The 72,089-nt window shown below is 45.0% G+C and overlaps 1 protein-coding gene across 3 annotated transcripts; it reads left to right on the forward strand.

The window, feature by feature from the left end:
• The first annotated feature begins 1,330 nt into the window (after positions 1-1,330).
• Positions 1,331-60,331, forward strand: nat8l (N-acetyltransferase 8-like). Of its 3 annotated transcripts, none has more exons than XM_055632255.1 (3): positions 1,331-1,753; positions 5,487-5,651; positions 58,796-60,331. In XM_055632255.1, exons 1-3 carry the CDS (start codon positions 1,405-1,407, stop codon positions 59,161-59,163), a joined length of 882 nt encoding a protein of 293 aa, XP_055488230.1. In that variant the 5' UTR covers positions 1,331-1,404; the 3' UTR covers positions 59,164-60,331. The 3 variants fall into 3 exon arrangements, with proteins under 3 accessions (XP_055488230.1, XP_055488231.1, XP_055488232.1); XM_055632256.1 differs by lacking the exon at positions 58,796-60,331 and adding an exon at positions 52,883-53,919; XM_055632257.1 differs by lacking the exon at positions 5,487-5,651.
• Positions 60,332-72,089: the final 11,758 nt, after the last annotated feature.

A 72,089-nucleotide genomic window follows, 5' to 3' on the forward strand; every position in this document is an offset into this window, starting at 1 on the left:
TACTCTACATCCCTCCTGCTCCAACGACACACTCGACGATTCACCCAAATCACTAAAACATTGAAGCAGAGTAGCCTTTCCGAGAGGGGTGGCGCGGTTAACCAGCTCCGGCGATGTGTTGGTTCGGGCTCCGGTTGCCGGAGGTTGAACGGAAAGCCGCGATCACAAAACATCTTCCCACTTTACACCATTTTACCGAACCATGAGAGAGAGAGAGAGGGAGAGGGGGGAGAGGGGGGGGGGGGGGGGGGGGGGGGGGGGGGGGGGGGGGTGACCGGGATGGTGACTTTCCTTGCCCACGGTAGCTGGAGAAGAGATAATCTGGTTCCGTTTATCAAAGGGTGACCAATCCACCTTCAAACATTTGCAAGGGCTCGTTTGTAAATCCCGATAGAACTGTCCACCCCCTCCCCACCTAATGTAGGACCCCCTCCCCCCCCACACACACACACACACACACACAGACACCCTTCAACCCAACGCATTTAAGACAGAGACACGCGAGCTCGGCTGCGGGATTAAGATGAGTAAGAGAAATATTGACCATGAGAGCAGGTGCGCGGATTGCAGGACGGCGATTTATTCGTGTTATTTAGGGGGGGGGGGGTATGAATTCCCGTGTGGTCTCCCCGCACCCCGGTGTATGGGGAGGAGGCAGGTGAGGGTTCGAGTGAAGCGTGTTCACGACGGGTGGCGGTGTGTCGGTGTGACCGGCGTGACACCTAGATACTGCAGTCAGTGAAACCAGAGCCACCCACAGACAGAACGCACATCATCAATATTCATTGAGGCTTCTGCTGTTAGAAATCTCTACCCGCGGGGTTGGGGCACAAGGCGGGGATGAGCGGAGATTTAAAATCACCCCCCACCTCCCCCTCAATTTATTTCCACCCTTAAATAGCAATCGAGTCCCGGGATCGATCCCCACAGGAGCGATGGGGACAATCTTAGCCTTGATGTGTGATTGATGACCGAGGTTTGTGTCGACATCAGCGCTCTTTGATGGGAGAGCGAGGGGGGGAGATGTAATAGTATTTGTGATAGGGGACGGTGAGGGGGGGCTGGGGGTGGTACGAGCCCTTCTCTTCAGAAACCCCGTCCATCACATGAGGATCACATGGGGAACATCTGCCAACCAACGAGACGGCGACGCCTCGTCAACTGAATAAGAGGCGACTCTTCGCTGGCTATAAATGTGTGGGAGCGCTGCACGAAATCCCGGTGTTACAGAACGGCTACAGGGGGGAGTAGATATCGAGGGGGTCTCTCTCTCTCTCTCTCTCTCTCTCTCCCACCCATCTATTTATCACCCATCTATTTCTCACCCACCCCCACCCCTCACCGTCCCCGTTATACGTTTATTTTACCATTGTGTTCTTGCTTTGGAAAGTCGTCCCCAATTTTATGCCTATTTTGCCACCAGCTATGGTTTGCCAGACGAAGATCGTGGCCGACGAGGAGATGCCGGGCCCAAAAAGCGACCCGATCGTCTCTTCCAGCCAGATGTGGCCGCCGCCGCCGGCAGCTCAGCCGCCCGCCGGCACCTCCTCGCCCGCGGCACCGCTGGAAGCCGCGGCCGCCGGGGACCAGCGTCGGAAGAGGGACGCGGTCTTCATTCGGGAATTCGAGCACAGCGACCGGGAGAGCGTACGACGGATCTTCTACGAGGGCATCATGGAGAGAATTCCTAACACGGCCTTCAGAGGGTTAAAACAACAACCCAGGATCATTCTCCTCTACTTGAGCTTGACCGGTAAGCGAAATCTAATCGGAATTGACACCTGCAATGTGAAATGACCAGTTTAACGCCGCTGGGTTTGAGACACGTTATGTTTTATTTTACCGATTTGTCAAAGGTTACAGATTGCTTTGTGAATCCTTGAGGGACGAGATGCACAAACGTTACATCTCATTATTTTATGTTAAAATATCTGGAATTGTGCCATTTTGAATTTTTTAATTACTATGTTTTCATTTTAGAGGAGAAAAAGACACTATATGTGACGATCATTTTAATCTTTTTTAAAAGTTCTCGGTCAGAAATCATTTGAGAATGAGAGAAAAAAAAATACAGATGACCCCGAACCGCATTGCGAATGTAAGTGGAGCTGGGTTTGGATGGGATTTACACTGGCAGAGAGGTACTCCGGTGGTCCCGACCCCTCTCCGACTGGAGCTACACCGACCCAGGCGAACTCAGCTTGGACGCACCCAATGAGATGTTATCATGGACTGGATCTATGCTGACCCAATGAGATGTTATCATGGACTGGATCTATGCTGACCCAATGAGATGTCATCTTGACTGGATCTATGCTGACCCAATGAGATGTTATCATGGACTGGATCTATGCTGACCCAATGAGATCTTGACTGTTATCATGGACTGGATCTATGCTGACCCAATGAGATGTCATCTTGACTGGATCTATGCTGACCCAATGAGATGTTACTTTAGACTAGATCTATACTCACCCAATGAGATTTGTTTCCAGAGACTGGGTCGATACTGACCCAATGAGATGATACTGTACCTTGGATGGATCAATACCAACCCAATGAGATGTTACCTCAAAACGACACAGAGAGAAATTCTGGAGGTCAGGTCAACTCAGCAGGTCAGGCAGCACCTCTGGTGAACACAGATAGGTGATGTTTTGGGTTGAGACCCTTCTTCAGACCCAAAAGATGTCAGCTTAGATTGTATCTGCACTGACCTGATGGGATGTTACCCTAGACTGGATCTATGCTGGTCCAGTGAGATGTTACCTTGGATTGGAGCTGTACTGACCCAATAGAGCGGCAGCTTGGACAGATGCCATACTGAGTCAATAGATGATTGGCTTGGATGGAATCTATCGGGCTGCAATGGGCCTCAGTTATGAGATGTGTAGGAAGGAACTGCAGATGCCGGTTTACACCAAAGATAGATACAAAATGCTGTAGTAGCTCAGTGGTTAAGGCAGCATCTCTGGAGAAAAAGAATAGATGACATTTTGGGTCAAGACCCTTCTTCAGACTCTTGTCCATATGGGCTGTGAGATGCTTGACTGGAAACATACTGACCAAAGCAAAGCAAGAGGGACTTACCAGAGGGGAGTTCTACTGAATTCTCATGGCCCCTGCTGGACTGGATCTTTACTGACCCAGTTGGGCTCGGGTAGAGATTGTTGGAGGGGGTGTGCATCGACCAAGTGGGAGTGGGATGGGTGGGAGGAGGGGGGGATGCAGAACTGGGGTTCCTGAAGCATCATCCTTCACAGAGGGTCAATACCTGCTGTGGGAAGAGGCACATTCAAAATGCAAAAGTTTACTTTAACCCAGGTACCCTTTAACATGGCATCCCAATCCTACACTGGTCTCCTAATTGATGAATTCTTAACATGGTAGCCTCCACAGGATCCCTTAATGTTCTCATACATGGTTATTCTACACAAATACCTTTCTAAACTTCCCTTCCACCAATACCCTAAATATGGTTATCTTTCTATCATCTTCAGTATGGGTTGTCGATCTAGGTACTCTTAAAATGGCAACTGCTCAGTTTAACCCTACCCAGGTACCTTACACATATGTAGTTTCCTTGCCCAGCTCCCCATGTCTTGAAAGCCCTGTGTTTTGCTCTCTAAATAGCATACCCTAACTTTGTGACCCTTGCCTTAACCCAGCAATCTCCGCAATCACCCCCAATTCCCTTAATCTTAATCCAGACCTTCATCTTAACCCAACTCCCTTCACCTTCTCCCAAACCTCCCTTGTCTTAACCCTCATCCCCTTTGCCCGGATATCATCGTCATGTGTTCATGTGTGATTGATCTGCTCTGCGAAGAACATTCCATTTATTTTGCGTTTCAACATTGCTGTTATTTTTTTTATCCACCTCTCGTAAATGTTTGTCACTCATTGTATAAACCTGCATCTCATGCGGATAGAAGCAAAGGCAGAAATATCGCAGGCGCTGGAGATCTGAGCTAAAATAGAAGATAGAAACACTGGCAACACTCAGCAGCGCAGGCAGCATCTCTTGGAGAAGGAAACAAGAGTCAACGATTCAGGGTGATGACCATCGGAACAATTATCACTCTGGATTGTTAAACACTGGTTTTCCCTCTTGGGTTATAGAAACAAAGAACCGCAGATGCTGGTTTATAGCGAGGGTAGACGCAAAGAGTCCAGCACTTTATGTCTATCTCCCTCTGGGTCTGTTGGCTGAGTGCTTTCAGCATTCCCGGTTTGATTTCCAATTGGAAAAATCCCATGGGAATAATACAGTGTTGACTAAATTCCATAGATAGGGATGAGGAATATCCTATATGGATATATGGTGTACTATATCCCATGGGAATATGCAGTCCATTACACTGCATAGAGAGAGTGAGTAGGAATATCCTATAGGGGTATGTAGTGGCCTCTACATCCCTCAGAGCCAGAGAGTAAAAATTTCCAAGGAATATGGAGTGGTCACTGCATCCCATGCTGAGAGAGTAGGATGCCATGGGAATATTACAGGTGCCAACACCCTATAGAGACGGAGAGTAGGAGCATTCGATGGGAACATATAGTGTCTGGGACATCCCAAAGAGATAGAGCAGGAATGTCCCCAAATTATGTAGTGTCCACTACACCCTATGATCAGAGAGTGTGAAGATCCCATGGGAATACATGTGGTATCCACTACATCCCAAGTTTAGAGTGTGGGAATATGCTACAGGAATATATAAAGTCCACCACATCAGGAACTTGAAGAACGGCTTTGTGTAATAGAGTGATCCCATGGGAATATGTAGAGCTAAGGCATCCCATGCTTAGAGAGTGGGAAGATCCCATGTGAATATATAGTATCTACTGCACCTCATGCTCAGAGAGTAGGGTCAACCCATCTGAAGATTGTTGCCACTTCCATTTCAGAGAATTCCATCAACATGCATATGTGCATACACGTGTGTGTGTTTGTGTGTGTGTGCATACACGTGTGTGCGTGCGCATGAGCGTGTGTGTGTGTGTGTGCATTCGCGTGTGTGTGTGTGTGTGTGTGTGTGTGTGTGTGTGTGTGTGTGCATTCGCGTGTGTGTGTGTGTGTGTGCCTGTAGGATGTGCCTGATGTGAGGGTGCCTCCCAGTGAAGAGTGTTGGTGGAGTGGTGCACTTGTGAATCACACGGCCTGGCAGACCCTGTGTTAACGATGTGAATGAAACTGCTGTTTAAACCATGTGGTCGGTTTTGGTGATAGAACAGGTTAATAAAACGCGGTACTTACTGTGTTGGGGACTCTTGCGGACACCTCCTGCAGTTGAGGCAAACGAACCATGTAAGTATATAAATACATAGGCATTATTACCTTTACAACAAAAACAATGCACGATAAATGTATTTCTCTATTTTTATATATAAATGTCTGTAATATAAACCTCTGGGGTTGTTCCGAAATAAACACTCCATTCTCTTTTCTGACAGGTATCGTTTATTTCTCTCCCTTGTCTCCATAGTAATGTGCTTTTATCTGACGGAATCCTTGCTGCTGATCTGCTGTGTGCCCATTTTACTGTTGGGCTCCAGATACCACTACAGTAGGAAAGTTATCGTCAGCTATCTTGAGTGCGCACTGCAAACCGACATGTCAGATATTGAGCAATATTACATGAAACCGGCAGGTAAGTTCCCGAGTTTTGGGTGTTGAGGCAGAATTATTTTGGCAGGATTCTTTTTTCCCGACCTTCAAATTATAGGTTGCTTTGTGTTCTGTGATAAACCGTGGTGTATGGGGAGGGGAGGGGGGGGGGGGGGGGGGGGGGGTGGATGGTGTGGAGTTTGGAATGAACTGCTGTTTTGCATTGTAGACTCACAATGTACAAGTTGTTTGTGCAGAGGGTGGTGGAATTCCTTGCCCTCAACAGGAGGGTGAGGAGGGGGACACTTGAACTGTGGACTCAATAGAGTTTGATCGGTTGAATGGGAGGTCAATGGTGGTCATGAATTGGATGGCAAGACCAGCTCACGGAGCTGGATAAGGAATATTTTCATTCAGTAACTTGCAACCCCCCTGGCCACAGTCTCTCCTCATTGAATATCCTGATGGCAGGGGCGAGAAATTAATCCCGTCAGACACCCTCAGTAAGTCAGTGCGATCAATGATAGAGAAAATGGGAGAAAAAAGGGGAGCACAGTGGAGCACCTGGTAGAGTTGCTGCCTCACCCTCGCCAGAGACCCAATAGTGGAAATATCCTCTCCACAACTACTCTATCCAGGCCTTGCACTGTTCAGTGAGGTTCAATAAGGCCCCCTTTATTATCAAGGTATCAAATAAGAAAACCAAACCTGTAAACTGCACTTAGACTGCAGGTGTGGGTGACAATTCCCTGAATAATTTCCACAGGTTGACCCTACTTTTGTGTTCCAGCCCCTGCTTTTTAGGCCAACATTCCCATTGCATTCCTAGTCATTTGCACCCACCTGCCTGCTCTCCTTCCAATTCATAAGCCGTAGGAGCAGAATTAAGCCATTCGACTCATCGAGCCTACTCTGCCATACAATCATGGCTGATCTAACTTACCCTCTCAACACCATTCCTTCTCCCAGTGTTTCTTAGAATGTTCAACTCTTCGAATGAAATTCCATGTTGCTCCTGCCAGGTGGGAACCTGACATTCCCCCCACATTATTCCCCATTTGCCCTGACCCTTTAAACCCGTGAACAATCCTTCGCAGAATCTCCTCATTTTGTGATCGGGCGGGGAAGGTGAAGGAGAGAAATCCAAGTTTTACCTTTCAAACCCTGTCAATATTTAATAAGCCAACAGTCTGCCCTACTTTCAGGACAAAGCTCTCTGTCCCTTTCACTGTGATAACATCAGGAATATTTTATGAAGAACCAGCTGCTATTAATATATTCCCCAAATCCAACGTTCCACTCAAGTGGACAAGAGTAATCGTTCACCTTGTTAACCTTTAGGTCGGAAGAAAATCAGACATGTTACATTATATTTTATTTGCTATTGTGGTATTGTTTGTCAGATTAATTCAATCGTATCTTTGGGGCTACGGGTTTAATGATTGTTTCAACAGCTGGTTGGAGTGTGAGCAATAGTGAATGCTGTGAGGGAGAGTTCTAGTTGCCAGGTTTGGCTGGGGTAGTCTACATCATCAGTCATGCTTCTCTCCCTCCCCCCCCACCTCATCTCTCTTCCCCATCACTTTATCCACTTCGTCCATGGTAACTTCACTACTGAGAGGTTAACAGCTCATTTAAGTTAAACGTAACAAACAACCGTGGCAAAAACTGTGCAATACTTCAATTGTCACATGTATCTAGATACAGTGAAAAGCTTTGGTTTGCATACTGTCCAGTAATATAGTGTAAACCTGGTAGGTTTCTTCTGTGGCAGTACACAAAGAGTTTCCAGCATCATCTTGTACCTTTCAAGTAGGACGTTTTTTTAAATATCGAGTCTTATCTTGACTTTAAAGGCCCATTGTCCTGGACTTTGCATTTGGAATATTGGAATATCTTCAAGAGTCAATAATATTTTATTGTCGTATGTCCTGCAACAGAACAATGAAAATCTTACTTGTAGCAACACAACACGATATGTAAACATGGTACTCGGCACACATCATAGTAAACAACAAAAAGAAGTTCAATAAATAAAAGCAAATAGTGCAAAGATGAAAAAAACAATGCCCCCAAGTCCCCAGTGCAATCAAGGCAGTTCGTAGTTCAGAGTTTGGTTGGAGGTTGTGGTGTTCAACAGCTTGATGGCTGTAGGGAAAAAGCTGTTCCTGAAACTGGACGTTACAGTTTTCAGGCTCCTGTACCGTCTTCCCGATGGCATGAGGTGAATTGACAGTATGGCCAGGCTGGTGAGTGTCTTTGATGATGCTGGCTGCCTTTTTGAGGCAGAGCCTCTTGTAGATCCCTTCAATGGTAGGTTGGTCAGCATCCTTGATGTTGACCACCTTCTTCATTCCTGGGCATTCGAGTTGCCAAACCTGGCCATGATACAACCAGTCAATATGTTCTCTACCATACATTAACCATAATTGTAAATTATTCCTGGTGTATAGGAGGATAGTGTTATGAGGTGATTGCTGGTCAGTGCTGTCCCATTGGGGCAAAGGGCCTGTTTCCACGTTGTATCTCTAAAGTCTAAAAATCTACACTTTGTTGTTTTTTTCTGGAATTTGATAATTTGCAGCAAACAACTCTGGATTTTAATCATCTATCTGCACTGTTTGCCGGCTGTGATATTCACACTTGTTTCGTGCCACACTTTCTCACTCATGCATTGTTACCAACACCTGTACTGGAAGGTAGTACATCCTGACTTGCTGTGATGACAGCAGCCAATCTGTACTGTGTTATTTATGGATTCAACTATTTTAAATTACGGAGCAGGTGTAAGCTCTGTTCATGAAAGTTCTTCAGACCATGTAGGCATCTTGAGTACAGAACAACTGTGAAACCCCTTTGGTGGTCCTGTTCACTATGAGCTGTATTGTGTTACATTAACAGTGACAGTGATTGCGATTAAGAATCAAGAGTGTTTAATAGTCATATGCACCAACAGTGGAGCAATGAAATTCTTAACTTGCTGCAGCTTAACAGACCTGCCAACGTAATTACACATAGATAACATGTAAAGATCAAAAGTACAAAAAAATTAAGCATTATCATACTGGATAATCATAATAGTGCAAAAAAAAAAATAGCCCAGGGTTTAATCAAAGACACAGTCCTTAGATGATCTCAGTTGCTGAGGTCAGTGTGGCACAGTGTTCAAGAGGTTACTGGGCCGAGGCTGTTCTTGAACCTGGAGGTCGTGTTTTTCAGGCTTCTATATCATCATCAGTGAAATGCTGTATGGTGGCCAGTCTAGTCTAGGTTAGGTTTTTCATGATGCTGACTGCCTTTTTGTGGCAGCTCCTCCTGCAGATCACTTAGATGGTGGGGAGTTCAGTAACCGTGATGGACCGGGAACTGTCGACAACTCTCTGTTAACTATTCTCTTCCTGGGTGTTCGAGTTGCCAAACCAGGCCATGGTGCAACCAGACAGTGATTATTGATGCCAGTGATTCGAGAAGTGTTTAGGTGGTGCACAATGTGAACAGAAAGTGCTGAGGACACACAAGAGATCAGGCAGCATCAGTGGAGAGAAACTGAGAGAGAGAGAGAGAGGGAGTGGTGGGGAGGGATGAATGGAGAGGGAGGAATGAAGGAGGGATGGAGAGGGAGGGGTGGAGAGGGAGGGGTGGAGAGGGGATGGAGCGGGAGGGATGGAGAGAGGGGTGGAGAGGGAGGGGTGGAGAGGGATGGAGAGTGAGGGATGGAGAGGAAGGATGGAGAGGGAGGATGGAGGATGGAGAGGGAGGGTGGAGAGGAAGGGGTGGAGAGGAAGGGGTGGAGAGAGGGGTGGAGAGGGAGGGATGGAGAGAGGGAGGGGTGGAGAGAGATGGAGAGGAAGGGGGTGGAGAGGGATGGAGAGGGAGGGATGGGGTGGAGAGGGAGGGCTGGAGAGGGAGGGATGGAGAGAGGGGTGGAGAGAGAGGGAGGGATGGAGAGGGAGGGGTGGAGAGGGAGGGGTGGGGAGATGGAGGGTGGAGAGGGAGAGGGACAGCATATTGCAGTTGGATGATGTGTCATGAAAGAAGATTCATGGAGGTAGAATCTTGTGAAGGAAGAGTAGAGGAAGTGTTGTGGGTGATGAGCATCGGGGCGAGGAGTATTATGCATGAGGATTATTATGTGTGAAGAACGTTAAGCTGGTTCACAATTGAGATTCATGCACTGTTGGTTCAGCTGGATGATTGGAATTCTCTTCTACACTGGATGTTGTATCACACCCTGTGAAACAGGCAGGTAGATAAACATGCATGGTTAACCATGTTATTGTACGGGTGAAAGTTGTTGGCTGAATATATCTTTTTGGGTGTAATGTCTTTCTGGTGTATGTTGGCACAGATAGGGCAGACAGTCTGAACCTTTTTTACCCGGGGTGGAAATGTTACAACTACAGGGCACAGTTTTTTTTTTTTTTTTTTTTTTTTTTTTTTAAATTTTTTTTTTTATTTTTTTTTTTTAATTTTATTTTATTAGAAGTAAGCACAGTCATATGGCACCAAAGTGCCTAATATATATTTTCATAATACATTTTATGTACAACTTCTTTTTTTTTTTTTACATTGAAAAAAGATGAGAATAAGAAAAAGAGGTTAGATAGTAAAGGATAGAAAAATGTGAAATATATAGTGTGTGAAGAAAGAAAACGAGTAAATGAAGAAAGTTGAGAGAGAAAATAGTGAAAAGAAAAGGAGATCATTATTTATAGTCTTGACCAACCCTCGTCCAGTCCTGAAACAGTTATTTTTTACAATTGTGTTGCACCATATGATTCCAAAAAAACGACGAATGGAGACCAACTCGTTATGAATTGGTCTGATTTATCCATTAGGAGGAATCACATTTCCTCAAGATGAGCGGTGTCCAACATACTTGCAATCCACATTTTAAGCGTTGGTATTGATGTACCCTTCCAAAATTTAAGTATTAATTTTTTTGCTATTATTAAACCATAATTAAGGAATAGATTTTGAGATGTGTTCAATTTATTCCCATCTTCCATTACACCAAATATAATCATTTCAGTATTAGGTTCCATTTTTGTCTTGAATAATTTTGTAAGTATTTCAAAAATATCATTCCAAAATCTATAAAGTTTTATGCAGGAAACTAAGGAGTGTGTTATAGTTGCCTTTTGGGCTAGACATTTATCACAAGTGGCGGATATATTTGGATAAAATTTGTTCAATCTTGTTTTTGAATAATATAATCTATGTACAATTTAAAATTGTATTAGATTATGTCTTACATTAATTGAACATTTGTGAATATATATCAGGTATTTTTCCCATTTAACCTTCGTAATTTTTATCATTAATTCCCGTTCCCACTCTTCTCTAAGTACCTCTGTCGATGGTAGGTCTATATTTAGAATACTATTATATAAATAGGATATTAATTTTTGTGAGTCAGCTTCAATATTCATTGCTTCTTCCAATAAGTCAGGAGTTACTTTTTGATATCCTTGTATATATTTTTTCACAAAGTCGCAAATCTGAAGATATTTAAAATATTGGTTGTTTTTCAATTTAAATTTTAATTGTAGTTGTTGGAATGATAGTAGGTTTCCTGTTTCGTACATATCCCTGATCCTTCTAATTCCGAGACTTTCCCATTGGTTATATGTCTTATCAATAAGAGATGGTTTAAATAAAGGGTTATTCGCAATTGGCATTAACAGTGATAGATTTCTTAATTTTAAAGATAATTTTATTTGTTTCCAAATTCTTATTGTACCATATATAATTGGGTTCTTCTTATATATTGTGTTATTCAGTTTTTTGGGGGAAAAGAGGATCGTTCCTATATTACAAGGATGACAATCCTCCTTCTCCATTTTTATCCATTCTGTCTGTTGTGTAGAACTATCCAACCAATAAATCATATTCTTAATATGCACTGCCCAGTAATAATACATAAAATTCGGAAGTGAAAGTCCCCCGACCTCTTTTGGTTTACATAAGTGTTTTTTTGTGATTCTATGTGATTTATAGTCCCAAATATAATTTGTAATGTTAGAGTCTAATTTTTTTTAAAAATATTTTGGTATATATACCGGTATAGACTGAAATAGGTATAGTAATTGTGGTAAGAAGATCATTTTTATTGCATTTATTCTACCTAATAATGATAAGGGAAGTGTTTTCCAAAATTTAATCTGTGTATTAAGTTTATTTAATAAAGGTATGAAATTAGCATTGAATAATGCTTTATATTTAATATTTTATAAGGGCACAGTTTTAAGGTGAGCAGGGAAAAGTTTAAAGGAGATGTGTGGGGCAAGTTTTTTGACATGGATTGGTTTGTGCCTAGAATGCACTGCCAGCAGTGGTTGTGGAGGCAGGTATGATAGTGGCATTTAAGAGACTTTTGGATAGGCACGTGGAGGTACGAAGAAAATGGATCACGTGCGGGCAGATGAGATTAATTTAACTTGGCATCATGTTTTGCACGGACATTGTGGGCTGAAGGGCCAGTTCCTGTGCTGTTCTATGCAATGTCATCTGAATGTAATGTGCCTGAGCCTCGGTCAGGAGCTGGGGGAAAGTATTGGTGTGAGGCATGGCAAGCGCTGAGGGTGTCAGGGATTATGGGGGGAATGGGGTTAGGAGGGAGGGATAGATCAGGCATGATTGAATGGCAGAATAAACTTGATGGGCCGAATGACCTAATGTTAGATGATGATAGAGGCAGAGATGTAATGCTGGTCTTGTATGAGCGCTTGGTTAGAGTATCTCTATAGTTACACTGTCCTGGACTCCAGAGAATATATCTTATAGAGGCGTTGGTGTGCGTCAATAATTCACAAGAATGATATCGAAATTGACAAATATTCTAATAGGTAATGGGTGGCATGTTGGCACAGCGGTAGATTTGCTGCTTTCCAGCGCCAGTGACCCGGGTTTGATCCTGACTACAGGTGCTATCTGTACGGAGTATCCCCCCTGTACATTCCCCCCGTGACTGTGTGGGTTTACTCCGGGTGCTCTGGGTTCCTTCCACACTCCAAAGATGTACAGTTTTGTAAGTTAATTGACTTTGATAAAGATTGTAAAGTGTCCCCAGTGTGTGGAATGGTGTAAGTGTACGGGGGATTGCTGGTCGGTGTGGACTCGGTAGGCTGAAGGGCCCGTTTCGGCACTGTATCTCTAAACTAAAAAGGTTTAGGTTTATTATTGTGGCATGTACTGTTACAGTGAAAAGCTTTGTTTTACGTGCTATCCAAACAGATCAGATATAACGTACATAGATACAATCAGTTCACACTCAAGTACAATAGGTAGAGCATAGGGGAAGGTACAGCATGTAGAATATAGTTCTCAGCATCTTAATGCATCAGTTCCAGAGACAAAGACCAATGTGCTCACCGGGGAATGGAACCGTACCCTACTTATGGAAGGACCGTTCAGAAGCCTGATAACGGAGGATATTCCTTGGGGAAGGACATCTACTGTCCAGATGCAAGGTTGCTGACCTAAAATGTAGATCTTTCCTTTCATCCACATATCTGCTTGATCTGCTCAGTTCCTCCAGTAGGTTGCTTGTTGCTCCAGATTCCAGCATCTGCAGTTTCTTGTGGCTCCAGTCTACTTCCTTACCTGGTTTGGTCTCAGTGTGTCTCTAAAGTACAGCTATATAATGACTGGTTGATGCTCTCTGAAATGGCCAACGATGCCAGTGAGTGAGAGACAATGGGACATGGGTACTACTTGGCTTTGCCAGGGAACCATTGCACCTCTTCAATGATCAGACCAGGGCTCTCTCACCCAGAAAAGACAAGCTTGATTGCGATAAATAGATTTTAATAATTTGCAAAGGTTTTATGTGATATTTATAGATTATTATAAAGGAAAGTAGTCATGAGATGGCCTGCAATTATTTTTTATCCAAAGGTAAGATAAATGTGGTGGCATTTAAGAGGATTTTAGTTTGTCACGTAAATCAAGATGGAATGGATTTAGTTAATGTGCAGGCAGAGGAGATTAGTGTATCTTGGCATTATGTCTGGCACGGACATTGTGGTCCAAAGGACAGCACTGTTCTATTTTAATGTGCGTAATGTGGAACTTGTCACTATTGAGGGTGGTCAAGGTGGATTAGACGGAGGTCTGACATGTTGAAGAAAGGAACAGAAGGATATTTGACAGTAGTTCAGTTTAGTTTATTGTCACATGTACCGAGGTATAGTGAAAAATGTTTGCTGTGTGCTAACCAGTCAGCGGAAAGGCAATCAATACATGATTATAATTGAGCAATTCACAGTGTACAGATACATGATAAGGGAATAACGTTTAGTTCCTCCCCTATAACAAGATAAAGGCAGTAAAGTCTGATCAAAGATAGTCTGAACGTCACCAATGAGGTAGATAGTAGTTCAGGATTGCTCTCTGGTTGTGGTAGGATGGTTCAGTTGCCTGATAGCAGCTGGGAGGAAACTGTCCCTGAATCTGGAAGTGTGTGTTTTCACACTTCTATACTCTTTGCCTGATGGGAGAAGGGAGACGAGGGAGTGGCCAGGGTGCGACTCATCCTTGATTATGCTGCAGGCCTTGCTGAGGCAGCGTGAGGTATAAACGGTCAATGGAAGGGAGGTTGGTTTATGTGATGGTCTGGGCTGCGTCCACAATTCGCTGCAATTTCTTGCAGTCTTGGATGGAGCTGTTCCCAAACCAGGCTGTGATGCATCCCGATAAAATGCTTTCTATGGTGCAGAGGGTAGAGGGCAATCACACAGCCCAGAACAGCCTGTTCAATGCATCATATCTCTTTTGACAACACTCTGTCCATGGCCTTGGTAATTCAAGGCCAGTCTACATGGCTCTTAAACGGTCTGAGAGTCTCTGCCACCACCACCTCCTCAGGCGATGTGTTCCAGATTCCAACCACCCTCTGCGGGAACAATCTCCTCCTTGGAGCCACTGTGACCTCTTACTCCCTTTACCCTAAACCTGTGCCCTCTGGGTAGCAAGAGGTTTCATTAACACTGGCCCCGAGACCAGGGGCACATGGCTGCTCGTGCTGTAACGACTCAGACAGATGCAGAGACAAAGGAAGTTCAATGATTAATGCCATCCAGATCACAGCAAAAGGACACTGGGGCCAATGACGGCAATTAATTCTGTGAGCCCATTGATCTTTCCCTGTCCTTGACAAATAAGGAATTGCACTCAGGCATCTCGCAACCCGTTCATAATTAAGCCATTAATTCCTGTGAAAGTTGAAGGAATATTACACCAGTTCATTAATAGACTGAAACGGCTATAATCCAATAATGTTCATTAGCACCGGCATTATCTACACATACATTGAACATAGAACAGGACAGCACAGGATCAGGCCCTTCAGCCCACACTGTATGTGGTGACCATGATCTCAATTTGTACTATATCTCGCCACTCCCTGTCTGTTCATATGGTGTCCAAATTCCTCTTAAACATTGCTGTTGTATATGCTTTCACCAATCCCCTGGCAAACCATTGCACACACCCACCACTTTGTGTAAAAAAAATTACCTTCTAAATCACCTTTATATATTCCCACTCTCACCTTAAACCTATGCTCTATTCCAGATTGATTATTTCCACCCTGGGAGAAAAACTCTTGTCAATCTATCTGTGACTCTTATAATTTTACAATGCAATAATATATCTATCAGGTTGCTCCTCAGTTTCTGACATTCCAGAGAAAACAACCCAGGTTTGTCCTCCAATCCAGGCAACATCCTGGTACACATCTGCAGGGTGAAGCCTCTACATCCTAGTGACCAGAACTGCACTCGAACCGCCAAATGTGGCCTCACCAAAGTTTTACAAAACTGGAAGCTGATTTACAGCCAATTTTCTGATTAAAAAAACAAGTGTACTGGGATTAGCATAGACAGGCATCACATTGGCATCGACAAGATGGGCTGAATGATTCTTTGATTCCGTGGAGTGTAACTCATTGGATACATTTCAAAGATTCAGCATGGGCATAAAGAGTGCATGATGCTGTGGTTGCATGATTCTCTACCTGGCCTGTATGATTCTGTGGTTGCATCTCTACTAATCTGACTTCTAATCTATATTTTCTCCCAATTCTTTCCTGCCGTGAGAACAAAGAGGGTCCCGGCTTAGTTGGTCCGCCAAGAACAAAAGGGGGACCATTGTGGACTAAATGGAATACTTACAGGAAGGCTATGTGGTTTTGGAGATGATGCAGAAGAGGTTTATCAGAATGCTGCTAAAATCAGAGGATATGACCTATAAGGAGAGGTTGGACAAATGTGCATTGTTTTCTCTGGTATGTTGGATCTGATAGATGTTTATAAAATTATGAGAGGCATGGAATCTTTCTCATGGGTAGGAAATGCCATACGAGAGGCTACAGTGTTAAGGAGCGAGGGGAAAGGTTTAAAGAAAGTGCAGAACAAGGTTTTTACACACAGCGTGCGTGGTTGGTGCCTGGAAAGTGGCGATGAAGGTGGCGGTGGAGGCAGCTATGATAGTGATGTTTAAGAAGCTTTTCGACAGGCGCATGGATATGCAGGGAATGGCAGGATATGGACCATGTGCACGCAGAGATCGGTTTAACTTGGCGCCATGTTCCGCACAGCTATAGTGGGGTGAAAAGCCTGTTCCTGTGCTGACCTCGTGGACCTTCCCTGGGTGCTCTGGTATCCTCCTATATCTGACATATGCCAGTTGATATCTGAATTGGCTGTAAATTGCCCCTTGTGCCGGTGGCTGGTACATTAATCAGTGTGTGCGGGAGAGCATGGGTTGAGATTTAGTTTATATTTTGTCACATGTAGTTATTGTCACGTGTGAAAAGCTATTGTTGCGTGCTAACCAGTCAGCGGAAAGACAATACATGATTAAAATCGAGCCATCTATGGTGCACAGATACATGGTGAGGAGAATACTGTGAATAACGTTTAGTGCAAGATAAATTCAGCAAAGTCCGATCAAAGACGGTCCGAGGGTCTACATTGAGGTCGATAGTAGTTCAGGACTGCTCTCAGGTTGTATGCAACTGGTTCACTTGCCTGATAACAGCTGTGAAGAAACTGTCCCTGAATCTGGAGGTGTGCATTTTCACACTCCTATACCCTTTGCCCAATGGGAGAGGGGAAAAGAAGGAGTGGCTAGGTGCGACTCGTCCTTGATTTGCCGAGGCAGCGTGATGTGTCAATGGATGGGAGGATGGTTTGTGTGATTGTCTGGGCTGCGTCCACAATTCTCTGCAAATTCTTACGGTCTTGGATGGAGCTTTTCCCAAACCAAGCTGCGATGGTCGTACGGTTGTAGGGAAATAGGTGAGAGAATGCGTTTGAAAGGACCAAATGGCTTATTTTTAATCAACAACTTATACAAAGTCTAGTCACTGATGCAACGGAATTCTCACAAAGATCATTCCAAGAATGTGGAGGCACATGAGACTGCGGATGCTGGAATCTTGAGTAACACACAGTGATGGCGGAACACAGCAGGTCAGGCAGCATCCGTGGAGGGGACAGAGAGATAATGTTTCATGTCCGAAGAAGGGTCTTGACCTTACATTCCCTCCACAGATACTGCTTGACCTGCTGAAATCCTCCAGCATTTTGTGCTTGGCATTGCAATAATGTGAGCATATACACTTTATTTTTACTGATGTTGAATATTGGAGTGAATATTGACCAGGTCTCTCTGGAAAACTTCTTTAATCTTTGTAGTGATAGATAGCTTTACATGTATCAGAGATACATGGAGAATAGGTGCATGAGTAGGCCCTTCAAGCCAGCACCGCCATTCAATATGATCATGGCTGATCATCCAAAATCAGTGCCCCGTTCCTGCTTTTTCCCCTTATCCCTTGATTCCGTTAGCCCTAAGAGCTAAGTCTACCTCTCTGTTGAAAACATCCAGTGAATTGGCCTCCATTGTCTTCTGTGGCAGAGAATTCCACAGATTCACAACTCTCTGACTGAAGAAGTTTTTCCTCATCTCAGTCCTAAATGACCTACCCCTTATTCTTAAACTGTGACCCCTGGTCCGGGACTCCCCTAACATCGGGAACATTTTTCCTGCACCTAGCCTGTCCAATCCCTTAAGAATTGTATGTTTCAATAAGATCCCATCTCATTCTTCTAAATTCCAGTGAATATCCTTGGTAGACCACACTGCTCTGCAGTGCAGCAACATTTTAGAGGCATTTAGACGAGCACATGCTCATCCAATTGCCATTCCAGGTATTAGTCGAGTAAACCTTCTCTGAGCTGCTTCCAATTAATTTCTTTCTTGTTTTAAATAAGGCAAAGACTGAAAAGAATCAAGTGTCAGTGACAGTACAAAAAAACCCCAAGATATTAGTGCACAACACAATTAGGAAATAAAATGCAATCCAAGAGGTGGTCAGTACTAGGTGTGTTGTCCAGGTTGGTTCAAGAACCTGCAGGTTTACAGGGAAGTAGTGATGTGGGACTTCAGGCTTCTGTGTCTACTGCCCAACGGTAGCAGCGAGAAGAGGGCATGGGCGGGATGGTGGGGCTCGTTGATGTGCTTCCCCCAGGGGGTGGAATCCAGTGCAAAGGGGCATAATGTTGCTTTCTCTGTATCAGGACTGGTCATTTCTGATGTCGGTCATTCATCATTGATATTGGCTTAGTTTCCCCCCCTCTGAGCCTGATCTGCTCAATGGTTCGCTGAACCCAACATCTCACGACCTACTATATATTTTTAAATATTCTCTTTCTCTAATTTCCCTTATTTCTTAACTTGTTTTCATCTTTTTCTCGATCTAACTGACTTCATGATCGGATTGCCTCTACTACTTATCCCCACTGACCCCAGCCTCGCCCTATCAGTGATATTCCTTTCATCCTATCCGTCCCTCCCCTGTTAACTTGCCCCCATCATTTCCCAATTTAGTTTAGATACAGAATGGAACCAGGCCCTTCGGCCCATCAAGTTTGCACCGACCATCAGTCACCTGTTCATAGGTGTTCTATGCTATTCTCATTCACTCCCTACACATTAGGGGCAATTTTACAGAGGCCATTTAACCTACAAACCCACACATCTTTGGGATGCGGGAGGAAACCATAGCACTCTGAGGAAACCCAGAGTCATGGGGAGAACGTGCAAACTCCACACTGGTAGCACCGGAGATTAGGAATGCACCATGGTCCCTGGCGCTGTGAGACAATGGCTCTATCAGTTATGCCACTGTGCTGCTCCAAGGAAGGGTGGCACTTGAAATATTATTTATTTCTCTCTCCAGAGACGCTGCCCGACCCGCTGCCCATTCCCAGCAGTTTCTGGTCCTATTTGCGACTTATACAGAAAAGGCTGGCTACCCAGGACTGATTCAGGGAACATCTCGCAGGGGATAGGAAGATTAGCCCCCTCGGTCAATACAGCTGGTGAGGCTGGAGGAGGAGTTCAAAATTTAAAACTGATTTTTGTCAGGAAAATTATGTTGCGTACAAGTGGAGGGTTAAACTAAAAACAAAACATGTTGGAAATACTCAACAGGACAGGCTGCATCTGTGGGAAGAGAAAACAGAGTTCACGTTTCAGGTCGGAACAGGGAAGGATACAAAAGATGGCCATTAAGGATAGGGGAAGTGGGTTTAGTGTAAAAATGGGGTTAACAAGGGGATCATCTATATGCAGGGTTATAGGAGCGGTTCGAGAGTGAGAACATGGACAATAAAGTATGAGAGTTGTGCAATGCAGAGGAAGACGAGCAGCAGGAGAATGGGGATGAGGAGGAATTTCCATAGCCAGAGGGAGGTGAAACTGTGGAATTCATCGCCACAGACAGCTGTGGAGGCCAAGTCATTGGGTAGTTTAAAAACGGAGATTGATACTTTCTTGATTAGTAAGGCTGCCATGGATTACGGGGAGAAGGCAGGGGAATGGGGTTGAGAGGGAATAATAGATCAGCCATGTTCAGATGGCAGAGGTAGACCTGATGGACCAAATGGCCTAATTCTGCCCCTATGTGTTTTGGTCTAGCAGGTTAAGATTAGCATGTCCTCCAATCCCAGAGGGAAATGAAGTAACATTTGAAAACATAACAAGCAAGCTAAGGTAACATTACAGATGGATCACTAAATCAGACTAGGAAATCAAGTTACAAAGAGTTCCCCAAGCGTGTGTTGGGCCTCATTGAAATCATGAAGAGAATTGTTGGGTGAATTCTTCCCAGGGTCAGGGAAGTCAAGAACTAGAGTGCACAGGTTTAAGGTGAGAGGGGAAAGATTTAATAGGAACCTGAGGAGCAAGTTTTTCAGAAGGTGGTGCGTGTATGAAGTGAGCTGCCAGAGGAGGTAGTTGAGGCAGGTACAATAACAACATTTAAAAGATACTTGGACTGGTACATGAATATTAAAGGTTTGGCGAGATATGGGCCAGATACAGACAAATGGAACCAGCTGAGATGAGACATCACGAGTCAGCACGGATATGTGGCCGTAGGGCCTGTTTCCATGCTATGGCTCATTATAACTGCACAAGGGGGCATAGTCAGAGAGTGAGTGGGATGGGGTTTTAAAATGGCTGCAATGTGGAGCTCAGGATCACCTGTGTGGACTGCAACAGATACTCCGCAAAGCGGTCATCTTTCTCCATTGTAGAGGAGATCACACTGTGAAAATAGAATGATCTACACTAGATTGTAAGTGAATCGATGGTTGATCTGTTTGGGTTCCATGATGATTAGATTAGACTTTATTAATCCCCTTATTCAGGGGAAATTCAGATGGCAGCACACTCCATAGTATTCATGAAGAAATGATGATGGGAGGGAAGTGGTGACAGTTCTGACCCAAGGATCTTCGACCTGAAATATTGTCTATTTCCCTTCCCACTGATGCAGCCTAATCCGCTGGGTACTTCCAAATTATTCTGCTTTGATTTCCGTTTTCCAACATCTGCAGTTTTTCTAAATTTTAGTTTAGTTCCTGAACCTATGTATTTATCATTAAGGGGTTCGTCCAATATCAAATCTGGGCAGATCATCCTGTTAGATAGAACATAGAACGGTACAGCAAAGGAACAGGCCCATTGCCCCACAATGCCAAACATGATGCCAATACCTTGGTCATAATCTTATTGAGCACCAGGAGACTTTTATACATCCAAAGTTGGTTTCAACATAGCGTGACATCTAATATATCTATTAGTCAAGATATTGATGCTTCTGGACTATTGTGTGTATTACCCCAACAAACCTTTATATAACTTTTTTCTACATGATGCAATTGTATAATATATTTATTAAAAGTATATTCAGGAACCAGATTCGGGAACAGCTCCTCCCCACATTTTCAGAATATTGAACAGTCCTTCCATCAAGCAAAGATGTCGATCTTCCAACCTATCTCAATGCGGCCCTTGTGCTTTTTTTTTATTTGCACTGTCTCTGTAACTCTAACGCTATAATACTATAACACTATATTCTGCACTCTGGTCTATTTTGTCTATTTCTCTTTGCACCAACTGTTGTGCTTGCGTAATGGCGTGATTGTATTCATGTACGGTATGATTTGACTGAATAGCAAGCAAACAAAAGCTTTTCATTGCATCTTGGTACAGGGGACAATAATAAACCAATGCCAGTTTGCCAGTGAGTTTAACGGGAGTCAGAAACTGAGTGTGGTGAGTTTAAAGAAAATGGGAGGTTATGGGAGTTTAAATGGAATTGTGTCTCTGCAAAGATCCGGGTAAATTTCACCTTCTATGTTTCAAGCCCACACTCTAGCCCCTGGCTCTGACTTCGCTCAGCCCGCCTGAACCTACCTGATCTCCCAGTTACTGGACACTTTAATTTTCCTTCCCATTCCTACACAGACCTTTCTGTCCTCGGTCTCCTCCATTGTCAGAGTGAGACTAAACACCAATTGGAGAAACAGCATCTCAGATTTTGCTTGGGCAGCTTACAGCTCAGTGGTATGAATATAGATTTCTCTCATTTCAGGTAGCACCGGCATTCCCTCTTTTTCTATCCCTCCCCCACCCAAGCCACTTGACCAGCTTCTCATTTTCACCTACAAACAGCTAACAATGGCCGGTTTCCCTTATCGTCGTTACTTTTTTGCATATCTTTCATTCATTGTTCTATATCTCTCCACATCACCATCTATATCTCTCATTTCCCTTCTCCCTAACCAGTCTGAAGAAGGGTCTCGACCCAAAACGTCACCCATTCCTTCTCTCCAGAGATGCTGCCTGTCCCGCTGAGTTACTCCAGCTTTTTGTGTCTATCTCTGACTACAGAGTTGGCCCATGCTCTCAGCACTACACATCCAACCTTGTGAATGGACAAATCTGTAGAGTCAATGCAATTAACACTTCTGTGCCAATGTGGAAGCCAGATGCCTAGGCATCGGGACAACTGAACTGTGGGTGTGGAAGAGGTTTACATGAATGGTGCTTGGATTGGAGGGTATTAGTAATAAGGAGAGGTTGGGCCCCATGTCTGAGCTGGCTGTCAGATATGGCACTGGAGAGGGTCGAGCTGGTTCTGGAGAGGGTCCAGAGGGGGGGTTATGAGAATGATCCCAGGAATTAGTGAGTTATTCTCATCTGTAAGGGTTACTCCTATCACTTGTGAACTTTTGACTTGGATAGTTTATTCTGGAAATACCAAAACCTATTGGGCATTACTGTAAAGGGGAACAAAGGGATAAGTGTAGAAGGTTTTTGCACAGGTTGGTGGGTGCCTGGAACATCCAGCCAGGGGCTTTGAGAAGGGAATGGAGGAATATGGGTCACTTACAGGTAGAGGAGATTAGATTACAAAAGGACATAAAGTACTAGTGTAACTGAGCAGGCAGCATCTCTGTAGAACATGGATAGGTGATGTTTTGGCTCAACCCTAACTTGGCATCATGTTTGGCATGGACATTGTGGGCTGTGGCTGTGTTACGATGATCAACAAAGATCCTTGTATCCTGTACTGCCCGCACTCTCTCAGTGCCTGATGGTATTGGCCCTGGATTAGTCTACCATGGAATCATAGACCGACACGTCAGGGAAATAGCCCCCTCGCTCCACCGAGTTATGCTGACAATTGAGCACCCACTTACACCACGCCCATCTTATTCTCCTCACTCTTCCTAGATTCTGCCTTTCACATGCGCACTAGGGGTAATTTACAGAGACCAATTAATCTACCAACCCGTTCGTTTTTGAAATGTGGCAGGAAAGCGGAGAAACAAAACATGTAGTCACAGGAAGAACGTGCAAACTCTACACAAACAGCGCCGGAGATCGGAATCGAATCCGGGTCTCTGAGGCTGTGAGGCAGCGGCTCTATTTGCTGCGCCACGGTGTATGTCATGCTTGTCTGATCCTGGAGCAATACGTGGGAGATTAGTCTTATAGTTGTGAATCTGGTGCAATTTTGCAACACGCTCAGAGTTTCTTAATTGCCCCAACGTTTGATTCTTGATTGTTACACATTGGGCTTTCAAGGCCCTGGGGCAATTAGAACTCTTGTTCTGTAGAATAATGGAAACAGTAATCATAATCGCGTAAGGTTTACGAGGATGTTGCTAGGACTGGGTCCCCAAGCTGTAGGGAGAGGAGAGGCGAAGACTATATTCAGGGGCCTGAGGGGTGATCCTATAGATGTGTATAAGATCATGAGGTGAATTGATAGGGTATATTGAATACACAATGTCCTTACCCCAGGGAAGGGGAATCAAGAACTAAAGGGCATAGCTTTAAGGTGAGAGGGGACAAAATGGTATAGAGGCAACTTTTTCAGACAGGGTGTGTATGGAACAAGCTACCACAGTTGAGGCAGGCACGATAATAGCATTGAAAACAAGGACATGGATAAGAATGGTTTAGAGTGATATGAGGCACAAGAGGGCAAGTGAGATTAGCCTAGATATATTATCTTGGACGACATGGACAAATTGGGCAGAAGTATCTGATCCTGTGCTGTATGATACTATGAGTCTTAAGTGTGTGAGGTAGATATTGGTATATGTCTAATTTGGGGGCTCCAACCTATTAAGGCAGATAGCAAAGAACCTTTAATGTTGTCCATCTCATGACACAGCCTGGTGTTGGTCCGGCCAGGCCTTTTGATGTCAAATCAAGGACATGGGTTGTTCGATGAACATTTGGACATAACTTTGGAGAATGCAGTCGAGGACTGTTAACTAATTTCACACACTTGAGTCAAAATGGGCTTGGTAGACATATTTCCGCAGTGCATTGATCATCCTTGGGAACGCACTGAAGTGCTTTACAAGCAATGCAGGACATATCAAGTACAGTCACAGTGGCACAATGTGAAGCAGTAGGCAATCTGTGCACAACTCCACAAACAGCAGTGAGAAACCTACACGACAGTTCACCTTGAAGGTGTAGGTGAAAGTATAAATAAATATTGGCAGGAGAGCCAAGTCGCGTTTATTGCCATATGCACAGGTACAATTAAAATCTTGCTTGTAGCAGTAGTACAGGGACACAGACTCAGAAAACACACACACCATTAATTCGACAAGAGAATCAAACAGAAAGGCTGAAATAGCAGGAAAGTAGCAGTTCCTGAACCTGGTGGAGTGGGACTTCAGGCTTCTGCCCCATGGTAGCAGTGAGAAGAGGGCACGGCCCAGATGGTGGGGATCCATGATGATAAACGCCACCTTCTTGAGGCAGCTCCTCATGTAGACTCTTTTTAGTTGGTGTGGAGGACTGCATCTGTGATGGATCGGGGCTGAGTCTAACACTCTCTGCAGCCTCTTGTGATTCCATGCATTGGAATTGGCATACCCTGCCACCAGTCTGGGTACTTCTACAGTGTACCTCAGAGAGTCAGCACAGAAACAGGCCCTTCCACCTGGCTCACCCATGCTAACATAGATATACTCCAAATGTGTAGGAAGGAACTGCAGATGCTGGTTTAAACCGAAGATAGACACAAAGCTGGAGTAACTCAGTGGGTCAGATACCATCTCTGGAGAACGGGAATGTGTGATGTGTGCCCCATTTAAGCTGGCCCCATTTGCCCGCTACCATCCTATATCCCTCTAAACCTCTCCTATCCAGGTACCTACCTATACCTGCCTCAACTACTTCCTCGGACAGCTCGTTCCATATACCCACCATCCTCTGTGTGAAATAGCTGCCTTTGAGGTTCTATTACATCTCTCCCCTCTCACCTTAAACCCATGTTGTTTGTTCATCATTCCCCTACCTTGGGGAAAACACTCTGTGCATTCACCCTTTCTATCATTCTCTTGATGTTATGCAATAGTGTCTGGTCATCCCTCAGCCTCCTGCACCACAAGACGCCTGCCCAGCCTCCCCTTAGAGCTCAGTCCTTGCCCTAGCAACGTCTTTCTCTACACACTTTTCAGTTTACTGTCCAAAACTGAACACAATACTCCAAATGTGTAGGAAGGAACTGCAGATGCTGGTTTAAACCGAAGATAGACACAGAAAGCTGGAGTAACTCAATGGGTCAGATACCATCTCTGGAGAAAAGGAATGTGTGATGTTTCGGGTCGAGACCCTTCTTCAGGTCTGAACAACCCGAAGAAGGATCTCGGCCCAAAATGCCACCTGTACCTTTTCTTCAGAGATGCTGTCTGACCCACTGAGTTACTCCAGCTTTCTGTGTCTATCTTCACAATACTCCAAATGTGGACTCGCCAATTTCTTATACAGTTGTAATATAACATCCCAGCTTTTATACTCAATTTCCAGACTGATGAAGGCCAGCGTGACAATAGCCGCCTTCTCCTTACCATTTACCTGTGATGCACAGGAGATGAGAAATCTATTATTATGTAATCCCTTTAGTGTAAGGCTGAAGTGGTTTGATGATCCAAATGTCTCTTTATCTTTCCTTTGTGTTTAATTCAGATTGATCACAAAAACCAAAAACAATAATCTTCAGAAGGCAGAGTTGTATACAACGGTTAACATGGATATAATGGCTGAAGAGCCTATTTCTGTCTTTGCGATTCAGATTCACCACCACCTGATTAAAAAAATTCCATCTCATATCCTGAAAAGAATGTCCTTTAATTCTGAGACTCTGCTCTCTAGTCCTAGATCTCTCTACATCTCTCCACATCAGCTATATCCAAGCTTTTCACTATTCGGTAAGTTTCAATGAGGGTTCCTTCTAAACTCATCATATGTTAGGATTTACAAAGTGACTACATCTTGAATGTAGACAAAAAAGCTGGAGAAACTCAGCGGGTGAGGCAGCATCTATGGAGCAAAGGAATAGGCGACGTTTCGGGTTGAGACCCTTCTTCAGATTGATATCGGGGAAGGGGGGGCGGGAAAAAGAAAGGAAGAGACGGAGACAGTAGGCTGTGGGAGAGCTGGGGAGGGGAAGGAAGGAGAAAGCAAGGACTACCTGAAATTTTGTTTGGGTAGTTTACACCCCAGCGGTATGAACATTGACCTCCAATTTCAGGTATTCCTTGCTTTCTCCTTCCTTCCCCTCCCCTTCCCAGCTCTCCTGCAGCCTAATGTCTCCGCCTCTTCCTTTCTTTTTCCCATCCCCTCCCGACATCAGTCTGAAGAAGGGCCACGACCCGAAACGTCGCCTATTCCTTCGCTCCATAGATGCTGCCTCACCCGCTGAGTTTCTCCAGCATTTTTGTCTACCTTTGATTTTTCCAGCATCTGCAGTTCTTTCTTAAACATATCTTGAATGTGTTCACTTGCTCAGAGAGCTGGCACTTATTTGATAGGGATATGACATGTCTGAGTGACATTTTGAAGGAATGGCAAGAAATGATTAATGGAGCCATACAGCACAGAAACAGGCCCTTTAGCCTATCATGTTCATGCTGACCAAGATGCCCAGTCCAAGCTCATCCCATTTACTCACACCTGGCCCATATCCTTCTAAATCCTTTCTATCTATGTGCCCGTCCAAATGTATTTTATATGGATTTCTTGGAGAAATTTAATTAAGAGCCTCATCAGTGACAGTTAATAACTGATGGGAGTGTATAGAATGAATGGCAATTTACACTTCAGTGTAAGGATATTGGCTGAATGGCAGGAGAGTGAAAGGAAATTCTGATCAACTGGTGAAGTAAGGTTATAGATCTTTGGTTAGGGTGCATTAGAAGTATGGTGTGCAGTTCTAGTCATCTCATTACAGGAAGGATGCAGAGGCTTTGGAGAGGCTTTGGAGAGGTTTATCAGAATGCTGCCTGAATTGGAGAGTATTAGCTAAGGAGAGGTTGGACAAAGTTGGATTATTTTCTCGAGAGCATTGGAGGCTGAGGGGAGCCTTAAAGGGTTTATAAAATTAGAAGAGACACAGATACGATAGGCAGTAAGAACCTTTCTCCCAGGGTGGAAATGTCAAAGACTAGAAGGTATAGCTTTAAGGTGGTAAGGAGAAAGAGATGTGTTCATACAGCACAGTGAAGGAAGCTGGTGGATGCAAATATGATAATGGATTTTAAAACAGCTGCTTCAAAAAACAGGGACTGGAGAGGCACCAACTATGTGCAGGCAGGTGGGATTAGTTTAAATTGTCGTCCTGGCTGGCAAGGACATTGTGGGCCGAAACTCTGTTCCTGTGCTGTACTGTTCGATGTAATGGTCTATGTTGTGGCCATAACATAATAGAGGAGTTCTTATAACCTGGATGGGTTTCCAATCTTTCTCTGCCCATGACACCTGCCTACTCTTGTGGCTTACAAAATGGTGGTTGATCAAAATGGTGGTTCTCACAACATGGTGACCATAAACTCACAGATGTGAAAAAAAACCTTCTCATGTGTGTTGGAAGGTTATCTTGCAACTTAAAAAATGCTGGTTGGGCTGCACCAGGGGCATTATGTACCACGCTAGAAGAAGGATATGATTATGCTGCAGAGGGTGTGGAGGAGATTCACCAGGAGACACACAGGTGACTGGAGTTACTACAGGTTGAAAACAAACTGCTGGAGGATCTCAGCAGGTGTGGCGGCAAAGGGGTGTTTGCATTTAGGGTTGTGATCCCACATGAGGTCAGAGTGTGTAGAGGGGAGATAGCTGGTATAAAGAGGAGAAGGGAAGGGGCGAGGCAGGTGAGAGGTGGAACCAGGTGAGATGATGGGGGGAAGGGCTGAGATGAAGGGGGAGGGGGGGGGCAGAGATGTGAGACGGTGGCTGGTGGAAAAAGTGGCAAAGACAGACAAAGAGAAGGAGGCAAAGAAAGGGACTGATGGGGCTTGGCGGGGTAAGGGAGGGTAGAGAAGGCTGAAGGTGTTAGGTGGAGACACAAGAGACTGCAGATGCTGATACCTCATGTTAGGAAGGTGATCAGTGGAGCTGGAATAAGGGAGGGACGATGGGCATACAGTACCATATCCCTTCATATGTTTGGTAAACAGAATCATATCAGTATTGGTTTTAAGATAAACTACTGAGCCAGTGACAATTGCTATTTTGGATAGAGAGTTCCAAATTTCCCAGAGTCGGCCAGCTCTGAAACTAATATTGTTTTGTAAACCTGGCTATAATTTCTTTTTGACAATCCCGAAGAAATAGAAATAATATCTGGAAACACAAAGAACTGCAAACGTTAGAATCCTGAGTGCTGGGGTTACATAGAAATAAACAGGTTTTGATGTAACATAGAAAATAGGTGCAGGAGGAGGCCAGTCGGCCCTTCGAGCCAGCACCTCCATTCATTGTGATCATGGCTGATCATCCCCTATCAATAACCCGTGCCTGCCTCCTCCCCATATCCCTTGACTCCAATAGCCCCTAGAGCTCTATCTAACTCTCTCTCTTAAATCCATCCAGGGGTAACTCGGTGGGTCAGGCAGCATCTGTGAAGGGAAATGGACAGACAATGTTCTGGGTCCATAGCACCTCTGAGACTGAAATGTGTTTGGCTGTCTCTCTACAGGGAGAGTTTGGATAGGCTGGGACTTTTTTCTTGGAAGCTTGAGGCTGAGATGTAACCTTATTGAGATATACAAGATCATGGATAAAGTCAATGTTAATAGTCCCAGAGTAGAAGATTCTAAAACCAGAAGGTGTAGTCTTAAGGTTAAGGGAAGAGATTTATAGCCCTGGCCCACGATACGAGTTCATTCCAAGAGTTCTCCCGAGTTTAAAAAAAATCAAACTCGTGGTAAGCATGGAGAATGAACGTAGCAGGTACGTCGGAGCTCGGGGACGTCTCTTAGCGGCTCGTACCGCTAACGGCAGGTACTCGGGAAGACTCGCTAATGGCTGGTAAGCACAGGAAGACTCGTGAAGATTTTTCAACATCTTGAAAAATGTCCACGAGAGCCCCGAGTACCGACGAGTGGCCATTAACGTAAATCTCCGAGTTCGAATCAGGGCAAACTCGGGAGAGCTCTTGGAATGAACTCGTACCGAGGGACAGGGCTTTTAGGAGAGAACTCAGGGGCATATTTTTTCACTTAGAGGGCAGGCTATATCTGGAACGAGCTGCAGAGGAAGCTGTAGAAACGGATATAATTACATTTTTGGAAAGATATTTGGACAGATATATGGATGGAAAGGGGCTATGGAACAAATGGGGCATAGACAATGTGGGCCAAAGGGCCTGTTGTATGGTCTTATAGTCCAGTATGGTTACATCATTCTGTTACATTGATTAAAATCCATTTTTATAGCGACAGGAAGCCAAAATGTTGCATTTTACGAATTTGTGAGCAGGGGTTTAAGCTCAACTTCACTTTCATTTTCCTGATCCTTTTTATCAGACAAAGCTGCCTCAGGAGTTGCCACACACTGACTGTGGGCATATTAGTTCTGTCTTGTCCTCATCCTGCTCATCAGACAGATTGATGTTTCTGCTTTACTCTGTCTCTGAGCCACTGCCTTTGTTGTCTGTAGTATTGTTTTGGGCTACTAATCCCCAGCATCTCAACTCAAAGCAGTAACAGCACAAAGTACAGCGACTGTCAGGCTTGAAGGATGAAGGATCAGGTCCTTACGATTTTAAAGTATTTCCGGATAATATTTAAGTCCCCCTTTTATCCCGTTAGGGGCGAATGATCGAAAGGCTTTGTAACATTTTCCTTGGGTAATTTGATTCTGGTTTTTGGCTGCATTCCATTATTTTTATCTTCAAATATTTCAGATTTTTGCACTTCCAAACACGGCGCATGTTCACAGGTGTGCCGACGCGAAAAGCTCAATTAAGCACTTCATACCATTCATTACCTGCTTATTTTGAATCCAACAGGAAGGTTTGCTTGGTGTGACTGGCACCAGTGTTATAGATCTGAGACCCTCAAAGTATAGGGTTCAAGATCCAGACTAAAATGACTTGTTGGTTCAGGAGATATTTACAAGTTGGGAGTACCAGCTAACTTTGGGCTGGAATATTGGAACAGAACGACTATTTGCGTCTGGAGATGCAAGATGTTGAAATCTTGAGCAAAACAACTGAGTGGGTCAGCCAGCATCTGTTGAGGGAATGGACAGGGGATGAGTCTGAACATTACAGTCTACAAGTCTTTACTGGTCTTTATCTTGCACTTAACATTATTCCCTTTATCCTGTATCTGCACACTGTGGACGGCTTGAGTGCAGTCGTGTATAGTCTTTCCACTGACTAGAGAGCATGCAACAAAAAAGCTTTTCACTGTACCTCGGTGAACATGAAAATACACTAAGCTAAACTAAGAAGGCGGATCCTGACCCGAAACGTCACCTATCCTTTTTCTCCAAATATGCTGCCCGATCCACTGAGTAACTCCAGCACTTTATGTCTGTCTTTGGTATAAACCAAGATCTGCAGCTCCTTGTTCCTCTGTTCTAGGTGTGATTGGTGCTGCTCCAGGCATTCCCCATGCACTCATAGAAACATAGAAAATAGGTGCAGGAGTAGGCCATTCGGCCCTTCAAGCCTGCACCGCCATTCGATATGATCATGGCTGATCATCCAACTCAGTAACCCATCCCTGCCTTCTCTCCATACCCCCTGATCCCTTTAGCCACAAGGGCCACATCTAACTCCCTCTTAAATATAGCCAATGAACTGGCCTCAACTACCTTCTGTTGCAGAGAATTCCACAGATTCACCACTCTGTGTAAAAAATGATTTTCTCATCTCGGCCCTAAAAGACTTCCCTCTTATCCTTAAACTGTGACCCCCCAGTTCTGGACTTCCCCACCATCGGGAATAATCTTCCTGCATCTAGCCTGTCCAACCCCTTAAGAATTTTGTAAGTTTCTATAAGATCCCCCCTCAATCTTCTGAATTCCAGCGTGTACAAGCCGAGTCTATCCAGTCCTTCTTCATATGAAAGTCCTGCCATCCCAGGAATCAGTCTGGTGAACCTTCTCCGTACTCCCTCTATGGCAAGAATGTCTTTCCTCAGATTAGGAGACAAAAACTGTATGCAATACTCCAGGTGTGGTCTCACCAAGACCCTGTACAACTGCAGTAGAACCTCCCTGGTCTTATACTCAAATCCTTTTGCTATGAATGCTAACATACCATTTGCTTTCTTCACTGCCTGCTGCACCTGCATTCCTACTTTCAATGTGGAGTAGGGTCTGAAGAAGGGTTTCGGCCCGAAGTCACCTATTTCCTTCGCTCCATAGATGCTGCTGCACCTGCTGAGTTTCTCCAGCATTTTTGTGTACCTTCTTACTTTCAATGACTGGTGTACCATGACACCTAGGTCTCGTTGTATCTCCCCTTTTCCTAATCGGCCACCATTCAGATAATAGTCTACTTTCATGTTTTTGCCACTCACATTTATCCACATTATACTGCATTTGCCGTGCATTTGCCCACTCACCCAACCTATCCAAGTCACCTTGCAGCCTCCTAGCATCCTCCTCACAACTAACACTGCCCCCCAGCTTCATGTCATCCGCAAACTTGGAGATGTTGCATTCAATTCCCTTATCCAGATCATTAATATATATTGTAAATAGCTGGGGTCCCAGCACTGAGCCTTGCGGTACCCCACTAGTCACTGCCTGCCATTCTGAAAAGGACCCGTTTACTCCCACTCTTTGCTTCCTGTCTGCCAACCAGTTCTCTATCCACATCAATACTGAACCCCCAATACCGTGTGCCTTAAGTTTGTATTCTAATCTCTTATGTGGGACCTTGTCGAAAGCCTTGTCGAAAGCCTTCTGAAAGTCCCGATATAACACATCCACTGGTTCTCCCTTATCCACTTTACTAATTACATCCTCAAAAAATTCTATAAGATTCGTCAGACATGATTTACCTTTCATAAATCCATGCTGACTTTGTCCAATGAATTTACCACTTTCCAAATGTGCTACTATCCCATCTTTAATACCTGACTCCAGAATTTTCCCCACTACCGATGTTAGACTAACTGGTCTGTAATTCCCCATTTTCTCTCTCCCCTCCCATTTTAAAAAGTGGGGTTACATTAGCTACCCTCCAGTCCTCAGGAACTACTCCAGAATCTAAAGAGTTTTGAAAAATTATCACGAATTACAGCACGGAAACAGGCCATCTCGGCCCTACAAGTAATGCATCCACTATTTCTGCGGCTACTTCCTTAAGTACTCTGGGATGCAACTTATCTAGCCCTGGGGATTTATCGGCCTTTAATCCAGTCAATTTACCTAACACCACTTCCCGCCTAACCTGGATTTCACTCAGTTCCTCCATCTCATTTAACCCCCGGTCCCTTGCTATTTCCGGCAGATTGTTTATGTCTTCCTTAGTGAAGACAGAACCAAAGTAGTTATTCAATTGGTCTGCCATGTCCTTGTTCCCCATGATCAATTTGCCTGTTTCTGACTGCAAGGGACCTACATTTGTTTTAACTAATCTTTTCCTCTTCACATATCTATAAAAACTTTTGCAGTCAGTTTTTATGGTCCCTGCCAGTTTTCTTTCATAATCTATTTTCCCTTTCCTAATTAAGCCTTTTGTCCTCCTCTGCTGGACTGAATTTCTCCCAGTCCTCTGGTAGGCTGCTTGTTCTGGCTAATTTGTACGCATCATCTTTTGTTTTGATACTATCCCTGATTTCCCTTATTATCCATGGATGCACTACCTTCCCTGATTTATTCTTTTGCCAAACTGGGATGAACAATTGTTGTAGTTCATCCATGCAGTTTTTAAATGCCTTCCATTGCATATCCACCATCAACCCTTTAAGAATAATTTGCCAGTCTATCTTGGCCAATTCACGTCTCATACCTTCAAAGTTACCTTTCTTTAAGTTCAGGACCCTTGTTTCTGAATTAACGATGTCACTCTCCATCCTAATGAAGAACTCAACCATATTATGGTCACTCTTGCCCATGGGGCCACGCACAACAAGACTGCTAACTAACCCTTCCTCATTACTCAATACCCAGTCTAGAATAGCCTGCTCTCTCGTTGGTTCCTCTACATGTTGGTTTAGAAAACTATCCCGCATACATTCCAAGAAATCTTCTTCCTCAGCACCCCTGCCAATTTGATTCACCCAATCTATATGTAGATTGAAGTCACCCATTATAATTGTTTTACCTTTATTGCACGTGTTTCTAATTTCCTGTTTGATGCCATCCCCAACTCCACTACTACTGTTAGGTGGTTGGTACACCACTCCCACTAGCGTTTTCTGCCCCTTAGTGTTTCGCAGCTCTACCCAAATCGATTCCACATCCTCCAAGCTAATGTCCTTCCTTTCTATTGCATTAATCTCCTCTGTAACCAGCAACGCTACCCCGCCTCCTTTTCCTTTCTGTCTATCCCTCCTGAATATTGAACATCCCTGGATGTTCAGCTCCCAGCCTTGGTCACCCTGGAGCCATGTTTCCATGATCCCAACTATATCATATTCATTAATAACTATCTGCACATTCAACTCATCCACCTTATTACGAATGCTCCTTGCATTAAGATACAAAGCCTTCAGGCTTGTCTTTACAACACTCTTACCCCTTATACAATTATGTTGAAAAGTGGCCGTTTGATTTTTGCCCTGGATTTGTCTGCCTGCCACTTTTACTTTTCACCTTGCTACCTATTGCTTCTACCCTCATTTTACACCCCTCTGCCTCTCTGCTTTTGCACCCATCCCCCTGCCACATTAGTTTAAATCCTCCCCGACAGCACTAGCAAACACTCCCCTCATCACTGAGACAGACTCAATCGCCTGGTTTGACAGTAATTATGGAGTCATCGAATCATTTATATGTCTTTTTCATGTCATAATAATATCTACTTCATTGGCTTCCACCGGCAGCTCATTCCAGATACTGACTACCCTCTGACTGAAATGTTGCGGCTGAGGTTCCTCTTAAATCTGTCCGATCTCATCCTATGTCTACGCCATCTAGTTTTAGAATCCTCTACCCTGGGAAAATCACTGTGAGCATTCACTCTATCCATGTCCTGGTGATCTTGTCCACCTCAATAAGGGTATATCTCATCCTCTTCGGCACCTTTCCAACCTCTCCTCTATAACTCAAGCCTGCATGTCCAGGTAACATGTGTAGGAAGGAACTGCAGATGCTCATTTAAATCGAAGATAGACACAAAATGCTGGAGTAACTCATTGGGACAGGCAGCATCTCTGGAGAGAGTAAATGGGTGACATTTCGGTCAAGAGGTTTGAAGAAGGGTCTCGACCCGAAACGTCACCCATTCTTTCTCTCCAGATTCGCTGCCTGTCCCGCTGAGGTACTCCAGCATTTAGTGTCTGTCCAGGTAACATCTTGCTGAATCTCTTCCGCACCCTTTCCACCTTAATGACATTCTTGTGAGGTTCATGAGTTTTCCCATGGCGGTGTGCCTTGCCGCCACTGCCTCGAGCATCTGCTCTGAGTTTTCACAATCTACTGCAAGTTAACACGATAGAGGGTGTCCAAGTGAAGGATCAATGTTTAGTTTAGTTTATCGTTATTGTCACGTGTACTGAGGTACAGTGAAAATCCTTTTGTCACATGATATCCATGATTATACATGATTACAATCAAACTGTCCACTGTGTAGAGGTACAGGATTAAGGGTATAGTGGTCATTGCAAGATAAACTCCAGTAAAGTCCGATTAAAGATAGTTCGAAGGTCTAAGAAATGTTGCTGTTCAAATAAAGATTTAAAAGAGTGGAGCGATTATAATCAATGATGGCAGATCCACTTCTGGGACCAGCAAGCAAAGAGTCGCCTGGCTTTGGCGACATGTCGCTGCTGTGGCACTTTGCCTCCACATGGACTGTGTGTTGGCCACTTCTACCAATGATCAGAAGCATGATCCACAGGTGAGGTGATGCTTGGTGAGGATGAGATCGAGTAGGGTTATCTCTGGTGTTGGTTCACTCACCACCTGCTTCAGAACCAGCTTGGATATCCTGGTTCACCAGCCTTGACCAGTAGAGGTGCGACCAGGACACTCCTGGTGATGGACATTGAAGACAGCATCTAGAGTACATTGCTAATACGTTAAGAGCATCTTCCGTATGTTAAGAGTAAATCAGTAGGTCAGGCAACATCTGTGGCGGGATTGGGCAGCCAACGTTTTGGGTTGGGACGAGACTTCAGAATGGTGAAAGGTCCCAACACGAAACCTTGTCTGTTCATTTGTCCCCACAGATGCTACCTGACCTGCTGAGTTCCCCCAGCACTTTGTGTGTTGCTCAAGATTCCAACGTATGCAGTCTCTTGTGGTTCCATCTTCCAAAGGTTGTGCATCTTGGAGGAGCACTGATGGAGGTAGTGGATGGAGGATGGTAGGCAGTGATCAGACAGAGGTTTCCCTCCCCATCTTGGGACTCGTGGAAGTCAAGGTTGAGGACTACAAGGGTTAAGTCAAGGTTGAGGACTTTACTCACTTCCTCCTGTGCCTCGCAATATCCGCCCCCCCCCCACCCACCCCCACCCCTCTGGTGAGGTTGTTCTACTGTAGGGACATAACATAACCAGGAATTGCAATTCCGCAAGGAATGATTCTGTGCGTATGACTTGTCAGGCTGCTATTTGACTAATCTGCGGGACATTCTCCCATTTTAGACCCCAGTCCCTAGATGTTTGTGACGAGAATGTTGCAAAGTCAGTTGGGCCGGGACTGACTTTGCAGTATTTTAAGTTTTATACCTCAGCCATAAGACCACACACCTTCCTTTCCACCTTGTCTACCATCCATTCTGCCTTGGGGATTTGGAGACCTTGATCCCTCTGCTCCTCTACTTTTACAAGCCTACCATTTATCATTCAGCCCCTGCTTTGTTGTTCCTCCCTAATGCGTTGCCTCACACATCCCTGGACTTAATTCAATGTTCTAGCTTTACTCGCCACCTAGTTTGAGATCTGTGCAGCACAGAAACAGATCCTTCGGCCCACCTTGTCCATGCCAACCAACTTGGCATTTTGAGATAGTCCCATTTGCCTGCATTTGGACCATATCCCTCTAAACCCTTCTCATACATATATCTGTTTTTTAAAAGTTGTAATTGTAACCGCTTCTGCGGTTTCTTCTGGCACTTGTTCCAGATACGGTCGACTACCTGAGTAGAAAAAATGCCCCTGATGTCCTTCTTAAATCTCACCCTTCGCACCTTATGGCAATGCCTTCTAGTCTTATGCCCCTGTCCCACTTAGGAAACCTGAACGGAAACCTCTGGAGACTCTGCGCCCCACCCAAGGTTTCCGTGCGGTTCCCAGAGGTTGCAGGTGGTTGCCGGAGGTTGCAGGTAGTGGAAGCAGGTAGGGAGACTGACAAAAACCTCCGGGAACCGCACGGAAACCTTGGGTGGGGCGCAAATTCTCCAGAGGTTTCCGTTCTGGTTTCCTAAGTGGGACAGGGGCATTAGAATCCTCCATCCTAGGAAAAAAACTCTGAGTGTTCACTTTATCCATGCCCCTCATGATCTTGTGCACCTCCATAAGGTAAACCTACCCTGTACACTCCAGCCCAGAACGTCGTTCCTCATCATTAACCGCTGGCCATGGTATCATCATCCAGCTTCTGAAATGTGGATCCTACATTTAACTCTAAATCATTTTTACAGCATGAAAAGCAGAAGAACGATGTGCCTTGCCCCATGCCTTTCTTCCCAGCTGTTATCAGGCAACTGAATCATCCTACCACAACCAGAGACCACTGAACTACTATCTACCTCAATGGTGACCCTCGGACCATCCTTGATCGGACTTTGCTGGCTTTACCTTGCACAAAACATTATTCCCTTATCATGTTCCCTATACACTGTAAATGGCTTGATTGTATTCATGTTTTGTCTTTCTGCTGACTGGTTAGCACGCAACAAAGGCTTTCCACTGTACCTTGGTACACGTGACAATAAACCACGCTGAACTGGAAACTAAATCATATGTGAGATAGTGCTCCCTGCAACCAAGCCAATTTTGAATCCAATTTTATCGCTCGCTCTGGTTCGCTTCAGCTTTTACTGATCTGATCTCTCTGCTGCAGGAGACTCCATAAAATACTTTGTAAACATCCTTGTGACGAGCGTATGTGGACTCAGCTCACTCCTCAGTTGAGAGCATTGTCCAGTTATAAGCACCAAAGGAATTATTTTTGGAGTTTAGAAGAATGAAGGGTGATTTTAGTGAAACATATATCATCAGGGGGCCTGACAGGGCAGATGTCAAGATGTCTCCACTGGTGGGAGAAGCTATTGGAGAGGGTGCAGAGGAGATTCACTGAGTTGTTATAAGAATGAACTGCAAATGCTGCTTTATACCAAAGATAGACACAGAGATCCTGCCTGATCCGCTGAGTTACTCCAGTACTTTGTGTCTATCTTCACCAGGTTGTTGCCTGGGATGGAGCGCTTCGGTTATGAGGAGAGACTGGAGGATCCAGGTCTGTTTTCCCAAGAGCAGAGGAGGATAAAAAGAGATGTGATTGAGGTCTGTAAAATGATGAGTATTGCAGGAAACCTTTCTCCTTTGTTGGTACATAAAACCAGAGGACATAGATTTTTAGGGTGAGGAGTAGGAGTAGTGTGGATCTGAGCGGGACTTTCTTCGCCCTGATAGTGGTGAGTACCTGCAAAACAATGTTGGATAGAGTGGTGGAAGCAGAGTCACTTATAGTGTTTACGAAATGTCTGCATGAGCATTGGAATTGCTTGGGATTAGGCCTGCTGCTGGGAGATGGGATGGGAGTCCACTGGTAAGCATGAACATGGCGGGCCGAATGGCCTGTTTCCATACTGGATGACTCTTCACAGTATGACTGAGAACCTCAAATGTGGGAACACAGGTACGAGATCAGGGCCAATTGTTTTAAACTGAACATGCCCTCGCACAGGGTGGTGAATCTCTGGAATTCTCTATCTCGGAGGGTTGTGGAGGCTGGATTGATTGGGATACCAAGAAAGGAGGTAGACACATTTTTTGAAAGACTAGACAATTGGGGGAAGATGGAACTGGCACAGTAGAGGAGATAAGGCCTGAAGCAGATTAGTTAGGGACACATTGAATAGTGATCACATTGAACGGCTGCTCCAATCTTCATATGTCTTGTTTACCGTCACCAACCATTCACACCATTAGTTTAGTATAGCGACAGAGCGCAGAAACAGGTCCTTCGGCCCACCGATCCACGATACCCACACATTAACACTATCCTACACACACTAGGGACAATTAACCATTGCGCCAATCCAATTAACCTACAAACCTGTAAGTCTTTGAAGTGTGCGAGGAAACTGGAGATCCCGGAGAAAACCAATGCAGGTCACAGGAACCTACAAACTGCTTGCAGACAGCGCCCGTAGTTAGGATCGAACCCGGGTCTCTAGTGCGGTAAGGCAGCACCTATACTGCTGCGCCACTGTGCCGTCATCTCTGATTAAAGAGATATTCATCCATATCATCCCCCTCTATCCCAGCAGACCCTCATCTCCTCCCCTCAACAGCTCCCAAGTGCCTCTGCCAGTGAGTACATCTAATATTAGAAGCAATATATTGTTTTAATCTTGCTGTAAACTGGGGATATAGAACAAGAATGGATTGGGAATGTGTGATCGAAGGAGTTAGATGAGGTGTGAATTAACAGTAGAGAATTCTGGGCAAATTCAGCAGCAGGTCAGACAGAGTCTGTGGAACGAGAAGCAGCCATCAATGCAGACCCAGTATTCTTCACCAGAATGAAGAAAGGGGGAAATACGTTGGTCTCGATAGCGGGGAAGGTGGGGCAGACAATGAGCAGAACAAAGAGTTTCTCTCAAAGCGTAAAATAATGGGGCAGTTAAGATTAAACTTTGGTTGGTAATGTTGAACAGTTGTGTAATGTCTACAGTCTGTGGAATATTCTTGCAGTCTGTGTAATGATGTAGTCTGGAACATTGTACAGACTGTAACATAAGAAATGGCTACAATGACAAACTCAGGTGAGTCTGCGGACCCACCATAAAACATGCAGTTGGCAGCCTCTCCTCTCAATAAGGTTCGTGGATTAGAGGTGGCACAGGGTGATGGGTATATGGAATGAGCTGCCAAATGATGTGGTGTGGACAGGTACAATTACAATGTTCAGAAAATGTTTGGATGGGTACATTTGAGGAACAGTTTAGAGGGATGTGGGCCACACGTGTGTAAACGGGACTGGCTCAGGAAGGCGTATTGGCCAACATGGATGAATTGGGCCGAAGGGCCTGTTTCCATGCTGTATATCTCTAGGGCTCATGGTTGAGTACTCAATCCGGACAAATGTTTGGTACAAATATTACTTGCCACATGACCCTATGACAGTGGTGCAGCTAATATCGCTGCCGTCATGCAGTGGCAGAGACACGATTTCAGTCCTGACTTTTGGTGATGTCTGTGTGAAGTTTGCACGTTCTCCCTGTGGAATTCCAGCATGGATTTCTCCCAGGTTCTCCAGTTTCTTCCCACATCCCAAACACATGCAGGTTGGCAAGTTAATTAGCCCGTGTGAATTGCCCCTAAACTGTAGGTGAGGATAGAATTTGAGGGGAGTTCATGGGAATGTGGGTAGAACGAAATGGTACAGGTGTAAGTGTGAGGTTGAAGGCTGGTATGGATTTGAAGGGCTGAAGGATCTGTTCCATGCTGTATCTCTCTGACTCGAGGCGTTTCATCAGTGCTGGGTAGTCACAGGACAACCTTAGTGCTGAAAGCTGTTTACATTGCCTCACTCTGGCTGTCCACAATTGTACTTGAAGGTCAAAAGTTGTGCATATAAACAACAGAACCTCAAGTGGACTCACGGACACCACAGTGTGTTGACTGTTCCTGTCTTATCCAGAGTGACAAACTGCAGGGCTACAGTCACAGGCTGTGGGTGAGGGTTAACAGCCAGCCTAGAGCATGCCACCGATACCCAACCTCTGCAGCAAGCAGCTGATGAGCAAAGCAAATGCCTGGCAGCCTGTTTGTTGCGACGGGAAGAAGAAGGGGGAGCAGCATCAACAGGAGAAACCTGGGTAAGCATTGGAAGAGGCATTTGCAGAGATGAGGGTTGCAGCAGGCTTGATCAGCTTCCCCACCGAAACGTTGTCTATCCATTTCCCTCCACAGATGCTGTCTGACCCACTGAGTTCCTCCAGCACTTTTTGTTTTTCTCAAAATCCCAGCATTTGGAGACTCTTGTGTCTCCACCATTGGTGACTGTGGCTTTAGCTGCTGAGGCACAGCGCTCTGTAAATCTCTTCTTAAACCTCTCTATTCCTCGTTCCCCCCCTCCCCACCCCCACAATCTGACCTCCAGCACGCCCTCCAATCTGCATTCTCTCCACCTCGGGTTTCTCCCTGTCTTGGGTACACCCGAGACGAGGGTGCATTCACCTCCCTGCACATCCCATCCTTGTGTACACTCATATCCCTGTGCACACATAGAAACATAGAAATTAGGTGCAGGAGTAGGCCATTCGGCCCTTCGAGCCTGCACCGCCATTCCATATGATCATGGCTGATCATCAAACTCAGTATCCCGTACCTGCCTTCTCTCCATACCCCCTGATCCCCTTAGCCACAAGGGCCACATCTAACTCCCTCTTAAATATAGCCAATGAACTGGCCTCAACAACCCTCTGTGGCAGAGAGCTCCAGAGATTCACCACTCTCTGTGTGAAAAAAGTTCTCCTCATCTCGGTTTTTTAAAAGGATTTCCCCCTTATCCTTAAGCGCTTGGGTACATCCCTCTCTCAGTGAAGCCCATTGCAACAGACCTCCTCATACCCCCCGCCCCCCCGCCACATTGAGCACTTCACTAACTGTACTCAAGAAAATACCAGGAGGAGGCCACTCAGCCCCTTGGCCCCTCAAACCTGGCCTGCCATTTAATGTGATTGTGGCTGATCTGCCCCAGACCTCATCTCCTCTTCTGAAGAAGGGTCTCGACCCTGAAACGTCACCCATTCCTTTTCTCCTGAGAAGCTGCCTGTCCCGCTGTTACTCCAGCATTATGTGTCTACCCTCATCTCTTCTTCTGAGCCCGTTCCCTTTCTCCATCAATTCCTCAATCTTTCAACTATTTGTCTATCTCCACCTTAAATATGTCAAATGATCCACCCCCCACCCTCTGGGCAGAGAATTCCACTGATCCACGATCCTCTGAGGGAAGAGATGTTCTCATGCCTTCATTTTAAATGTTTCTCCCACTAGTGAAAATATCTCAATATTTATCCTAAGAATTCCCTTCAGGATCTTGTATGTTTGAATAAGAGCATCCCTTGTACGGGTAATCTCCATGGAATACAGAGCCAAGTTGTCTCTTCATAAATGCTCTCTTTATGAAGGAGCAGAATTCGTCCATTAGGCCCATCAGGTCTACCAAGCCATTCAATCATGGCTGATCTATCTTTCAACCCCATTCTCCTGCCTTCTCCCCATAACCTCAGACACCTGTAATAATCAAGAATCTATCTATCTCTACCTTAAAAGTATCCATTGAATTGGCCTCCACGGCCTGCTGTGGCAATGAATTCCACAGATTCACCACCCTTTGATTAAAGAGCTTCCTCCTCATATGCTTCCTAAAGGAACTTATTTTATTCTGAGGCTGTGACCTCTGGTCCTAGACTCTCCCACTAGTGGAAATATCCTCTCCACGTTCACTCTATCCAGGCATCTTAGTGCCACAGCTCTCTCCTTTATAAAGCTTTGGAGAGTCAGTGGGACAGAGTGTGAAGTGGAGATGAGGGGGTTGAGTGGTGAGACTGAGTAACGTCCTAAGTGGTCAATCACATGCAGGCAGAGTTTGGCTTCACTTGGCATCATGCACGGCACGGACATTGTTGGCCGGAGGACTGTTCCTGTGCTGCACTGTTGTACATTCTGTCTTCTCAAACCCCATTTATACCCTGTGGGAGCCCATATTTCTATACATTCAAACAGGCATTAACATGCAGGGTTGGCAATACAACAGTCACGATGCAGGGTCCCTGTGAAATGGACCTGGACAACCAAATGCCCTTCCCCGCTCTGGGTGGGGATTATGGAAACCCAAACTGAGTTGAAATAAACAGTGGGACATTCTTGAAGGTCAGGGGGCTCCATTCCTATTTCTATATCCATGTATTTTCCCAAACCCCCTGACACTGCACTTAAATAGCATTTCACTCTCAGCAAACCACAAATAGACCTGGCTAATAGCTCCCTGGTGACCTGCTAACAGTTTAGTGGTGGTGGCCCATGTTCTGTGGCTGTGCTTGTGAACTGCTTCACATATATCTGAAGCTCCCCCTGCATTTCCAATGAGTTACATTAACATGTGATTTCAGCAAGCAACTGGAATGTGTTAACAGTGCCCATGGCATCACTCTTAAGATAATCCAAGTCAGGGGTACAAATGATTCCTATCGATGTTTTTACCAGAATGCTGCCTGGATTAGAGGGTGTTAGCAATAATGGGAAGTGGAACAAACTTGGAGATACAAGGAACAGCAGATGCTGGAATCTTGAGCAAAACACAAAGTGCTGGAGTAACTCAGCGAGTCAGGCAGCATCTGTGGAGAGCGAAGTTTCGGGCCGGGACCCCTCAGACTGAAGACTTCTTGAGTCTGAAAAGGGGTCTTGACCCGAAACATCAGCTATCCATGGCCTCCAGAGAAGCTGCCGGACCCGCCCAGTCACTCCAGCGCTTTGTGTATTGAACAAACCTGGATTGTTTTCTATGCAGCATCGAGCCTGTGGGGAGACCTGACAGAAGTATATCTTCTTCTTCTTGTGTATGGTGTACACACACACAGCCTAAAGTTGTAGGTCAACTTGTTCGATTTCATCTTTTGTTTGTGCACGTCGGGTTGATTGCATTAGTCGAAACAGGGTGGACCACTTGAAGGTTGCAATCTCACACCCCACAGAAGTATATACAATTATGAGATGCAGAGTTAGGGTAGGCAGTCAGAATTCTTTTTACCCCAAGGCAGAAATGTCAAAAACTAGAGGGCACGGCTTTAAGGTGAAAGGAGGCTGTTTAAAGGACATCTGTCTCCAGGGTCCGTTCCTGCGCGGTACTGTTCTACGTACTTTTATGCTCTACGATACAAAGGAGAAAAGGTTGAATTTGTCTAACCTGATAGGTTGTAGTTGGATAATTGGAGGTCGTTAAAGAGCAGATGGAATGTTTGAAGGATCGGGGAACTAGCACAATGGTGAGGCCAGCAGCCATCAGCAACGTTCATATCAAGTGACAGGACGGGTTTCATGGGCCGAGTGGCCTACTCCTGCTCCTATTTCCTTGTGTAGAAAGGCAGGCAAGCAAGTTGTGTGGATGGACACCTCCTGTACCCCTCTCCTGCACTACATCACTATAGCAACGGGGCAGGCAGCTGCCCGTCTAAGCACAGCCTGCTCCTGCAGCACAAAAATGAACAGGCGATCTGTATATTTCTTGCGCTCGAAAAGTGAAGTTGGTGAAAGCTGAGCCAATTTCATGCTGACAGGAACCATCTGACAAAGGTTTTGTGATTCTGTGCTTGCAGCCCTGTTCCCTGTCCTTTAAAACTGATGGGTGGAAATTGAGAGGTTGGAGTGCACAGGAGCGGAATGCCCCGAGCATCTCTCCCCACCTAAAAGGATTCTTCCCGGGCCAACTCCCACCTGCAATGGAACAGGTTCCACAGCCTGATTCCTGCCCTTTTGCAGCGGTTACAGGTACTTTGTGTAGATATTTTTTTCCATTGAATTCTGACGGCAGGACATTGGCTGCTCTGACCGTTTGCTTTGCTGGTTGGTGAAGGAAGCGATGGGACTACCTTAGCACGGAAATGATGCCTTTGATCCAGCAAGTCCACACTGACCATGGTAATTCATTGACACTTGTTGTATGTTATCCCGCTTTCGCACCCTCACCCAGCGCACCAGAGGGCAATTTACAAGAGGCCAATTAACCTACACACACACACACATACACACACACACACACACACACCTTGACACACACAGGAAACCAGAGCACCTGGAGGAAACCCACACGGTCGCAGGGAAAACGCGCAAATTCCACACTGGCAACCCCGGAGAGCAGGATCAACCCTGGATGTTTGGCGCTGTGAGGCAACGGTATGGATGAGTGCACGTTCAGCATGGATGTGCTGGGCTGAAGGGCCTATTTCTGCAGTATGATTTTATTATTCTATTGTATCACAGATCCATAATGAAGTAACGAGTGGTGAATCTCTTGAATTCTCTGCCACAGAAGGTAGTTGAGGCCAGTTCATTGGCTATATTTAAGAGGGGGTTAGATGTGGCCCTTGTGGTTAAAGGGATCAGGGGGTATGGAGAGAAGGCAGGTATGGGATACTGAGTTGGATGATCAGCCATGATCATATCGAATGGCGGTGCAGGCTCGAAGGGCCGAATGGCCTACTCCTGCACCTATTTTCTATGTTTCTACTATATACAAGATGGGAGATAAAGGCAGGGGAAGAGAGACATTGCAGTGGGGCTGATGTCCCATTTTCCTGCGCTTTTGGTCGTTCATTGACTCCAGACAGAAGCTGCTCTGTGGGCAGGGACTTGGCCTAAGTGTGCAAGCACACAGCTAACAGTGCAGGCAACAATATGATTTATTTTGGCTTCTAGAAATAGGGCACAGACCAAAAAGTACAAGTAATGAAAAGCTGACGCCAAATGCAGCAACATCCCCTACAGGCAGGTGGCCTGTGTGGAGAGAAAAGAGCAAAGTTAAAGCTTCAGTTGATTAACCTTTTGATGGGATTTTTAGTGAAAACCCAACTCCATTTTATTTTTTAAAGCAACGATGTGTACTGGGGCAACGTGATGAGAGGTCTGTGCTGAAATTAGTGCCCGCACATGTTTGAGACACCAAGTGCTGCAGCTGCTGGAAGTCTGAGATAAATGCTCAGCGTGGTGTAAATGTTCAGTCCGCTGGGTGGCCTGTGGTTGGTAACTTCATTGGTTCCCATTGATTTGAACAGAAATCCTCTGCACAAGTTCATTTGTCTGGTCGGACTAATTCCTGGACGAGTAAACTCGTTCCATCTGAGCGGACTGGAGCTGCATATTCATTCTATTTATTTGACGGGAGGAGCTGTCTTCTCCTGAGGTGATCCTTTGTGATCGAGGAGGACTTGCTTCCACACCACTCTAAGGTTTGCCGATGAAGCCAATGTGGTAATGGCGCACTCTTCCAGCAATGGGGCGGTGTGTGTTGGAGTGGGTAGGTGAGTAAGACAGGGAGGAGGCCACTGCCTCCAAGGTTGTCGTGCACTCCTGATGGATTAACGTGAGGACCTCAATCCCAAACCAAACACTCCTCCTCTACACTGAGTGGCAATGGGTGGAAGATCAGAGAGTAGAGCCACTGTCTCACTGCACCAGAGAACCGGGTTCGATCTTCACCTCGGCTGCTGTCTGTGCAGAGTTTACACGTTCTCTAAGTGACTTCTTTGGTTTCCTCATTGCATGTGATCCATATCCTTCCATTCCTCGCATACCCCCAAGTGCTAATCTAAAAGCCTCCCAAATGCCCCCCCCCCCCACCACCATTGTATCTGCTTCCACCACCATTCCTGGCAGCAAAGTCCAGGCACTGCTGCTTGGGTTGTCCCTACATCTCAAAGGAACTATGGCTTGGTCAGCTAATTGTCCACTGTGCATTGACAATAGACAATAGGTGCAGGAGTAGGCCATTCGGCCCTTCGAGCCAGCAGCACCATTCAATGTGGTCATGGCTGATCATCCCCAATCTGTACTCCGTTCCTGCCTTCTCCCTATATACCCTGACTCCGCTATCTTTAAGAGCCCTATCTAGCTCTCTCTTGAAAGTATCCAGAAATTCAGCCTCCTGAGGCAGAGAATTCCACAGACTCACAACTCTCTGTGAGAAAACGTGTTTCCTCGTCTCCGTTCTAAATAGCTTACCCCTTATTTTTTTTTAATTTTGGCCCCTAGTGTGTAGGAGAGTGGTAGAATCTGGGGGAATTGAGAACAATATGGATAAAATAAAGTTGGATTAGACATGAGTGGTAATAGTGTAAATGGGTGGTTGATCCTCAGTGTGGACTTGGAGGGCCAAAGGGCCCGTTTCCATACAGCATCACTCTACGACTATGAATAGTTGTGAATAGTGCCTTTCTTCAAGGGAGACTTTAAGCAGATTCTTGAACCTGTTCTTCTGTCATCTTGGTGATCCCGTCCCATGGCAGAGCTTGGGGTAGTGTGGCTGTACCAGAGCCTGGTGCTGGGGAAGCTCCAAGCACCAAACAGTCAGCTTCCTATGTTGAGAAAAAGCACAAAGTGCTGGAGTAACATGGACAGGCAGCGTTTCAGGTTGGAGATCAGTTTTGGTGTCAGTTTGTTGAAATTGGCTTCCTACAATGTTCTAGTCAGCATAAGACATTTCTCCAACACTCATTCCCTTAATTCAAGCTGAGGATTTGTATTGTGTCAGAATAATCAACACCGTATTCGTTGACTAGTCTGAAGGCCAAGAAACAGGTGCACTCCTCTAAATACTCACTCACTAAACACAGTATAGTTTAGAGATACAGCATGGAAACAGGCCCTTCTGCCCACCGAGTCCGCACCCACCAGCGATTCTCATGCAGTAACACTATCCTACACACACTAGGGATAATTTACATTTATACCAAGCCCAGTAGCCTACAAACCTGGACATCTTTGGAGTGTGGGAGGAAACCGGAGATCCCGGAGAAAACCACGCAGGTCACGGAGAGAACGTACAAACTACATACAGATAACACCCATAATCAGGATTGTACCTGGTTCTCTGGTGCTGCAAGGCAGCAACTCCACCGTGGCCACTGGGGATCTAAATTATTCAGCAGGTCAGGCAGAGATCTGGAGCAACCATGTTCAGACTCCAGGAATGTGGCCACTGTCATCGTAATTCCTTTAATTTAAGATCCTGTTCTTAATCAGTTAGATTTAACCTCAGACCTAACCTCATTCTAACGTTACAGCTCAGTTTAACTAGTGTAACTTGTAACTAGTATAAACAGAAGCCCTCGGCTCCTTCTGTTGCTTGCAATCAAAATCTGTACCCTATTTAGTTTTCTTTGACTGGATATCACAAAAGCAAAGTATTTGCTGTCTCTATTTGCTGTATATAACAAAAATATACCAATAACTAAAGATCCCAATAATTTGCCTGAAGTGTAGACTTGTTCTTATTAGCATTACTAGAGATGAATATTCTGCAATTAGAACTGTTCTGGATAAAGACTTGTATCTTACTGGGATGAAAATGTCAAAGACTTGAGGGAATATCTTACAGATTAAGGAGATGAGTAGGGCAAGTTTTTTTTTACAATGTGGCAGGTGCCTGGGATGTGCTGCCAGGAGTGGTGGTGGAGGCAAGTAGAATATTGGCATTTAAGAGGCTTTTAAATCACACAAATAAGAAGGAAATGGAGGATTATGGATCATTAGCAAGCAGAAGAGATTAGTTTAATTTGGTATCATATTCAGCACAGATATTGTGGGCCAGAGGGCCTGTTTTATGTCCTATATATTTAATTGCACAGTTTTAAAGTTTGTTGAAATTGGCTTCTTGCAATCCTTTGGCTCATTTAAGACTGGAGATCAGAACACCTTCACTTCCGAAGCAATCGAAGACAGTAACTTGCTCAGTTTAATTGCATTTTTTCAGCTCAGTTGAGCTGAAAGATCTGTAATTCGCATCTTAAAATCTCTGTGCTCCTTAAATTTAATTGACTGATGACTGCTACTCAAACCGAAGACTGGTATAAAATGTGGACCGTAATCAACCAGATTAAGGTGAACAGAGGGAATAAAAGCAGAAGTAGATATCTGGTCCCTGGTCCTGTTCCCCATTGAAAGAGATTGTGGATTCGAGAACTGAATACAGAAGGGCTATTTTTAGTGATAGGGGACATTAGTGAGACCGCATCTGGAGTCTTGTGTCAAGTGTTCATCCTATGATCTAATGTGTTGGAAGCAATTCAGAGTAAGTTGACAGGAATGACTAGAATGGATGTGTAGGAAGGAACTGATGGACACTAGAAGCTGGAGTAACTCAGCGGGTCAGACAGCATCTCTGGAGAAAAGGAATAGGTAACATTTTGGGTCGAGACCCTTCTGCAGACTAACGTTTTGGGTCGAGACCCTTCTTCAGTCTGAAGAACTTTGTGTCTATTCTGGCAAGGATGTATTGTGTTTAGTTTAGAGATAGTGCGGAAACAGGCCTTTCGGACCACTGAGTCCGCACCGACCCGCAATCCCCACCTATTAATACTATCCTACACACACTAGGGACAATTTTAAACATACACCAAGCCAATTAACCTGCATACCTGTACTTCTTTGGAGTGTGGGAGGAAACCGAAGGTATCAGAGAAGATCCACGCAGTCATGGTGAGAACATATAAACTCCGTACAGACAGCACCCGCAGTCGGGATCGAACCCGGGTCACTGGTGCTGCAAGCACTGTAATACAGCAACTCTACCGCTGCGCCACAGTGGCTGCCCAGTCTTAGAAGAAAAGTCTGACAGGCTTGTGTCCATTGTACAGCAGAAACTTAAAAGATGACTTCATTGAAACATAAAAGATGTTAAGTAGTCTTCACAGGGCAGACATTGAGAAGATGTTTCCAATTGTGGGAGAAAGGGTCTTTGTTGTTGATTCAGTTTAAGATTTAATCTGTCCTCCCATAGTATGAGATGGAGACCAGAAATGCCTCAGTTTGAAGTGGAGACTGGTAAGCACGCAGTTACTTGAACTGAAGACTAAATTAATATTGTCCCCTTTTCTGCCATCGGCCAAATAGAAGGGAATTACAATGTAGTGAAACCCTTCTCACCTGAAGTAGCCTGATTATTAGTCATCAGTGGTGTGTCAGAGAATCCACTGAGTGTGTAAAGGAACAGTAATGGTTTCAATGCAAAGAGGTATCGCTGTGAGAGTGAGCATAAACGTATGAAGATTGAGGCAGACCAGTCATTGCTATTTGCAAACTGATGGGGGTTACTGAGGCGCAACATATCAAACAAAATAAATAGTCTAATTGCAGAAATTTATAATACACACTCAGATATAGTACACAGCCTTGCAGAATCTGGAAACCCGTGGGGATAGAAAGTAGAAAATGTTGAGCAGGTCAGACAAAATTTTGTGGAAAGATTGAACAATGAACGTGTCAGGTCTGAGATCTTGTCACACCTGAGGGGCTGTTTAAAGTGTCATTGTATGTGGGGGACATTTGTACAATACCAGCAAAACATATAGATTGGGTGAATCAAATTGGCAGGGGTGCTGAGGAAGAGGATTTCTTGGAATGTATGCGGGATAGTTTTCTAAACCAACATGTAGAGGAACCAACGAGAGAGCAGGCTATTTTAGACTGGGTATTGAGTAATGAGGAAGGGTTAGTTAGCAGTCTTGTTGTGCGAGGCCCCTTGGGCAAGAGTGACCATAATATGGTTGAGTTCTTCATTAGGATGGAGAGTGACATCGTTAATTCAGAAACAAGGGTCCTGAACTTAAAGAAAGGTAACTTTGAGGGTATGAGACGTGAATTGGCCAAGATAGACTGGCGATTGATTCTTAATGGGTTGACGGTGGATATGCAATGGAAGGCATTTAAAGACTGCATGGATGAACTACAACAATTGTTCATCCCAGTTTGGCAAAAAAATAAATCAGGGAAGGTAGTGCATCCGTGGATAACAAGGGAAATCAGGGATAGTATCAAAACAAAAGATGAAGCGTACAAATTAGCCAGAAAAAGCTGCCTACCAGAGGACTGGGAGAAATTCAGAGACCAGCAGAGGAGGACAAAGGGCTTAATTAGGAAAGGGAAAATAGATTATGAAAGAAAACTGGCAGGGAACATAAAAACTGACTGCAAAAGCTTTTATAGATATGTGAAGAGAAAAAGATTAGTTAAAACAAATGTAGGTCCCTTGCAGTCAGAAACGGGTGAATTGATCATGGGGAACAAGGACATGGCAGGCCAATTGAATAACTACTTAGGTTCTGTCTTCAATAAGGAAGACATAAATAATCTGCCGGAAATAGCAGGGGACCGGGGGTCAAATGAGATGGGGGAACTGAGTGAAATCCAGGTTAGCCGGGAAGTGGTGTTAGGTAAATTAATGGATCGGCCATAAATCCCCAGCGCCAGATAGGCTGCATCCCAGAGTACTTAAGGAAGTAGCCCCAGAAATAGTGGATGCATTAGTGATAATTTTTCAAAACTCTTTAGATTCTGGAGTAGTTCCTGAGGATTGGAGGGTAGCTAATGTAACCCCACTTTTTAAAAAGGGAGGGAGAGAGAAAACAGGGAATTACAGACCAGTTAGTCTAACGTCGGTAGTGGGGAAACTGCTAGAATCAGTTATTAAAGATGGGATAGCAGCACATTTGGAAAGTGGTGAAATCATTGGACAAAGTCAGCATGGATTTACGAAAGGTAAATCATGTCTGACGAATTTTATAGAATTTTTCGAGGATGTAACTAGTAGAGTGGATAAGGGAGAACCAGTGGATGTGTTATATCTGGACTTTCAGAAGGCATTCGACAAGGTCCCACATAAGAGATTAGTATACAAACTTAAAGCACACGGTATTGGGGGTTCAGTATTGATGTGGATAGCGAACTGGTTGGCAGACAGGAAGCAAAGAGTAGGAGTGAAGGGTCCTTTTCACAATGGCAGGCAGTGACTAGTGGGGTACCGCAAGGCTCAGTTCTGGGACCCCAGCTATTTACAATATATATTAATGATTTGGACGAGGGAATTGAATGCAACATCTCCAAGTTTACGGATGACACAAAGCTGGAGGGCAGTGTTAGCTGTGGAGGATGCTAGGAGGCTGCAAGGTGACTTGGATAGGCTGGGTGAGTGGGCAAATGCATGGCAGATGCAGTATAATGTGGATAAATGGAGGTTATCCACTTTGGTGACAAAAACAGGAAAGTAGATTAATATCTGAATGGTGGCCGATTAGGAAAGGGGGAGATGCAACGAGACCTGGGTGTCATGGTACACCAGTCATTAAAAGTAGGCATGCAGGTGCAGCAGGCAGTGAAGAAGGCGAATGGTATGTTAGCATTCATAGCAAAAGGATTTGAGTATAGGAGCAGGGAGGTTCTACTGCAGTTGTACAGGGTCTTGATGAGACCACACCTGGAGTATTGCGTACAGTTTTGGTCTCCTAATCTGAGGAAAGACATTCTTGCCATAGAGGGACTACAGAGAAGGTTCACCAGACTGATTCCTGGGATGTCAGGACTTTCATATGAAGAAAGACTGGATAGACTCGGTTTGTACTCGCTAGAATTTAGAAGATTGAGGGGGGATCTTATAGAAACTTACAAAATTCTTAAGGGGTTGGACAGGCTAGATGCAGGAAGATTGTTCCCGATGTTGGGGAAGTCCAGAACAAGGGGTCATAGTTTAAGGATAAGGGGGAAATCTTTTAGGACCGAGATGAGGAAAACTTTTTTCACACAGAGAGTGGTGAATCTCTGGAATTCTCTGCCACAGAAGGTAGTTGAGGCCAGTTCATTGGCTATATTTAAGAGGGAGTGAGATGTGGCCCTTGTGGCTAAAGGGATCAGGGGGTCTGGAGAGAAGGCAGGAACAGGATACTGAGTTGGATGATCAGCCATGATCATATTGAATGGTGGTGCAGGCTCGAAGGGCCGAATGGCCTACTCCTGCACCTAATTTCTATGTTTCTATGTTTCTAAAACATCTACCCCATATTATCGAGTGTTCAAGTCGACCTTTGTGTCCTGCCTCACGTGTTGGGCTGTGTTTCCATGAGTAAGTCTAAGGGAAACCATAGTGTGAAGGGATCTACATGTTAGTGATGTTGGTGAAATGTTTGTCAAGTTGGGTGCAGTGTGGTAACGTAAAATAGAATTGTGGCCCAGTCCATATCTCTGGTTTTGTTTGTCCACTCAAGTCCATCTGTTCCATCTTTTCTGCCAAGTGTGGTTCCTTGTTGCTAACTGCACAGCCATGAGTTCAAGATACAAGGTACATTTATTTGTCACATGTGCCAGTTGGCACAGTGAAATGTGATCACCATACAGCCATACAATAAAATAAAGAACACAACACACGATAGAGTTCAACATAAAAACATCCCCACACAGCAGAATCCAAAGTTTCCCACTGTGAGGGAAGGCACCAAAGTCAGTCATCTTCAAGGCATGGGTTCAAATTCCACCACAGTAGCTGTGGAATTTAAATTGTTTATAATCTGACATTAAAAATCTCACCGGTAGTCACAAATACCGATGATCACTAAACCCCTTTGGTGACCCTCGGACTATCTTTGAGCCGACTTTACTGGCTTTACCTTGCACTAAACGTTATTCCCCTATCATGTATCTGTACACTGTAAGTGGCTCGATTGCAATCTCGTATTGTCTTTCCGCTGACCAGTTAGCACGCAACAAAATCTTTTCACGTTACCTCGGTACATGTGACAATAAAGTAAATTGAACTGAACCACCGCATTATTATAAGAACCCATCCAGTTTTCCCATGTCCTTCAGATAGAAACCCGTTGCCTTCTTTAGCCTAGCTTATTCACTCCAAGCCCAGCAATCTAATCCCAATTCAGATTGGTTTATTGTCCTATACACCAGGGACCAATGATGACCTTGTTCACATGAAGCTCGCAGAGTAAACAGTATTATATAATAATAAATACCATGAGTGCAAAAGAACAGAATGGTGCAAGATTGAAGTGCAATCTGAAGCAGTGCACATTTTTTGTAAAGTGCTATAACAGAACGAAGTAGAGTTTAGAGTGTGAGTTTGTGGCAGCACCTCCAGGAATGGAGTGTGAAAGGCGTGATTGGTTCAAGAGATTGATAGCAGTGGGGAAGAAGCTGTTTTTAAGTCTAGACGTCTGAGCTTTGAAGCTCCTGTATCTTCTCCCAGGAGGTAGAAGCGAGAAAAGGGAATGTCCAGGGTGGCTGTTATCCTTGACGATGCTTCTAGCCTCCCTGAAGCACCGCGCCACAAAGATGGACTGGATGGAAGAAAGTGACGAGCCTGTGATGGACTGGGCTGCGTTCACTACTCTCTGCAGGTTCAGGCGATCAAGAGCAGAGCAGTTGCCATACCTGGCGGAGGTGAATTTCGTCACTATTCCACATCATGGGTGTGCCAAATCTTCTCAGATGCATTAAAAAAAATAAAAAATACACTGATGCGCTTTCTTGTGAAGGGACCAGATTAGGTGACAATGGATGCCTCAGAACTTGAAGCTGTTAACAATCACTACTGCAGCTCTATGGATGAGAACAGCGTTGTGTTTATCTCCTCACTCTTCAAATAACAAACAACTCTTCCAGCTGACTAAGTAACAGCTTCTTCCCCTCTGTTATGACGCTTCTGATGTCCTTCTATAAACTAGGGTACTGTGCGATTCACCTCATTGCAGACATTGGATTTTGCCTATGGAACTGATGCGCGACAATGCGGAGAACTAGAGTTTGCAATCTGTATCTGCCCCTTTGCTCCACCTATTATATTTGACTTGGATTGTATTGTATTTATGTACAGTAGATCTGATCTATTTGGATAGCATGCAAGACAAAGCTTTTCACTCTACCTCAGAACACGTGACAATAATAAACAGGCCTAGCTGGTGACAGTCACAGCTCAGATGGGGGAATTTGGTCGCATCAACGTGTAACAAATTGATTGCAACATAGAAAGCATCCTGTCCAACAATATTGCAGCTTGATATAGCAATTGCTCTGCCCAAGACAAGAAGAAATTGCAGAGAGATGAGGAAACAGCCTAGCCCATCAGACACACCCGCCTCCCCACCGCTTGACTCCATCTATATTTCACACTGCCTCAGAAAAGCAGCCAACATAATCAAGGACCATTCATATCCTGGTCATTCCCTCTTCTCCCCTCTCCTGTCAGGCAGAAGATACAAACGCTTGAAAACACCTACCAGCCGATTCAAGAACAGCTTGCACCCACCCCCCCCCCCCCCCCCCCCCCCCCCCCCCCCCCAAAGAAAGTCCCAGTATGTCAGAGTAACTCAGCGGGTCAGACAGAAGAAGGGTCTCGACCCGAAACTTTACCTATTGCTTTCATCCAGAAATGTTTCCTGACCTGCTGAGTTACTCCAGCATTTTGTGTCTGTCTACAGTTTCTTGATATTGGATTTTTACAACTTCTTCCCTAGTTATCAGAATAATGATAATGTAGGGTGCAGCAATCTTCCAACCAACCTCGTTGCATGCCTCAGGCATTTCCCCTGTAACTGGAATGTTGTAACATTATATTCTACACTCTAATTATTTTTCTATTACCTTGCTTATGTATGGCTTGATTGTACTCATGTATAGTATGTGTTGGAAGGAACTGCAGATGCTGGTTTAAATCGAAGATAGACACAAAATGTTGGAGTAACTCAGCAGGTCAGGAAACATTTCTGGATGAAATGCTGCCAGAGATGCTGCCTGTTACTCCAGCATTTTGTGTCTATCATGCATAGTATGATATAATTGGATAGTACACAAGCTAAATATTTCACTGGATCTTGGTAAATGTGACACTAATAAATCATATTGGATTGTGGAGCAGATCAAATGGCTGAACAGCCCACTTTTATTCAGTTTAGAGATACAGCGCGGAAACAGGCCCTTTGGCCAACTGAGCCTGCACTGACCAGTGATCCCTGTACACTAGCACTATCCTACACACAAGGGACACTTTATTATTTTTACTGGTTAATTAACCTGCACGTCTTTAGAGTGTGGGAGGAAACCGAAGCACCTGGGGAAAACCCACTTGGTCATGGGGAAAACGTACAAACTCTGTGCATACAACACCCTTTCGTGATGGGAAATAAAGAAATGGCAAATGGTAGAAAACACCAGCAACGTGCCTGAAATTCAACAGAGTCAGGGGATTGAAGTTACTGGGGTGGCTATTACTACGGAGAAGGTGCTTGGGAACCTGGAAGGTTTGATGGTAGATAAGTCACCTGGAGCGGATGGACTGCACCCCAGGGTCTGAAGGAGGTAACTTTAGAGATAGTGGAGGCATTAGTAGTGATCTTTCAAGGATCACTAGAGTCAGGAGTTGTTCTGGACGATTGGAAAATTGCCAATATTACCCCGCTGCACAAGAAGGGAGCAAAGCAGAAGTGTGGAAATTATAGGCCAGTTAGCCTGACTTCAGTGGTTGGTAAGATTTTAGAGTCCATTATAAAGGATGAGGTTTCTGAGTACTTAGAAATTCATGATAAAATAGGCCAAAGTCAGCATGATTCTGTGAAGGGGAGATCTTGCCTGACAAATCTGTTGAAATTCTTTGAGGAAATAAATAGCAGGATAGACATAGGAGAGTCAGGGGATGTTGTTTATCTAGATTTTCAGAAAGCCTTTACTAAGGTGCCACAAGTGAGGCTGCTAAAGAAGTTGAGAGCCCACGGCATCAAAGGTGAGATACTAGCGTGGGACAGCAGGTTGGCTGGATGGCAGAAGACAAAGAGTGGTAATTAAGGGAGCCTTTTCTGGGTGGCTGCCAGTGACTAGCGGAGTGCCGCATGGGCCGCTGCTCTTCACATTGTCTATTAATGATTTGGATGATGGAATCGAAGGATTTGTGGCCAAGTTTGTGGATGATACTAAGATGGGTGGAGGAGCAGATAGTGTAGAGTAGGCAAGGACTCTGCAGAATGACTTGGACAGGTTGGGAGAATGGGCCACGAAGCGGGGGCAGATGGAATACAAACTAGCAAGTCATGCATTTTGGTAGGACGAATAAAGATTAGACTTTTTTAAATGGGGGGAGAATTCAGAAATCGGACGTGCAAACGGTCTTGGGATTGCTGGTGCAAGATTCCCAAAAAGTTAATTTGCAAGTCAAATCGGCAGTAAGGAAGGCAACCGCTAGTATTTATTTCAAGAGGACTAGAATACCAAAACAGGGATGTAATGCTACGCTATATAAGGCACTGGACAGGCCACATTTGGAGTATTGTGAGCAAACTAGGGCCCCACAACTGAGGAAGGATGTGCTGGCGCTGAAGTGGGTCCAGAGATTTACGAAAATGATCCCAAGAATGAGTGGGTTAACATTTGATGAGAGTTTTATGGCGCTGGGCTTCTATTCGATGGATTTTAGAAGGATGAGGGGACACCTCATTGAAACGTACTGAATAGTGAAATGCTTGGATTGAATGCATGTGGAGAGGATGTTTCCACAAGTGGGAGAGTCGAGGACCAGAGGTCATAGCTTCAGAATAAAAGGGCGTTCCTTCAGGAAGGAGATGAGAAGGATTTATTTGGTTAGAGGGTGTGAATCTGTGGAATTCATTGCCAAAGAAGGCTTTGGAGGCCGTCAATGGATATTTTTAAGGCAGAGATAGATTTTTGATGAGTAATGGTGGCAGGGGTTATGGGGTGAAGGCAGGAGACTGGGTTTGAGAGGGAGAGATAGATCAACCATGATTGAATGGCATAATAAACGATGGGCCGAATGGCCTAATTCTGCTTCTAGCACATGAATATGAACCTGTAGTCAGGATCGAACTGGGTTTCTGGCATTGTAAGGTGGTAACTCTACTACTGTGCCACCTTATAGAGCTGGCCAGCTCTTCGGCCCATCTTGTCCATGCCAACCAAGTCGATGTACTGGGCATATTGAGCTATACTGCAACTTCGACGTTAACTAACGTACCTCCAACACATCCTTGATATACCTAGTTTGTAGACTGTTGTGGGAGAAACCCATGAAGTATAGAACAATACAGCTTGGACACAGACCCTTCTGCCCAACTTACCTATACTGACCAAAATGTCCTATCCAAACTGGTCCCATTTGCCCATGTTTGGGCCCCTGCCCTGCTAAACCTGTCCACACATGTGCCTGTACACATGTGAACTTCCTCCTTTGGCAGCTCATTCCTTATAGCCACCACCTTCTGACTGAAAACATTTTATGTCAGATTCCTATTAAATCTTTCTCCTCTCACCTTGAACCTCTGTCCTCTGGTTTTTGAAAGTTCACCCAGGGTAAAAGTCTCTGTACATTCCCCCCGTGATTTTATACACATCTATAAGATCACCCCTCAGCCTCCTGCACTTCAAGAAATAAAGTCCTTTGAAACTGGAATATTTTACTGTCAAGTGTTTTCAAAGGGGGACAATGAAATTCTTACTTGCAGGAGTAGCACAACGGGTATTAATCCAAATATTAGACACCGGGGTAAGGGAAGGAAGACTACAGGAAGGTAAAGGAAGCCCAACAGCACAATAATGACGAGTCTCACCCCGGTCACTCCCTCTTCTCTCCTCTCCCATCAAGCAAGGGGTACAGAAGTGTGAGCAGCATATGCCTCCAGATTCTGGGACAGATTCTTCCGAGCAGTTACCAAGCATCCTATCTCCAACGGGACGGTGGTCCTGAGTTTCCAGCGACCTCCTAATTTGAGGAAGGACATCCTTGTGATTGAGGCAGTGCAGCGTAGGTTCACGAGATTGATCCCTGGGATGGCGGGACTGTCATATGAGGAAAGATTGAAAAGACTAGGCTTGTATTCACTGGAGTTTAGAAGGATGAGGGGTAATCTTATAGAAACATGTAAAATTATAAAAGAACTGGACAAGCTAGATGCAGGGAAAATGGTCCCAATGTTGGGCGAGTCCAGAACCAGGGGCCACAGTCTTAGAATAAAGGGGAGGCCATTTAAGACTGCCGAGAGAAAAAACGTTTTCACCCAGAGAGCTGTGAATTTGTGGAATTCCCTGCCATAGAGGGCAGTGGAGGCCAAATCACTGGATGGATTTAAGAGAGAGTTAGATAGAGCTCTAGGGGCTAATGGGATCAAGGGATATGAGGAGAAGGCAGGCACGGGTTATTGATTGGGGACGATTAGCCATGATCACAATGAATGGGGGTGCTGGCTCGAAGGGTCAAATGGCCTCCTCCTGCGCCTATTTTCTATGTTTCTATGACCTCATTGGAGACCTTCGGACTATCTTTAATTGGACTTTATCTTGCACTAAACATTATTCCCTTTATCCGGTACCTGCATACTGTGGGTGGCTTGATTGACATCATGTGTAGTCTCTCTACTAACTGGATGGCACGCAACTAAAAGCTTTTCACTGTACCTCGGCACATGGGGTCATAAATTAAACAATATTCCTTTTAAGAGTGAGAGATTCAAGAGTGCTTCATTGACAAGTGTCCTGAAAGGGAACAATTCAAATCTTACTTTCAGCGGCACTACAGGTAACATAGAAACATAGAAAATAGGAGTAGGCCATTCGGCCCTTCGAGCTAGCACCGCCATTCAATATGATCATGGCTGATCATCCAAAATCAGTATCCAGTGCCTGCCTTCTCTCCATACCCCCTGATCCATTTAGCCACAAGGGCCACATCTAACCCTCTTAAATATAGCCAATGAACTAGCCTCAACTACCTTCTGTGGCAGAGAATTCCACAGATTCACCACTCTGTGTGAAAAATGTTTTTCTCATCACAGTCCTAAAAGATTTCCCCTTTAACCTTAAACTGTGACCCCTAGTTCTGGACTTCTCCAACATCGGGAACAATCTTCCTGCATCTAGCCTGTCCAACCCTTAAGAATTGTGTAAGTTTCTATAGGATCCCCCCTCAATCTCCTAAATTCTAGCGAGTACAAGCCAAGTCTATCCAGTCTTTCTTCATATGAAAGTCCAGAAGAAAGACTGGATAGACTTGGCTTGTACTCGCTATTATTATTTATATTTATATAGGTATTATTATTTAAAATATGTCACCAATGTAAAGGGAAGAAAGACTGAGCTCCCCCCTCCCTTCATCTCTCCGCAGGCTCCTGTTTCTGGGTGGCGATCCTGGACGGGAACGTGGTGGGCATCGTGGCGGCCAGGGGCAACGAGGAGGACAACACGGTGGAACTGTGCCGCATGTCGGTGGACTTTGACCAGCGGGGGAAGGGCATCGCCAAGGCGCTGGGCCGCAAGGTGCTGGAGTTTGCCGTGCTCAACAACTACTCGGCGGTGGTGCTGGGCACCACGGCCGTCAAGATGGCCGCCCACAAGCTGTACGAGTCGCTGGGCTTCAGGCGGGTGGGCGTCACCGACCACTACGTGCTGCCGGGGATGACACTCTCCGCGCTGGAGAAGGTCTTCTTCCAAGTGCGTTATCATCGTTACCGGCTGCACTTACGCGAGGAGTGATCTGCCCTCGACCTTCAAACGCCCCCTCCACCTTGCACCAGCGTACCAATTCCTTGGTTTCCTTCCCTTCGTGGTTTTCTTTTCTCCTTGTCTCCCATCCCCTCTCCACCCTCCTCCCCGTTTCCAGTCTTTTTACTGACAAGAGCGTTCTCTATCCTTACCCCCACACACACACACACAGAGGGTCGGTCGGCAGTCCCTACCCGTGGTGTCCGGGCCCAGGGAGCCGCCATTTTGTGCCATCCAGGCAACCCGCGCCCTCACCTTCCCGCCAAATACAAACCGGCACAGACGGAACGCGGGGATTCCCAAGTGTAGCGCACCTCTAACCCCGAGCCCGCCCGCGGTGGATGTGGATGTGGATGTGGTAACTAGTACTGCAGGGGTGTCTCCTGTGTGTGTGGAAGGGAGGGTTGGGAATTAGAACCATAGAACTGTACAGCATGATAACTGGGCCTACTTCGGCTCACCTTGTCCATGCCGACCTAGTTGGTATATTGGGCTTGTCTCAATTGCTTGGATTAGGCCCATATCCCTTCTATTTGGCCCATATCCCTTCCTATTCCATGTCTCACTCTAAACCCTTCCTATCCATGTATCCTTCGAAACCCATCCCTATATCCTACATAAAACCTCTCCATTTATCCCTCTAAACCTTCCCTATCCATAAATCCCTCCAGTCCCTCTCTGACCATACATCCTTCTCAACCCTTTTCTTTCCATAAACCCATCTTTTTAATTGACCCAATTGGGAATAGATCCTTCCTTGTGTATTTAATGCCAGCCCAGCTCCCTTCCATTGCCCCCCACCCCCCCAATCTAGCACCCTGCTTAATTTAACCCCCTTCATGGTCAGCACTATTGTTAACGTTAGATTCTTGGTCGATCAAATTATTGTTTGTGGCAAAGAAACAAAACCCGTAATACCTGCCTGGTTCGTCCCTGCTTCTTGAGGTGTGCAGGGTCAAAGCCAGTGACCTGAAGCAAGGCCACTCCTGGCCTTGGGAACTTGTCCATGGTTCTGAATGGGCAAAGCTTCAAAAAGAAGATAACTGCTTGGATGTACCACAATCTGGGAGAGAGAGAGAGAGACAGAGAGAGAGAGAGAGAGAGAGAGAGAGAGAGAGAGAGAGAGAGAGAGAGAGAGAGAGAGACATAGAGAGAGAGAGAGAGAGGAGAGAGGAGAGAGAGAGAGAGAGAGAGAGAGAGAGAGAGAGAGGGGGGGGGAGGGAGGGAAATCCGATGCATCCAAAAACCACTGACTCTTATTTCCATTGTCTTGACAAGCAAGCAAGATTCAATCAGTTGCCGACCTCATGTAGCATATTGTAAACTAAACATTTCATTTGCCTTCCTCCTGCCTTCTCCCCCATTCCACCCTCGTCCCCTTTCCCTCCTCCACTGTACACAGGTTGAACCCTTTGCATGTGCTCTGGAATATCTATGCTGCTTTTGAGTTTAATTTCTTTGTCTCTCCATGAACCGTCTTTACTACTGCTTGCGCTGAGTGATGTCATTTGAGCAGATGGAGGCTGTGGTTTCTATGGAAATCCATGTGCTCTCTCCACCGACGCTCACACCCTCCCCACCACTACCATCAACGATAAAGGCAGAGTCCAAAAATAGCAAGTAGGAGAGAGAGGAAAAACGACTCTTGCAAAAAAAAAGGAAAAAAAAAATCCACATGCTATTACAACTCAAACAACATAAGCAAAAAAAAAACCTTATTAATTACTAGTAATAGTTGTGATTGGTTTCTGCAGCCTTGCTTAGTGTTGCTATGGTAGTCGCTTTAATGACATCAAACTTGTGATTAGTAGAATGCAGAAGCAATGCAATTGGCATGTGTCTGTACCTCGTGTATGTGTACAGTGCCTGCCTGAATATTGAGACAAAGGATATAACTCCTTACTCATGAATAAAGAAGTGTATATTTTAATGAAAACCTTTTTTTTTGCATGCCGAATGTTTGGTCTTGAATTCAGAAAATCAACAGAAAAGGGGGTAGCTGAATTTTAGTTTCAACAATGGAAATGTGTAAATATTATATATATATTATATATTGAACAAAAAAAATGCTCTGGCAATGCACTTCAAGAGATGCAAGCCTTGATGATTTGTAAAGGAAGATGTTTGCTTCTGTATTTTCTAATAGAAACGAAGTGTGATGTGTATAAAATATGATACTTTTTCACAAAGTCATTCCTGTTTAAAGGACAAAGATTGGATTGCTTTGTTTATTTTTGTTACATTGGTATGTTCAGAGAAATATCAAAAACCAGTTGGCACAAGTCGGTTTTGTTTTTTAAGATTCAGAACTTATTGGCGATGAATATTTCTTAAGCTTTTAATGTACAGTTAAGCTGCGGAAAATTAGAAGTACTAACCTCTCACATCAGTCCAAATTTGAGGTGTTTTCTGTCGATGGTTTCACCTCACTGGAGACCCTGGGCTTGGTTCGTAAACCAGCTCAGTGCTTGTTTCCAGCGGCCCCAGTGCCCATTCACATTCAACGCCTGAGAATGTCAGTCCATATCATCTTGATGAATTTTATCTTTTGGGTTCATTTTTGTAACCGTGGAGTATTCTGTTTCTCTCCCCTGCATTTCCAAATCACTGGCCAGCAATTATTGCGGCACGATGGCGTGATGGTTAAGTTACTGGATTAGTGACTGGAGGTCCAGACCAATCGTCCAGAGACACGAGTTCAAATCCCACCACTGCAGCTGTGTAAATTCAAATTAAAATAATTAAACATCTCCAAGGGTGACACATAATCAAAACCCATTGAACACAAGAGAGGCAGAGTTTAAAGGAGACAAGTGTGCAGGGAAAGTGTGGTACATGCCAGGGGTGGTTGAAGCAGATAGGATTGAGGCTTTTAGATCGGCTCAAGGAGTGGAGGTATATGGATCACATGTAGGCAGAGAATATTAGTTTACCTTGATCTCATGTTTGGCACAGACACTGTGGGCCAAAGGGCTTGTTCCTGCGCCACATTGTTCCAATGTTCCTCAAGCCTCCTGTGAGAGAGATCTCTTCCTTGGAACTTACTGCAACATCAGTGTTGTATGCTAAGGATAGAAGCAGCTTTGATTTCCAGAGGGCTTTGTTAATAGCTTTTGCAATATATATGTATTCATCTAAAAGTAAACTAACTTGAAATCAAGAAGAATAGATTATGTTGCATTTGCAACACCTTGCTTTGTAGAATTCCCCAACGTACCCTATTGGGGCTGGGTATGATTCACGGATGAATTCCAAAGGCATCTAGGAGGCTTCTCTCTCCCGGGATCTCGTCGGTTGTCAGGATTCAGTGCTCCATGGACTCGTTACACACATCCTGAAGTACGAGGTGATTTCGAACGTTCTGCTCCATTGGCCAAAGTGAACCCTCGACTTTAGTGTAATTAGTTTGAGTGCTCGTGGGCTGAAGGTCAAATTAGCAGAAAGATAAAATTTGAAAAGCTTGAAGTCCCCTGGTCACTGAACTCTTGCCGTTAGAATTCACAGCTCTCCAAACGGAGCTTTTTTGTGAAAGGAAACCATTCCCTGTTTTTCCTGCTTACTCTCCCTCACCCTGGCAGCAATAAGCTTTGGCTCCCTGCTCTGTGCTCCCTCTATGGTCTCTGGTCTTGATCTGTCCCCACTGTGTGTGAGAATGATGGGTCGAGTGAAACAGAATAGTCTGGACTCCAGATAGGTCAACTAGCTGTGAAAATGCAGGACATTTCTGTCTGTAATAAGAAGATATATGTATGTAAAAATGCAGATTGTCAATTGGAATGAAAATAATGCTTTGAAGGACTGTAATGCATTTATTGCTTTGTTTCTATGTACAAATCACATTGGGTTGGGAACACTTTCACAAATGAGACAGATGCCCAAAGTCCATTCAGATGCTGCCCTTGGCTTGTCGAGGAGAGGATTCCCTTCCATTAGTTTAATAAGACTGTAATACTGATGGAGCTTGTGTGTAGTCCCCCACCTATGTGACTACGGTCAAGGTTACTCTGGTGCAGAGGATGGAGTGTGTGAAGGCTCCAAGCTCATCTGCCAGAGAGAGTGGCAGAGCCAGTAGAACAACAGTTTTTAAAAAGACATTTACAGGCTTATGGATTTGGAAAGGTTTAGAGGTATATGGGACAAGCTCCATTGGCAACTGGGCTGTCATGGACAGGTTGAGCCGATGGGCCTGGTTCCATGCTGCATAGATCTATGGCTATTTCAGTGGAATATGTCAGGGCCAATGGACCTTGGGCAGAGGTGGGACTGGTTTGTGAAGGGGAGAAGTGGTGGGGGGAAAGGCCAAGAGATGAACTGATGTAGGGCAGAGATGGAAGAGCAGAGGGTAATGATGGCTAGAATTGAAAGAGGCCGGGGTTGGGGGTTGGAGGGAGATGTCCAAGCAGTGATGGTTGGGAGAGCAAGGATGACCAGAATTGGGCAGCTTAGATGGAGGAGGGAAGGGAAACAAGGTGAGGGACTAGTTTTGGGCAGAAATAGGGCAGAGGAAACGAGATGTCTTGGATGGGAGAGGGTGAGAGGGTGGAGATCACCGGCATTAGACAGAGATGGGGGGCAGAAGGAATGACTAGTGTTGGGCAGAAGTAGCTGGGATAGAGCTGGGGCGAGGGAAGGGTAGTCATCGCCCCTTCATGGAAGGGAAATGTAGACATTAGCTGGTTTGGCTGGAAGTGGGGTGGTAAGTGTAGATATTATCTGTATGGACAACACAAGGATAGACATCAGTTGTAGTGGGGGGAAGTGGGGAGGATTAAGGGTATACATCACCACTATTGGATGGGAAGGGATGGGGGAGATGCAGATATCACCAATACATAATTTGTATTGCGTCCCGATCAACCATTATTGATTGACCGAGCGCAGATACAAATGTCCTCCACGCTACTAGTTCAGTGAATTGATGTAGTGAATTGATCCTTCTTTTCCAATCCATTCCTGATAATCTAGAAACCTTCTCTGGAGGCAAACTAATAGTATTATTCTCAATCCTGAGTACTTCATCCCCTCCGGCAGATTTCCAAGTCTGTTGACCTGATGGCGGGGAGCTGAAGAGTTTGGCCTCATTGAAGAATGGTCAGGAAGGAAGCGACAAGGGCCAGGGTTGATATGTATAACAACATATTTTTTTGGGAAGTGCTAAACAGCCCTTAAACTGTGCTCTAAATGCATTACTGTGAAGGCAAAGGTGGGAAAGTAACCTTTACAACAGCAAAACAATGATACCAAAGCACGAGAACACAGTCCACTCTTCCGCCATTCCTCCTGAGCTGCTAATCGATCAGATGTGTGAAATCCATTGACATCAAGAAGCTGTAACCACCCAGCAGGCCAGTGAGAGAGAAGGCAGGTTGATATGGTGAATGTAAATTGGAAACCTGTAATATATCTCTTGCTTGCGGTGGTAAATGCTGACCACTTAGATCAGTTTGTAAAAGAACATTACAACCTCGAGTCAGTGAGTGAGTTAGCGGACGAGGGGATCTTGTTCAGACGTGCTGTGTGTTTATATGCGTTGTGTGTTTATATGCTCAGATACCACATTCCGAAAGCCCACAATGTGACTCCCATTTCCCCTGTTGCTATTTGAATTATGCTGCGTTGGCCCTTTTAGCCTTAACCATCCAGTTCAGCAATAACTGATGTCGGGTGGTACAAGAACCATATTACAACCAGTGGTGAATATCTTTCAGTAATAAGTACCTTGGTTATTAAGTTCAAGAGTATGTCAGAGACTGATGGCAATTCAGCGATGAAACTTGAGCATCTTTCGTTTAAAACTGTTTTGCATTGAGCATTGATCATTTCTGGCTTTGAACAGAGTGTACATGCAAATATTCTCCTTCACAAAACAGCATACCGACTTCAAAGGGGTCTGACTTTCTAACTTGGCAATTGGGGCATTTCAACCCGTGCTGATAATTCAGGGACCTCAGCTGGGCTGATAGGTCCTTGGAAAGTTACCTTGCCCAATTAAGGCCCAGTTGGGGCTCAGATTCTAGTTGATTCTCAGATTCTCGGCTGACAAGGTAGTTAGGAAGATAAACAGGCGACGTGCATGAACTGTTGCAGCACCTCAAGGTCTTTCACAGACAATCAAGTACTTTTGAAGTGCTGTCACAGTTGTAGGAAATGTGGCAGACAATTTTCAGGCAGAGATTAGTATTTACTTGGCATCATGTTCAGTACAGACACTGTGCGGAAGGGTTCTTCCTGTGCTGTACTGTTCTATGTTCTAATGTATGCAGAGCAACAGAGCAATGTGATCATTGATTTATGTTTTAAAGCAGTTCTGATTGAGGAATCATTTTGCCCAGAGCAATGACCACAACTGTCCTTTATTTAAAGTAACATCATGAGTGCAAATGTCCATCCAAGGACAGGGCCTCAGGTTAATGTTGCATGTGCAGGGTGGCACCTCAGACAGTGTAGCGCACTGGTGTATCTGCAGAGATTTGCTGTGTTCTCTTTGTCCCTGACACAGGAATGGAGGCACAAGAGACTGCAGATGCTGGAAAACACAAAGCGCTGGAGGAACTCAGCAGGTCATGCGTCTGTGAAGGGAATGGACTGATGAGTTGTGGGTCAGGACCCTGCTGAGTTCCTCCAATGGAACCCTGTGCTGCACGACGCACAGACGTTAAGAATAGGAGGGCAGGTTACCTTATTGGGGCTGTTATCTTACCCTAGCGCCGTTTACCTGCACATGTCATGCATCACTCAGTTCCTTCTACATCTGAAAACTCCATCGATCTCTTTCTTGAATAAACGCATAGACATTCTTAAATAATGAATTCCAAAAATTCACTACCCTCGTCCCAGCTAGGCAAGGTAGAACGGAAGTTAGTATTGGAGCTGCTGCTTTATAGCTCCAGGACCCCAGGTTCAATCCTGACCTCATGCGCTGTCTGTGTGGAGTTTGCACATTCTCCTTGTGACCACATGGGTTTCCTCCGGGTGCTCCAGTTTCCTCCCACATCACAAAAGCGTGTGGGTTTGAAGGTTAATTGGCCTCTGTAAATGTAGGGAGTGGATACGAAAGTGGGACAACGTAGAATTAGTGTGATTGGGTGATCGATGGTCGGCGTGGCCTCAGTGAGCTGAAGGGCCTTATTTCATGCCGTATCTCTCAATCATTCAATCAAACTCTGTCCTGTTGACCGCTTAGTTTGAGACCCCTGATTTCCTCCACCCCAGCCAGGGGAATCATCAGCCTCTTGTCTTACTCCATGGAGCCCCTTAAAAATTGCATGTGTTTCAATGAGATCACCTCTCATTGTTCTAAACTCGACATATCCCATTGGCAGTTATTGGCCAAGTATCCTCATCTGCCCAAGAATCAATTTGCTAAACATCCCTCTGTTGCAAGTATATCCTTTCTTGGATAAGAAGGCCAGACCTGTACACGATCGTCTTGGTGCGATCTCACCAAGGCCCTCGGTAAATGGAGCATGATTTCGGGTCCTGTCCTCGAAGCATCGCCAACCCATGTTCTCCAGAGATGCTGCCTGACCTACTGAGTTACTCCGGCACAGTGTCCTATGCAAGATTCTGGCATCTGCAGTTCCTTGTGTATTCAGAATTTCAACACCCTTGTACCTGTATTGGCCCCCAACACATTTGAGGAGTTTGATCATGGATTTTCCCACGTGTGGGATGTGGAATAATTCTTTCAAATGGGGTTCGATGGGGGTAACTTCAAGATCGAGTGTCTGGTTTTATGATTCATTGCTTAGTATTCGGCTCAATGGTGTGAAATGTAATGTGTAGCCAGTTCGGTCAAAGTTCCAACCTGACCCTATCTCTGCACAGGCTGCCAGCAATTGGTCGGGGAAAGGGATCCAAACATGGCAGAGTAGCACTAGACTGGCAATTCAGATTCAGATTCAATTTTAATTGTCATTGTCAGTGTACAGTACAGTGCAGCTCTCCCTCTCCAAGCACACCATAGCAGCTCATTCATCAGAAGGACTGCAGTGCGACCTTCTCAAGGACAGGAGCCTGTTGCAGGAAATATGTCATTATGGTGGAAAAAGTGCAGAGAGGGTTTACAGGAACGTTGCCAGGAATCGAGGGCCTGAGCTCCAGGGAGAGGTTGTGCAAGCTGGGACTTCACCCTTTGGAGTGCAAGAGTCCTCACACATGGGGTGAATGTACAGAGTCTCTTTCCGAAGGTAGGGAATCAAAAACTAGAGGTCATAGGTTTAAACTGAGAGGGGAAACATTTAAAAGAGGTGTCTGAGGGGCAGGCTTCACTCAGAGGGCGGTGGGTACATAGAACGAGCTGGCAGAGGAGGTAGTTGTGGCAGGACCTAGAACAGTATTTAAATGACATTTGGACAGGTACATCGATAGGAAAGGTTTAGAGATGTAAAAGGGAATAGCTTAGACAAGAATCTTGGTCGGCTTGGACTAAGAGTTGGGTTGAAAGGTCTGTTTCCGTGCTGTATTTGTCTATCTCTGTGACAATAAGGATGGGCAATAAATGCAGTGGCATATAGTTCCTGAAAAATGAATAAATAAAGTAAATACCAAGCCCCGTGGAACCCCACTGGTAACCACTTCTTGTCATAGGAACACAGATGGAGATTGCCCTTTGCTCGTGTACCACTCAGATCCAATTTGCCCCCCACCTCCTGGGATCTGTATGATTTTACAAGATTGTCTGCAAAAACAATTTCACTGTACCTCGGTACATGTGACATTAAAGTATCGTTGAGTCTGAAGAACGGTCTCGACCCAAAACATCACCCATTCCTCTTCTGCAGAGATGCTGTCTGACCCGCTGAGTTACTCCAGCCTTTTGTGTCTTATCTTTGGTTTAAACCAGCATCTGCAGTGGATTCATTGAATCATGTCCACATGTCCAAAGCCTTGTTTAATTCCACGTAGACCCACGTCGAACTTGTGATGGTCATGGGATTAGTCTTTCCACCTTTCCTTTTTTGTTTCACCCTCCTGGGACAAATCTCACAGTTCCTTAAAACAAGTGCTTTCAATTGGATATTCCTTTAACTGAGAAGCAGACTTTGGGAATTTCACCAGAGTCCAACGGCCATGGAAGAACTGAAGGTTCCATTCAGAAAATGTTTGAACGCAATTATTAAATTTGCTCAGTTTAATTTGGAAATCCCTCAGCCGTGTCGAGTGGATGCAATAGATGATTGGGGGAAGAACAATTTAATGGACAGCCTCCGTGTCACGAGAACATTTGGGATGTACACACAATGAAGTATTGTCAGCACATTATTGCTGTGAGCATGTTATTAAAGCTGCCGCTGTAATTGCTTCCGTTTGCTGCACATTTGTGAGAAATGTCGCCTGCCTTGCTTGACTGAGCCGATTGTCAACGTCTCCAACAGTTTTGCACTGCCCCATTGTTGCTACAGGGAGTATCCTCCTGTACGCTCGGCCAGACGGCTGTATGTGGTGCGCACACACCCAACACTCAACGCCCCTGCTACAGCGAGAGGCAGGCGTGGAGCAAAGAGGTCTGAAACAGGGCGGAGATGGCTCCACATTGCGACTGTGGGGCCCCTGTCCCCTGTAAGAAGCTGGTCACCATTTGGCCTCTCAACATCCACCAGCACAGAGAAACAATGTTGATGAAACTAAATGGTGTTCCAGTTTTTACATCAGACCTCAGTGTGTGACGGGACAGTGCAACACTGGCGTTTAACTTTGCTGGTTTTACAGTGTATGTTCCCATTGGAATTTCCTCACCCTCCCCGGCCTAGGTGTCCCTCCTGCCAGCTCACTGGTCCCAGGCGATGGAGATGTCTGGTCACTCCGGGATGTATGTACCTCCTCTGGAAAGTCATTGCAACTACTGCTGAGGCCAGGAGCAGTGGTGCATTGCTCTCAAAGAGATCTGTGCTGCTGGGAGTGACGTGATGAGAGTGAGGGGTGGTTGGGGAGAGAGGGGGAAGAGGACCCATCCGCGGAAATGCTTCATTTGAACTGACTTTTTATACATTGGAACAAAGCGCTCAGTTGTACTTGTTTAGGACTGTGTGCAACGCCAACACTTGTTCTGTCTCGTCAATGAATGTACTGCAGCCTTCCAGCGAAATGCACAATTGTACAGATTGCAACCGTTTGGGGAGAGTTCCCTCAGAGGAAGGACAGTGTCAAAGACACTTTCACCCCCTATTAGTTAGCTGTTCCATGCTGCTGGTCAGATGTACCGTTCAAAGTCCCAAGATCCATACAATGTTGAAAGTATCGATTCTGAGCTGACACAGGCACAAGAGACCTTTACTGTTCAGTAGCATTCATAAGGTCCAAGTCAACATTGGGTCTCTGTCAGCATCTTCAGAGGATATTGATGACATAAACCCATTGGAAGAGGTTGGCTCCCAGTGACACCACTGAACCACTGGAATCCAGAGGGAGGGAATATTGGAGCCCAGAGTCACTGTCCACAAGTGCGGAAATCAGTGACTGGGCTGAGGTTCAATAACGTGCCCCATCTCAGATGCAAAGGCCGGCGGTAAGGTGGGCAGTTTCTGGATGTAGTCTGACTCCCTTCATTGAACCCATTAGTTCCTAGGAGGTGGCTTCCTCTCAGTGGACCATACTCCCTATCAGATAGGGATGGAGGAAAGGGGGGCAAGGAAGAGGAGTGCGTATGTGGTGGTGGGGGGGGGGGGGGGGGGGGGGGGGGGGGTGAGAGGCCTCAATCCACTAGTTGGAGATATTCTGACATTGCACTTTGTTTATGTCGAGCATATCTGATTACTGCCTCATGCCAAAAGAGAAATTCAACCAGCTTCAACAAAACTGGGCTTCAATCTTCAATCCCCACTAGTACGACCGCTGCCTGATGAATTGAGCAGGACTCAATGTATTTAGTTTTGCCGGGGAATGGCAAGGATTTACAGCATAAACCATTTTGAGTCTCATTTTATATTGCCGCAAAAGAGCTCAGATATGTGACAAAGTTGGCTGCACTTTGTAGGTACTCGCCCATTGAATCAATGATTTCTGTTCTGTTGTATGATGTTTTAACCTGCATTGATCTTTGAGACTGATGGTTTGCAGACACTTTATCTGAACAGTAAGATGTCACTGTGACTGTAGGGTGACCCCTGACTTATGTGCCATGATGTGTGGTTCTTCTTGTAATAATGGAGGCTATAAAGATGATCACTTGTAATATGAAAGCAATGCTGTGTAAATATTGTATCAATAAAAGCAACTTGAAGGTTCTGCAAATGATTTTGTGATTTATATGCAGTGGTTAACGCGATCCTTTACAGAGTATGTCGGGATATGTATCTACATTAAAGGTTCTAAAGAAAATAAACTGCTGGAAATCTGGAATAAAACATTAGTAAACCTAGGAACTAGGAGCTGCAGATGTTGGTTTACAAAAATAGACACAAAGTGCTGGACTGCAAACTGCAAACACTCTGATCGTGTTTAAAATGTTTGATGGACAGCTTCCATGGACAAATCCATTGTTGTTACAATTGGTATATTGTATCAAAGAGAGACACAAAATGCTGGAGTAACTCAGTGGGACATACAGCATTTCTGGAGAGAAGGGTCTTCAGACTGAAGGAGGGTCACGGCCCGAAATATCTCCCATTCCTCTCCAGAGATGCTGCCTGTCTCGTTGAGTTACTTCAGCATTTTGTGTCTATCGTCTGTGTAAACCAGCATCTGCAGTTACTTCCTACACCTGGTATATTGTCTCAATCTGAAGCGGCGGGGAAAACTCAAGCAAACTCAATTGTGGATTGATTAGCGATAAAGGCAAATGTGTCCAACAGTGGGGTTTCTTGGTGGAGTAAGGGAGCAGGTCAAGAGGGAAATGTGGTTGATTGGGTGTTTGATAAAGATGGAGAAGGGGCAGCGTTGATGGGAAATTGCCTAAGTGACAACAACAAAGAATAGTCATGCACATTCATTCGTAAGACTGGAGGGAAATTTACACGGACATCCCCAGGACTTGGTACTGGGATGACTGTTTTTCTCGGTTTATCACTTGCAGCTGGATGCGCAGGGCACTAATACCACATGACACAGAACCGTGGGGTCGATGGTAACAGACCTCAGGAGAACATGGGCAGGCAGGTTGGAAGAGAATGAAAATGCATAGTATTGCAAGGGTAAACAAGGTAAAGTGCACGACACCGTCTGTGAAGAAGAACAGGATGTGCAGGAACAGCAAGATCTGGCTGTACATGTGCGAACAAATTATAGTTGAAAGCGGCAAGACAGTTTGAGCTTACAAGTTGAAAAAGCATATGGGGATCTGGGTTTTATAAATAGAGCCATAGAGTACAAGAACAACAACATCCTAATGCACTTTTCCAGAATGCTGTTTCAACCACTGGAGTACTGAGTGCAGCTCACCTGAAGAAAGACGCAACATCTTTAAAGAGGGTTCAGAGGAGATTTAAGAAAACGATGGACACAAAATGCTGGACTAACTCAGCGGATCAGGCAGCAAGTCTGGATAACATGGATAGGTGACGTTTCGGGAATGAGGGGCTCCAATTATGTGAGATAGACTGGAGGATGTGGGATTGGTCCATAGGAACACAGTAGGCTAAGAGGGGATCTGATAGGCCTACTGTAAAATTAATGAAGGGTTTAGGCAGTGTAGATAGAGAGACACTGTTCCAATTGATTGCGGAATCATGTACAAGGGGATTTAGACTGATCAGCAAAATAATGACGGTGATGTGAGAAAAGATGTTTCCACCCAAGGAGTGGTCCGCTACTGGAGAGCATTGCCAGGGTTGGGTGGTGGCGGCCAGGTTTAATTGAGGCATCCAAAAAGGGGAGCTGGAAAGGAAAGGAAATTATTCAGAGCTCTTGACCCTGAAGTGCGAAGGATAGGATCTATCCAGAGTCTTCTGTAAAGTGCTGGGATGGACACGATGGGCCAA

Source organism: Leucoraja erinacea, chromosome 3, assembly GCF_028641065.1.
Source record: "Leucoraja erinacea ecotype New England chromosome 3, Leri_hhj_1, whole genome shotgun sequence".
NCBI classification, from domain to species: domain Eukaryota; kingdom Metazoa; phylum Chordata; class Chondrichthyes; order Rajiformes; family Rajidae; genus Leucoraja; species Leucoraja erinaceus.

Bases quoted from the DNA above. Each gene is read 5' to 3' on its own strand.
- nat8l (XM_055632255.1), top strand. From the start codon at position 1,405: ATGCCTATTTTGCCACCAGCTATGGTTTGCCAGACGAAGATCGTGGCC. The intron at 1,754-5,486 runs GTAAGCGAAATC...TTGTCTCCATAG, and splicing joins CCTCTACTTGAGCTTGACCG to TAATGTGCTTTTATCTGACG. The intron at 5,652-58,795 runs GTAAGTTCCCGA...ATCTCTCCGCAG, and splicing joins ATATTACATGAAACCGGCAG to GCTCCTGTTTCTGGGTGGCG.